The 72,089-nt window shown below is 38.2% G+C and overlaps 1 protein-coding gene across 1 annotated transcript; it reads left to right on the top strand.

Moving 5' to 3' along the window:
* The first annotated feature begins 24,020 nt into the window (after window positions 1-24,020).
* Window positions 24,021-43,354, top strand: LOC117340748 (extensin-2-like). The gene is made up of 2 exons (XM_033902509.1): window positions 24,021-24,140; window positions 42,518-43,354. Exons 1-2 carry the CDS (start codon window positions 24,021-24,023, stop codon window positions 43,352-43,354), a joined length of 957 nt encoding a protein of 318 aa, XP_033758400.1.
* The last annotated feature ends 28,735 nt before the right edge of the window (window positions 43,355-72,089 follow it).

The raw sequence follows: 72,089 nt of genomic DNA, 5'->3' as shown, positions 1-72,089 counted from the left end.
GGACGGGACGGGACGGGATTGGACATGGGTAAACACTATATGCCCCGCCCCCCACCCACCCCCAATTTCATGGCGGGCATATCAAATTTCATTAATCTATAATAAATGATATAATAAGCTGCTAAATATTTTCCAGTTTTGAACCCATGATTGGTATGTTGTGTGCCAGGTAGATGCTTCATGATGAATACCATATTTATCCATAAATCCACCCTTTTTGTCCACAAATACACTCTAATATCTGCAATACACCATAATGTGCACAAATAAGCCCTCTGTTCAATTTTACAGAATCTTCAATTTTAAAACAGTAACCAAAATGTGGTTCATATATAAGTTCTCCTCCATCTTCAAAACAAAATTTAGCATTTTGGAAGGGGGCTTCTTTGAGAATAAATATGGTAGTTCAAAATTAATTTCCCTTTTTTTCTGCATAGCCGTATAATATTCCTTTGGCCCCGGATGTGACGCGACAGGTGGCGTTACTGGTCAAGATGAAGTGTGTGATTGGTCAATGTAGCGGTAAATGCAAAATGCAGATATGCAGTTAAAAACGAAACAAAGTTAAGATTGAATGCAAGCTGAATAAGTGGATGTATCTTTTCAAATGACACATTGATCAAATTATATTCCTATATTTCAAATGCAGTCTAATTATTACCAAAAATGATTCAAACTGATCTAATTTTGTTATCGCGCTGAAACGCACTAGTTCGTTAATTTTTGCTCACCAGCAGTTTTACATTATAACCACCAGCATTAAAACTATGCCGTTTATCTTTTTTAAAGATATTTCTTGTTTAAATTTCTTCTTAGACTGACGAAGATATGAAATCATCTCTAAGGGCAGAAAAAATAAGTTGCAGCCAACACCTCATACGGTATGAAAGGTCTGGAGAAAGTTTCCAGAGAAATCATAAATCTTGTTGACAATAAATCCTTGAGCAACAGCAGAGTGGACAGTCTGGAAGAAACTTAGGCTACTCTATCATGTGGTCAGTTTGATAGTGGACAAGGTTGTCAATGAGCAGACACAAATCATCATGGTTTTCCCGCAACACCTAGATTGACCAATACATCATACTGGACCAATACATGGATATACAATAACTCTGTATTAATACAAAAGGCACAATGGGCCTGTACTGCTCACACAACATCTAGATTGTCGACCCAGTCTGACCAATATATTATACAAGACAAATACAGGGTCTGTATTAATACAAGTGGCTCAATGGGCCTGTACTGCTCACACAATGGCAAGATTGTCCAGTCTGACCAATAACTCTCACTGAGCAAATACAGGGTCTGTATTAAAACAAGTGGCTCAATGGGCCTGTACTGCTCACACAATGGCAAGATTGTCCAGTCTGACCAATAACTCTCACTGAGCAAATACAGGGTCTGTATTAAAACAAGTGGCTCAATGGGCCTGTACTGCTCACACAATGTCAAGATTGTCCAGTCTGACCAATAACTCTCACTGAGCAAATACAGGGTCTGTATTAAAACAAGTGGCTCAATGGGCCTGTACTGCTCACACAATGTCAAGATTATCCAGTCTGACCAATAAATCTCTCTGGGCAAATACAGGGTATACCATAGCTCTGTATTAATACAAGTGGCACTATTGGCCTGTACTGCTCACACAACATCTGGATTGTCCTACTAGACAATTAACTATATCATGCAAACTGGACAAGTACATGGTACACTTTAACTTTCTTTTGATACAAAAGGCACAATGGGCCTGTGTTACTCACTTTTATTTCAATGCTGTTGTATTTTGTTTACAACATCTATAAATTTTGGAATGGAGCCAAGGTCAAATTCACACTACTACTTTATATATTATACTTTTCCTATCCATTCCCATAATCAAACTACCCAGAATTCCACACTGTTTACATTTCCCATCTACTTCATTAAATACCCAGAATTCCATGCTCTATGCATTTCCCATATTTTCCAATAAATACCCAGAATTCCATGTTCTATGCATTTGCCATCTATTCCAGTAAATACCCAGAATTCCATGTTTTCTATATTTGCCATCTATTCCAGTAAATACCCAGAATTCCATGTTTTCTACATTTCCAATCGATTCTGGTAAATACCCAGAATTCCATGCTCTCTATATTTCCCACCTTTTCTGGTAAATACCCAGAACTCCACACTGTTTACATGTCACATCTATTTCAGTATATACCCAGAATTTTAACACACTTTTCAATTCCAATCCTTTCTGATAAATACCCAGAATCCACACTCTCTATATTAAACAGAAACTTGACACCAACTGAAAGTCAAAGCAGACAAACAAGCTTTGTTCAATACACTTGATTTTATTGTTCATGATTAACAAAACTCAAATAGAAGGACATTTGCCAAATTCATAAAAATGATTTTTTTTTTAATTTACTAGAAAGCTTTGATAGTCGTTTCTATATCGAGGCAAGTGTAGATATTAAACAGGCCTGTAGAAAACTGGTAAACTCCAATTTTCCACAATTAAACTGGTAGAATTTTAAGCAATATCTTTTGTAAAAATTCAAGTGATGGCCCTCTGGGAACACTCATCAATGTACAAATTGTTAAACAATTCTCAGAAATGATTTTCGGTAAAGTATCTTATAGCTTAAAACTACATAAAAGTTAATTGTATTAAACTGATCAAGTTTTAATGAATGTAGTTTTTGATTTTTTTAAAAATCATATTTAATAAAATTAACTGGTAATATTGGTTGGTCAGACTAGTGTTGAATATCTGAAATCAATACCGTATTTGTCCTAGAAGTAAATTATGTGCTTACAAAACACAATAGAGATACCCTTAAGTACATAATCATTTTTTTTGAAAAATATGATGTTTCCATCAAAATTAAAAACGAAACTGACACATCCGGGGAATTATTACGTAACATTCAAAATTATTATATACATTGTATTTATACCTGTAAATATATTTCCTACAAAATTTGTTAAAAGATTTCTACAATCTCAGACTTTATTTGCTTCAATCTGTAATTTTACATTATAAAGCCAAATACCTAGTTACAAACTGATGTAGCAAGTAGTAACAAAAAAAAAACAAAAAAAAACGGTAATTATGAGTAAAGTATGTGTAAAGGACCATAACTCCAGCAGACAAGAGGCCCATGGGCCTTAACGGTCACCTGAGTTTTGATATATTTTAGCATATTTCACCCCTGGGACCTTGAATGAAGGTGAAGGTCATTAATTTGAACAAACATTATAACCTTATAACCCTTGGTTATCAAATAGAAGTTGTTTAAAGATTTTAGCATATTTTACCCCTGTGACCTTGTATGAAGGTCAAGGTCATATGTTTGAACAAACTTGGTAGCCCTTCATTCAGCACGCAACAGACCAAATATCAGGCCTCTGGGCCTTTTGGGAAATGAGAAGAAGTTGAAAATGTAAGTTGTTTAAGATGCATGATGACAATGGATGACGACGACAGACAAAAAGCCAAAATGTCCGGAAAAGTACACTGTGACTGATGATGATGATGATGATGATGATGATGATGATGATGATGACATCAACTAAGACAGTAATCTATTAAGGGGCATAACTCCCAGTATTTCCGCAATAATAACCAAACAGGAAGTAGAAATCAATTTAAAAGGGACACAACTCTTGGTTTTTCATCACAGCTAATAAATTAATCAGGGGCCTTAATCTTTTGCAAATCAATATTTAGGACAAAGAACTGTCTGATGTTCAACAGAAAAAAAATCAATTAATGGGAAATAACTCTAGGTAGTCCTGAATGATTTAAATACACGCTCTCTGACACCAAAGCTATCAGCATGAACCACTGTATCCCACGAAAACTGTAAAAGTGCAGTGACATATTGATCATGAAAGACTATATTAATTAGATCAGATAACCTTTATATCATTAAGGCTTTGTTATTAGACAACGAGTTGGAACTAATTGAAATGGAGTATTTCTACGAATACCAAGCACCAGTACGAGCATTTAGCGTGAGCGGGACGGATTTTATAAAACGTGAGAATAAAAGGGAAAGTGCGAAAATCAGGAGGGTATCCATATTATATAACGCCACTCCAGTGCTGAAGAATGCTATAATAATAACAAGAGATCCCAGAGGGATCTTGGCGCCCACCATTGAATGATCTTCATAAGTTCCATGTCAGATTGATCTTTTCTCTACTTTTCCCTTCATTTTACTAATCTGTGCAAATTGAGACATCCCTCCAGTACTTTTCAAACAAGGGAATCCTAGCTATATAAGAAATTTGAGATTTAACGATAATGGCTGTTTGTTTGCCAGGTTGTTTTGAGGACAGACTGGTCCAAAAATGCAATACAAGGGACCAGGGGGAACCTACTTATGAGATTTGAGCAAGATCCATTCAGTACTTTGAGAAATAGAGATAACAAACTTCAATTGTCAAAATCCAAGATGGCGGTCTGTCGGCCATATTGTTTTCCAATTGATCTCAAAATGCAATAAACATAAAGAGGCACCAAGGGGAACCTCCATATGAAATTTGAGAAAGATCCCTTCAGTACTTTCTCAGAAATAGCGATAACAAACTTCAATTGTCAAAATCCAAGACGGCTGACTGTCGGCCATGTTATTTTCAGATTGGTCTCAAAATGCAATATGCATAACTAGGCACCAAGGGAAACTTACATATGAAATTTGAGAAAGATCCCTTAAATACTTTCTCAGAAATAGTGATAACAAACTTCAATTGTCAAAATCCAAGATGGCTGCCTGTCGGCCATGTTGTTTTCAGATTGGTCTCAAATCGCAATATGCATAACTAGGCACCAAGGGAAACTTACATATGAAATTTCAGAAAGATCCATTCAGTACTTTCTCAGAAATAGTGATAACAAACTTCAATTGTCAAAATCCAAGATGGCTGCCTGTCGGCCATGTTGTTTTCAGATTGGTCTCAAATCGCAATATGCATAACCAGGCACCAAGGGAAACCTACATATGAAATTTGAGAAAGATCTCTTCAGTACTTTCTCAGAAATAGCGATAACAAACTTCAATTGTCAAAATCCAAGATGGCTGCATGTCGGCCATGTTGTTTTCCGATTGGTCTCAAATCGCAATATGCATAACTAGGCACCAAGGGGAACCTACATATGAAATTTGAGAAAGATCCCTTCAGTACTTTCTCAGAAATAGCGATAACAAACTTCAATGGTCAAAATCCAAGATGGCTGCCTGTCGGCCATCTTGTTTTCCGATCGGTCCCAACATGCAATCTGCATAACTAGGCACCAAGGGGAACCTACATATAAAATTTGAGAAAGATCCCTTCTGTACTTTCTCAGAAATAGCGATAACAAACTTCAATGGTCAAAATCCAAGATGGCTGCCTGTCGGCCATGTTGTTTTCCGATCGGTCCCAAAATGCAATATGCATAACTAGGCACCAAGAGAAAACTACATATGAAATTTGAGAAAGATCCCTTCTGTACTTTCTCAGAAATAGCGATAACAAACTTCAATGGTCAAAATCCAAGATGGCTGCCTGTCGGCCATGTTGTTTTCCGATCGGTCCCAAAATGCAATATGCATAACTAGGCACCAAGAGGAACCTACATATGAAATTTGAGAAAGATCCCTTCTGTACTTTCTCAGAAATAGCGATAACAAACTTCAATGGTCAAAATCCAAGATGGCTGCCTGTCGGCCATCTTGTTTTCCGATCGGTCCCAAAATGCAATATGCATAACTAGGCACCAAGGGGAACCTACATATGAAATTTGAGAAAGATCCCTTCAGTACTTTCTCAGAAATAGCGATAACAAACTTCAATGGTCAAAATCCAAGATGGCTGCCTGTCGGCCATGTTGTTTTCCGATTGGTCCCAAAATGCAATATGCATAACTAGGCACCAAGGGGAACCTACATATGAAATTTGAGAAAGATCCCTTCAGTACTTTCTCAGAAATAGCGATAACAAACTTCAATTGTCAAAATCCAAGATGGCTGCCTGTCGGCCATGTTGTTTTCTGATCGGTCCCAAAATGCAATATGCATAACTAGGCACCAAGGGGAACCTACATATGAAGTTTGAGAAAGATCTCTTCAGTACTTTCTGAGGATTAGCGATAACAAGAATTGTTTACGGACGGACGGAGGGACGGACGGACGGAGGGACGGACGGACGGAGGGACGGACGGACGGACGGACGGACGACGGACCACGGACGCAGGGCGATTTGAATAGCCCACCATCTGATGATGGTGGGCTAACAAATATAATGATGTGTAAGTGTGTTATGATAGTGTATGGCGAATGAGTCTCCTCCTGCGGGTGGACAATTTTTTTGGTAAAATGTTGTCTTTTTTTGAATAAAATTTTTTGAACCTAAAAAAAAGAAAAAAAAAAAAAAAAAAAAAAAAGAATGCTATACAGTACTGGTAACCTAAAACACGACTTCTTTAGGTTCATGAAACAATATGCATTGTACCTTAAATCTTTAAATATATGTTCATTCCTTCTAAGAGATTAACATTACGAAGCAACAGAGCAATGCATGCTTGTTTCATTAATGGATTACATTGCAGCACTGAATTGAATATTCATAATTTTGAAAAGAATATTTTCATAACCTTAACAAGAATATTCATAATTTGGGTAAGAATATTCATAATATTAAAAAGAATTTTCATAATTTTGAAAAGAATATTCATAACTTTAAAAGAATATTCATAATTTGAGTAAGAATATTCATAATATTAAAAAGAATTTTCATAAGTTTGAAAAGAATATTGATAATTTTGAAAAGAATACTTTTATTTTTTTAAACAAATCAAAAACAAAGAGTCCATTTAGTGCAGTCTTTAAAACTTTTGAAAAGATTTACTGCTGCATGTTTGAAATTCAGCTTCAAGTTAGCAACAGAACTAGACAGAAAAGAAAGAAAGAAGAAAAAGAAAAAAAAAAGTAAAAAAAAATCAAAAAAAAACAACAGAACTAGCCAGTTCACTCAATGTCAGTATGTGACCCAGTGGGGTGCCATGCTACCAAGTCTGGCATTTCAGTATGATTACACTTTTCAAATGTTCGACAGAGGTCCATGCATTTCTGGACACCATCCCGAGGTGACACTATTGTGTTAACTGCTAGATATAAAAAAAAAAAAAACCAAATGGCTAGTCTATCTGATGGCCAAAATCCACACATTTTTATTAGTAACTAAATTTGATCAATTTGCATAAATATACACAGATGGTATATAGCAGTTATAAATACCAGGTTTAGTCTCTAACATACCTCCTTAAACCAAACTTGTCAATCAAATAATATTTAAGGAATTAATAATGCTGTGGAAATATTCATAATAATTATTCCTAATCAATACCTGTAATAGCATATGAGTTATCATTAGGCCCAAAAATTAAATCTAGAGACAATTAATTACAAAACAGATAACAATGATATCACATGACCCATGGTTCATATAGATTCTCATCACAAAATTTAAGCATCTTTAATGTTTTCCAGGTGTATTTTTTTATCAAAATAACAAAAATACATTACTTATATTCTAATTCTGTCATTGTAAGTAAAATGCTTGTCATAATACCATGTAGATAATGCACAAACTATATGAAAAAAAAGAATAACTCCTTGTTTTTTTCTTAATTCTGCATCAACAGAAAAAACATCAAGCACTCTCAGTAAAACTAAAGAGATAAAATAAGAAAATTGAAGTAGTTTTCAAGGACATTAAAACAGACAGACAGACACAGATGGACAAATAGATGGACAGACACATAGATGGACACACCGATGGGAAGACACATAGATGGACACACCGATGGACAGACACATAGATGGACACACAGATGGACAGACACATAGATGACACACCGATGGGAAGACACATAGATGGACACACCGATGGGAAAACACATAGATGGACACACCGATGGGAAGACACATAGATGGACACACCGATGGGAAGACACATAGATGGACACACCGATGGACAGACACATAGATGGACACACAGATGGACAGACACACAGATGGACACACAGATGGACACACAGATGGACACACATAGATGGACACTCAGATCGACAGACACATACACGGACGCACATATGGACAGACACATAGATGGACACACAGATGGACAGACACATAGATGGACACACCGATGGGAAGACACATAGATGGACACAGGGATGGACAGACACATAGATGGACACACAGATGGACAGACACATAGATGGACACACGGATGGACAGACACATAGATGGACACACAGATGGACAGACACAGATGGACACACGGATGAACAGACACATAGATGAACACACAGATGGACAGACACATAGATGGACACACTGATGGGAAGTCACATAGATGGACACATGGATAGACAGACACATAGATGGACACACGGATGGACAGACACATAGATGGACACACAGATGGACAGACACATAGATGGACACTCAGATCGACAGACACATACACGGACGCACATATGGACAGACACATAGATGGACACACAGATAGACAGACACATAGAGGGACACACAGATGGACAGACACACAGATGGACACACAGATGGACACACAGATGGACACACATAGATGGACACTCAGATCGACAGACACATACACGGACGCACATATGGACAGACACATAGATGGACACACAGATGGACAGACACATAGATGGACACACCGATGGGAAGACACATAGATGGACACAGGGATGGACAGACACAGATGGACACACGGATGAACAGACACATAGATGAACACACAGATGGACAGACACATAGATGGACACACTGATGGGAAGTCACATAGATGGACACATGGATAGACAGACACATAGATGGACACACGGATGGACAGACACATAGATGGACACACAGATGGACAGACACATAGATGGACACTCAGATCGACAGACACATACACGGACGCACATATGGACAGACACATAGATGGACACACAGATAGACAGACACATAGAGGGACACACAGATGGACAGACACATAGATGGACGCATAAATGGACAAATTTTCAGATGTACCTTTCATTCATTTCAAGTCTACAATTTACAGAATTTAAAACTAAACTCCTGAAACTGAGCCTATGAAAAATGTCACCAAATACAATAAAACAATGATCATTTATAATAAAATCCAAAAATTGCACACTAAAACTGGGTTTAGATTATTCTGACAATTGAATTGGTAAAAGTGAATCAATTTGCTCAAAATATCGTGCATTCAAGCCTCCAATTTTCATAGAATTTCGTGATAAATTATGTATAACAGCATGGTAGCTGTAATTTACTATTGTAATGCTACACTAATGGTGAGTTATAGCACACAAAAAATTACCAGCTGTAAAGAGAAGGTATCCTCCCCTTTTTATTAATATCTCTGGCAACATGGAACATCCCCGATCTCCATCTCATAAAATGTCAATTTATAGACAATATTGACAAAATTCAAATCCGAATGTTATGGAATATTATTAGTTCAGTTCACAGTGTGGAATGCTGACGGATATTTAAACATATAACTTTGTAGAAAAAAAATTTAAGGATACATGCTACATTTTTGAGGTATATGTATGCACCTTCAATTTAAAAGAGTTATACACACCTGCAGTGAATATGTAAAACATCATTTGTGAAAGATAACATATATTTTGATTGATTTATCAATTAATATTTGAAAAGTAACAGTAATGACATATAAAGTACGCACAAATTGATGACCAGTATGTGAAAGGTATGACACATTTGAAATTTACACGAGAATTTTACACTTTTGAAAGGTACATGTACAAAAGAATTGATGACCTGTCAGAAAAGTACACAGGAATTGATGACCAATCTGAAAGGTACACATTAATTGATGACCTACCTGAAAGGTACACATTAATTGATGACCAATCTGAAAGGTACACAGGAATTGATGACCTATCTGAAAGGTACACCAGAATTGATGACCTATCAGAAAAGTACACAGGAATTGATGACCTATCTGAAAGGTACACATTGATGACCTATCTGAAAGGTACACAGGAACTGATGACCTATCTGAAAGGTACACCAGAATTGATGACCTATCTGAAAGGTACACATTAATTGATGACCTATCTGAAAGGTACACATTAATTGATGACCTATCTGAAAGGTACACATTAATTGATGACCTATCTGAAAGGTACACCAGAATTGATGACCTATCAGAAAAGTACACAGGAATTGATGACCTATCTGAAAGGTACACATTGATGACCTATCTGAAAGGTACACAGGAACTGATGACCTATCTGAAAGGTACACCAGAATTGATTACCTATCTGGAAGGTACACATTAATTGATGACCTATCTGAAAGGTACACATTAATTGATGACCTATCTGAAAGGTACACATTAATTGATGACCTATCTGAAAGGTACACATTAATTGATGACCTATCTGAAAGGTACACAGGAACTGATGACCTATCTGAAAGGTACACCAGAATTGATGACCTATCTGAAAGGTACACATTAACTGATGACCTATCTGAAAGGTACATCGGAATTGATGACCTATCTGAAAGGTATTGATTGCTCATATGCAAGTCATATGAATTTATGACACAAAGAAAATAACTTAAAAATTGAATATATCCTCTGACACTGGAGAGAGCTTTATCACAAAACATAAGGAACAAAGGGTAAGGTAATATCCATGTTCAACACAAATCACAAAAAATCCATTATAGTCCTGAGGTCTTTTAAATAGAACGGGACATGTTGACACACTAAATCTGTTTTTAGAGTCAACTTGGAAATTAAATAGACATAAATGACTCGGTTGTTGGATTTCTTCTTGAATCTAAAGAACTTAAAATCCTTAGTCTTTTGCAATTGAAATTTTATTTAATTTAAGTTCTTTTTTATAACTCCCAAGGATCTGAATTAGTGACTAACGGTGGTTTCTTCGGGACAATAACACTGATACAAACAGCGGAGTTATCTAGAGGCACAGTGCACTGAAACAATACTTAAGAGTTGTTGTTTTATTCAGAACAAGCCCAGGGGAATGTTTAGAGATGAAACAGTTTCAAAGATGGTTGATGTCAATGATTGCCATGGATACACAAGAGAATTAAGTGTTTGTGAATCTGAGAAACATAAAACTATTTCTTTGTATTCTAGGGATTTTACGTCCTCAACCACTAAGGTTGTATGGTTGTAACAGGAAGGAGTCACTCCCCACAACAGTTAAGGTCGTATGGTTGTAACAGGAAGGAGTCACTCCCCACAACAGTTAAGGTCGTATGGTTGTAACAGGAAGGAGTCACTCCCCACAACAGTTAAGGTCGTATGGTTGTAACAGGAAGGAGTCACTCCTCACAACAGTTAAGGTCGTATGGTTGTAACAGGAAGGAGTCACTCCTCACAACAGTTAAGGTCGTATGGTTGTAACAGGAAGGAGTCACTCCCCACAACAGTTAAGGTCGTATGGTTGTAACAGGAAGGAGTCACTCACAACAGTTAAGGTCGTACGGTTGTAACAGGAAGGAGTCACTCCCCACAACAGTTAAGGTCGTATGGTTGTAACAGGAAGGAGTCACTCCCCACAACAGTTAAGGTTGTATGGTTGTAACAGGAAGGAGTCACTCCTCACAACAGTTAAGGTCGTATGGTTGTAACAGGAAGGAGTCACTCCTCACAACAGTTAAGGTCGTATGGTTGTAACAGGAAGGAGTCACTCCTCACAACAGTTAAGGTCGTATGGTTGTAACAGGAAGGAGTCACTCCCCACAACAGTTAAGGTCGTATGGTTGTAACAGGAAGGAGTCACTCCCCACAACAGTTAAGGTTGTATGGTTGTAACAGGAAGGAGTCACTCCTCACAACAGTTAAGGTCGTATGGTTGTAACAGGAAGGAGTCACTCCCCACAACAGTTAAGGTCGTATGGTTGTAACAGGAAGGAGTCACTCCCCACAACAGTTAAGGTCGTACAGTTGTAACAGGAAGGAGTCACTCCCCACAATAGTTAAGGTCGTACGGTTGTAACAGGGAGGAGTCACTCCCCACAACAGTTAAGGTCGTATGGTTGTAACAGGAAGGAGTCACTCCTCACAACAGTTAAGGTCGTATGGTTGTAACAGGAAGGAGTCACTCCCCACAACAGTTAAGGTCGTACGGTTGTAACAGGAAGGAGTCACTCCTCACAACAGTTAAAGGTTATTCAACTCCCAACAGGCAAAACTATCAAAGCGTACGACTGTCAGCATTTCATGCTTGTCACAGCACTAAAGTAATTGGAGATATTGATAAAAAATATCTGCTTGCGCTCAAACTAGTGATCACCAGTTTTTCAGCCGAAGCCCCACAGCAGTGTGAAGGAAAATCTCTATCTGAGAGGTAAAGAGTTCACTCTTATACCATAACTATTCACTGCACACTTGTAACAATTAAAGTTTAATAAAAACAAATCTAATCCAGAATAAGTTATATAAATCTATACAGATAAGTGACAAATTAGATATAGAAATGCCCCTCATCCTTCTTTAAAACCCCTTGACCCCTGACCTCTGACCCGCGACCTCTGACCCGCGACCTCTGACCCCAACCCCACCTCCTAACCCAATCTCTATCCTTCCTGCATTTGTGGTGTAGCGGGGGTCTGAAACTGGTAAATTACGGTATAAAAATTGTATTTACAAACAATAATTTGTCTTCCATTTTAATTCTTTAGTTGAACATTATTTTGGTTCCGACTCCTTCATTCAAAAATTTCAATATCAATTAATCAAAGAAATATTTGTGGTAAACAGTCTCCCTAATTTGATAAGAATGCCTAATAAGGGAGTTGTTGGCGCTACATCTGCTTCATACAACAGATCTTTATTAAGAGAAAGGCTGAGCCAGAATTGTCGGGGACAAAATCCAGAAAGTGCAGAAATAATGAGAAGGGTGGAGAACGAAAGGGGGGGTAATCAGCTTGGAAGATGTTTAAAGCGAATTGAGTCGAGAATTTCATAAATATGAATTTGATTTATTTCACAGTAACTACCAAACAAATGATATCAACTTATATTAATCACACTTGTTGGCCCTAAAAAAAGCGCGGGAGTGAGTCTACCTTTGGGAGGAAACCGGAGTACCTGGAGAAAACCTATGTGGTTGCAAAGCAGATGACCATGCATGCTTGTTCACATCCAATCTGGGATTCAAACTCTGTTTTGTGTAAGTGATGTTACAAGACATTGTACAAAATCTGACCATTAAGGCTAACAAGTTCACAAATCTATACAGGAAGATTACTGAGAGGAATGAAATGTAATTATGTTGATTTTATTTTCGCCCCACTTCAGCTGCCAGTAAGGAATCGAAGACCTTAAACGATGTCAATTATTGACAAGTGAAAGGAGGAAGTTATCCATGCCATCACTCTATCATCACATCTATACCAGAACAATCCCTGTGCGGACTCTCATCACAAAAGCATTGTTAGCTTAACCTTAAACTTCTGATCTCTTTCTCTTTGTATCTTTTCACAGGTCTCCATGAATTTTATTTTTCTTCCTATTTTTCATCTCTGAATGATTCTGAGTTAGAGTTACAGGTTTTTGGTTTTTGTGTCAGTATTTTTTGTTGTTTTCATAATTCCAAAATTTTTCTGAAAATTCCTGAATGTCTTTCATAATTTCTGGTCTTCTGAATTTGATTATTTTTACCCAAAAAATTTATAAAAAAAAATTATAAATTGACAAGATAAAACAAATCACAACAAAACACGCACTTATTACTAATGTTAGCTGATAATAATTAGGTCAAAAACTCTTTACAAAGGACTGTTAGCTTAACGAACAAAATTTGAAAAATTAAATTTTTTTTAAATTTCAGTTTAAGAAATCATGTGTAATTTTCAAATGGTTAGATAACCGCCTTACATTTTTTATTCTGTATGTTTGATGGTTTAATATCTCAATATTTTTTATTTAACAATTTTTTTAAATTTTATTAACCGGTTCCTGTAAGCTAATCAGACATGTTGAACAAACGGTCGGTAGAATCAGCAGTCGGCACGGTGAAACATCAATAATGTATCGGTACAAAACATCAATAATCAGTAGAAAACCTGAGTTATCCGATCTTAGTGCAGATCTCCGACTAATCTACAGACCATGATAACCCGGAGTAATACTCACAACCTATCAACCCTTTGTAACCGTCAGAGACACATCATGCTCAATTTTCCCGTTTTATCATGCTTCCGCGTTGATAACAAGTTCTGTTTATGAAGGAAATACATTTCGTGTCAAAAGAAAAGACAAAAACATTTGCAATAAATATGTTCATGTTCACTGCGCTAACGAGCTGGCTTCACTCACTCGCCCGGATGCTTGTCTGTAAAGTTTGCTAGGCTGTAACTTTTTCACTGCAGGCTGTCAAGCCTCCTTATGACCCGGACTTCACTAACATCACATTGCACCTACATTGTGATCACGTTAACAAACGCAAAGAGGATGGAGACTATTTGACGGCAATAACAATTTGTGATACATAATGGTTTCCTGTATAGCTTTCGAATTACCAGTAGCGACAGTTGGCTATGAAAGGTCCATCGTCTTAAATACGGGTGTCATTCTGCAGTTTTTCTTCCCTGTCTACTAAAACCCTGCTATGATAGTCAGGCATTTTACATTGTAATTTCCTGAAGGGATACAGTCCCGCAAAGCCCCTAATGGGATTTCTGAGACGCGTCTTTTCTCAGGTCCTGTCAATAATGTAGCGAATACTCTTACCATCCACACAAAACACACAATTTATTCCAGAAATATCTGATTTTGTATATATTCTGGATTCACAGACTTCGCACGGTTAAAGAGAATTAGTTATCACAAGCCTTGAACATGATTTCTGCCTGGTACTAGACCCAGCACCATCTCTTACAGTCTATCTCAGAAGGGGTGACTTATCTAATGACCTTGCATGTACTCCATGACCTGATCAGACAGTGAAAATAAAGCTTAACTCAATAAGCATGCTTATCGCATTTATGACCTGATAAACTTCAAGTCAATGAATTTTAAAATTCAATAACCAGAAATAACTTTATGAAGACATCAAATATTGTTTGTGCAATGTTAACGTTGGTTGAGGCCGGAGATAAAAAGTAACAGGGTCATTCTTTTAGCGATACAGAAACAGGGCACGGTATCTAACACAATACAACCATGGGGTAACATCACAACTAGACAGGGTAACATCACAACTGGACAGGGTAACATCACAACTAGACAGGGTAACATTACACCTGGACAGGGTAACATCACAACTGGACAGGGTAACATCACAACTAGACAGGGTAACATCACAACTGGACAGGGTAACATCACAACTAGACAGGGTAACATCACAACTGGACAGGGTAACATCACAACTGGACAGGGTAACATCACAACTAGACAGGGTAACATCACAACTGGACAGGGTAACAACAGGGTAACATCACAACTAGACAGGGTAACATCACAACTAGACAGGGTAAACATCACAACTAGACAGGGTAACATTACACCTAGACTGGGTAACAACAGGGTAACATCACAACTAGACAGGGTAACAACAGGGTAACATCACAACTAGACAGGGTAACAACAGGGTAACATCACAACTAGACAGGGTAACATTAAAACTAGACAGGGTAACATCACAACTAGACAAGGTAACATTAAAACTAGACAGGGTAACATCACAACTAGACAAGGTAACATTAAAACTAGACAGGGTAACATCACAACTAGACAGGGTAACATTACAACAAGACAGGGTAACATTACAACTAGACAGGGTAACAACACAACTAGACAGGGTAACATTATACCTAGACAGGGTAACATTACAATTAGACAGGGTAACATTACACCTAGACTGGGTAACATTACAGATTAGCATTACAGCCAGGACAGTTTTATCTGATACAGTAACAAGCCATAGCTAGTATAGTCGACACCAGCAGTGATATGAGAATGTTCCACAATGGCTGAGAGATGACATGCATACACGTGTTATTACCATAAAGTCAACGAGATTGTGCTGTTTAATGAAGTTTCCATGTTTAGCCTTTTAGGGCTTGGAAACAGGAAATGCACTTTCATGTTCTCCATTTCTAAAGAGCGCTCAGCCTATCGTGTGAAATAAGACAGTATGTATCAAGATTTGCTTCGTCCAATTAAATGAACGATGTTAGGATTAATCAGACTCAATAAATATTCTTCGATAGTGATCGCAACCCCTGGTGGTACAGCAGTGATAGTACCGAGTTCTACGGTGGTTACCAAAGATGAGGATGTAGGCTGGCTGACACATTGTCTATCAAAATGGGCAAATAGTCCGATAGTCATTTATCACAGTCAGATACCCCGAAATGGCCGGGACTCGGCTTAAATACAGGACAAAATGTTGTTAGAGGATAAAAGGAGTATTAAAAGATATGAAATACTGATGCATGATAAGAGATAAAAAAAATACAACGAAACTTTTGTGGTGCATAATCAAAGATTTAAATGATATAGGAAAGATATATAACATTAAGTTTTAGAAAAAGACTCTTAGCGAAATGCTGGTAATGTCTCTCAATACAGGTAGACTCAAAATACAGGTGGTCTCTCAATACAGGTACACTCAAAATACAGGTGGTCTCTCTATACAGGTACACTCAAAATACAGATGGTCTCTCAATACAGGTACACTCAAAATACAGGTGGTCTCTCAATACAGGTACACTCAAAATACAGGTGGTCTCTCAATACAGGTGGTCTCTCAATACAGGTACACTCAAAATACAGGTGGTCTCTCAATACAGGTGGTCTCTCAATACAGGTACACTCAAAATACAGGTGGTCTCTCAATACAGGTACACTCAAAATACAGGTGGTCTCTCAATACAGGTACACTCAAAATACAGGTGGTCTCTCTATACAGGTACACTCAAAATACAGGTGGTCTCTCAATACAGGTACACTCAAAATACAGGTGGTCTCTCAATACAGGTACACTCAAAATACAGGTGGTCTCTCTATACAGGTACACTCAAAATATAGGTGGTCTCTCAATACATGTGGTCTCTCAATACAGGTGGTCTCTCAATACAGGTACACTCAAAATACAGGTGGTCTCTCTATACAGGTACACTCAAAATACAAGTGGTCTCTCAATACAGGTACACTCAAAATACAGGTGGTCTCTCAATACAGGTGGTCTCTCAATACAGGTACACTCAAAATACAGGTGGTCTCTCAATACAGGTACACTCAAAATACAGGTGGTCTCTCAATACAGGTACACTCAAAATACAGGTGGTCTCTCAATACAGGTACACTCAAAATATAGGTGGTCTCTCAATACATGTGGTCTCTCAATACAGGTGGTCTCTCAATACAGGTACACTCAAAATACAGGTGGTCTCTCTATACAGGTACACTCAAAATACAGGTGGTCTCTCAATACAGGTACACTCAAAATACAGGTGGTCTCTCAATACAGGTGGTCTCTCAATACAGGTACACTCAAAATACAGGTGGTCTCTCAATACAGGTACACTCAAAATATAGGTGGTCTCTCAATACATGTGGTCTCTCAATACAGGTACACTCAAAATACAGGTGGTCTCTCTATACAGGTACACTCAAAATACAGGTGGTCTCTCAATACAGGTGGTCTCTCAATACAGGTACACTCAAAATACAGGTGGTCTCTCTATACAGGTACACTCAAAATACAGGTGGTCTCTCAATACAGGTACACTCAAAATACAGGTGGTCTCTCAATACAGGTACACTCAAAATATAGGTGGTCTCTCAATACATGTGGTCTCTCAATACAGGTACACTCAAAATACAGGTGGTCTCTCTATACAGGTGGTCTCTCAATACAGGTACACTCAAAATATAGGTGGTCTCTCAATACATGTGGTCTCTCAATACAGGTACACTCAAAATACAGGTGGTCTCTCTATACAGGTACACTCAAAATACAGGTGGTCTCTCAATACAGGTACACTCAAAATACAGGTGGTCTCTCAATACAGGTACACTCAAAATACAGGTGGTCTCTCAATACAGGTGGTCTCTCAATACAGGTGGTCTCTCAATACAGGTACACTCAAAATACAGGTGGTCTCTCTATACAGGTACACTCAAAATACAGGTGGTCTCTCAATACAGGTACACTCAAAATACAGGTGGTCTCTCAATACAGGTACACTCAAAATACAGGTGGTCTCTCAATACAGGTACACTCAAAATACAGGTGGTCTCTCAATACAGGTACACTCAAAATACAGGTGGTCTCTCAATACAAGTAGTATATCAATACAAGCAGTCTTTCCAGCAGATTTGACTGTAATATTACTTAGATAATCTTAAATACACAGTGATTTAAAACTCTAATAGCCGACATAAAACAGCCGAGGTCTGTACACAGTATCCCCCATGAAAAGACGCCATGTTACTAAATTCTCTACGATCACACAGGATAGTACTGCAAATGTGGGTTTTTGTCATGTCTGGGACATAGCAAAGGTAAGACTTGTATTTACCTCGCCAAACATTTACGACTTACGTTAACTATGTATCGCCAACAATAGGATTGCTGTTCACGACACGTAGACAGGTAGAATACCTTGGTAATGGCCGCAGACTTACCCATAACTATGACGATGAGATATCCACAGGAATAGTTATTTGAGATTTATGTGGTTATTTGTATGTGTTAATCTTAGTAATGGCCGAGGCTAGCCATTGGAATCCCCTCCAATCACTCATTAAGCCAAATTATTGCAAGTTAGCTTCAAGGTTTCATCAAGGTCATGTCAGGCCAGTGTCTGTTCACATCAAACATAGTCGTAAACACTCACCATTCCAAATATAGGACTAGTTTTACGAAGATGCAAACTCTGCTATATAGATGGCGCCACAACTGTGTCCTATACAGGTAGGATGTTTTGATAGATGGTGCCACAAACTGTGTCCTATGTGTACAGGTAGGATATTCTGATAGATGGCGCCACAAACTGTGTCCTACACAGGTAGGATGCTTGGATAGATGGCGCCACAAACTCTGTCCTTTTCAGGTAGGATGTTTTGATAGATGGCGCCACAAACTGTGTCCTATACAAGGTAGGATGTTTTGATAGATGGCGCCACAAACTCTGTCCTATACAAGTAGGATGCTTTGATAGATGGCGCCACAAACTCTGTCCTATTCAGGTTGGATGCTTTGATAGATGGCGCCACAAACTCTGTCCTATTCAGGTAGGATGTTTTGATAGATGGCGCCACAAACTGTGTCCTATACAAGTAGGATGTTTTGATAGATGGCGCTACAAACTCTGTCCTATTCAGGTAGGATGTTTTGATAGATGGCGCCACAAACTGTGTCCTATACAAGGTAGGATGTTTTGATAGATGGCGCCACAAACTCTGTCCTATACAAGTAGGATGTTTTGATAGATGGCGCCACAAACTCTATCCCATACAAGGTAGGATGTTTTGATAGATGGCGCCACAAACTGTGTCCTATACAAGGTAGGATGTTTTGTTAGATGGCGCCACAAACTCTGTCCTATACAAGGTAGGATGTTTTGATAGATGGCGCCACAAACTCTATCCCATACAAGGTAGGATGTTTGGATAGATGGCGCCACAAACTCTGTCCTATACAAGTAGGATGTTTTGATAGATGGCGCCACAAACTCTATCCCATACAAGGTAGGATGTTTGGATAGATGGCGCCACAAACTCTGTCCTATACAAGTAGGATGTTTTGATAGATGGCGCCACAAACTCTATCCCATACAAGGTAGGATGTTTTGATAGATGGCGCCACAAACTCTGTCCTATACAAGTAGGATGTTTTGATAGATGGCGCCACAAACTCTATTCCATACAAGGTAGGATGTTTTGATAGATGGCGCCACAAACTCTGTCCTATACAAGGTAGGATGTTTCGATAGATGGTGCCACAAACTCTGTCCTATTCAGGTAGGATGTTTTGATAGATGGCGCCACAAACTGTCCTATACAAGTAGGATGTTTTGATAGATGGCGCCACAAACTCTATCCCATACAAGGTAGGATGTTTGGATAGATGGCGCCACAAACTGTGTCCTATACAGGTAGGATATTCTGATTGATAGCATAGAAATACGTTTATTGAGAGTAAGATGCTACAACCTTTTACATTTTAATTCATAACACTAAAAGAACTATTATGGTTTATATATGTTTAAAATGAAAGGGTCAAGGAACGAGCCGTTGTGGCTTGTACATAGTGTTAAATAAGGCTGATGGAGCATGCTTCTTTGGTAGACAGGACGTGTGGGCGTGACTTATCACGCCAGAGACCCCAGTTTGGCTCCTGTTAGGGCACTCAGCGTGAATGTGTTTTCCCTGTCCTTTCACATATGTTCCACACAATTACCTCTCCTGTGGCTTATACATTTGAGAACTGAATTAGGATATGTTATTTTAATTGGGACAACATTTTGATCAAAATGTCACGTAAAAGTGACAGACAGACTGAATGTATCAGAAGAATCTAGCTTGGAGTATGATTACATGGAATGTCCCTGTGTCCTAGCTCCACGAGTACATTTTGTCACCAGACTTATCACAGGTGATTTTAAAGGCTATGTATCTGAAAATTAATGGTCTCTGGACCAAAGCAGCAATCTGAATCTTGCCAATCTGTCACCAGATGGCAGTATAGACATGATGTATCTCGACAGACTCACAAAATAAAATTTATCAAATAAGACGTCATGTACTTGAGTTCGGATATTGCTCCCTCTGATTCAGGGAGGGTGTCTACCTGTTGTAATTGCGTATGACAAGGACTGATCAGTGTTTAGAGGTCACATGACCATTTTTTTTCCATTATTCATCGTATTGTTCCCCAGAGTCCAGCCTATCTGTCCGTAATGAAATCAGTGTGGGATACAAGTTACACGGTGGAATTAGAGTGATCTCCACCTGATACGTCCAAGATTGTCCTGCGATCTTCGCCGATCAATACCAGTTACATCGAAATCTAAAACACCCCTACACAAAACGCTCCGATCTATCACTCTCCGTAGACACATACATACCGCGAACACTTGACTATGGAATCTATATCCACTCCGTACATTGACAATGGAAGACTACACAGTGACAAATGATCTCTGCCAAAAAACCCAGTGTAAATATGATTAAAAACAGTTAGACAATGCGAGACGTCTTTCTGTTGTGCGACGGGTCAAGAGCTCCGATTGATCTATACTACAGATCGTGGCTGTATATTTTGTCTCTATAACAGATGAGATCATCCCGAGATTTGTTTACACAGAGCCAATGATAGAGGTTGAAATACAAGTCATAAACTATTTCAGGTTGTAGTGTAGATTGCCATCTAGGGGGGGTTCCAATTTAGATAAGCCAAGAAAAAATTGTGGATCAAAGCAAAAACTGCTTGGCTTAATTATACAATGCTTGACCGATTTCCAGGAATACACACAAAGCTTAATATAGAAAAAACAGGTTTATAATAGGCTCTTGAGAGCCTTAGAAATTAGTTTTCTTTGGCAAAACATTTGGGAGCAAACCACAAGAGTACCAATACAATTATAGTCTTTTAACGCATAAAACACTGCAATTCGACCCTCCGGGGTGTTGTTTAAGGCTAGGACTCAAACAAAGGTCATTCAAAACTTGAATAGGGCTCCTAATATACTGGGTTAATATGGAATGAAGTCTCCTCTGTTAACCCTGACAAGGATTCAAACCAAGAACGCCCAAATCTCAAACACAAATCTTATACACTGGGTTATCAAACAAAGTGTCCTCTGTTGCAGGTGACAAGGATTTGAACCAAGAACACCCAAATCTTGGACAGATCTGCTATACACTGTGATGAAGTCGACTCCTCTGTTCATGATACAGGCTGACATTTAAGACTGCATGGAGTCAAGAACGCCCAAATCTCAAACAAAAGTCCTATACACTGGCTATGGGACAAACCAGCCTCTATTTTAGGTGACCCGGATTTAAACCAAGGACATCTGAACCTTGAACACAACTCCAATATACTAAACTAGGGGACAAAGTAACCTTCATTACACTCAGTGCTGACAAGGATTTAAACCAAGGACATCTGAACCTTGAACACAACTCCAATATACTAAGCTAGGGGACAAAGTAACCTCCATTACACTCAGTGCTGACAAGGATTTAAACCAAGGACATCCGAACCTTGAACACAACTCCAATATACGAGGCTATGAGACAAAGCAACCTCCAGATCAGATGACAAGGATTTAAACCAAGGACATCCGAACCTTGAACACAACTCCAATATACGAGGCTATGGGACAAAGCCTCCTTCACTTGGCTGATTGAGACTAGTACGATCTATACATCTTGAAGACACACAGACAGACAGTTATCGGTACCGCCTCAGTAGACGCGTGACAGATAGATATTGTTTTATACATAACTCAAGTCATCAGCCAAGCACGCATCCATTAGGCCTATACCACCAACAGTTACTGAAGCTGAGCTCCTCCTCGAGCATTTACATGTACGTGTATGACAAACCATCACAACATTATAACCATTACCGAATAATAAGTCTAATATTTGGATATCATCAACGACCAATATAATCGCGCTTTCAGCTTCAGCAACAAAGTATACTTATGAATGAAAATGTCAGACGAGGATATGATACCAGTGATAGTTGCCTGGGCTCTCCATGCGGAATATTCTTACTGTAATCCAGCTTACAATGTATTATTGTTTCCTATGAAATTTACCAAAGAAAACCTGTTTATTCTGACACCAAGGCTAGTCTGACCAATATATTTAACCCAGAATAGCATGTCTAATACTTCAGATGCTATTTTTCAGTTAATTTTTGTTTTTTTGTTTATAAAGCTGTAAATCTCAAATTTATTAAATAAATATCTAATGATGACCATTTGAAATCAATGGTTTTCAGTTTTTAATTTAATAATAGCAAAGTGATCAGGGGCTTACTTAGGCATGGACATAAGCATATATAGAAGCATGCCCAGAAGCATGGACGAAAGCATGGACAGAAGCATGGACAATAGCATGGACAAAAGCATGGACAGAAGCATGGACAGAAGCATGGACAGAAGCATGGACAGAGGCATGGACAGAAGCATGGACAGAAGCATGGACAGAAGCATGGACAATAGCATGGACAGAAGCATGGACAGAAGCATGGACAGAGGCATGGACAGAAGCATGGACAGAAGCATGGACAGAGGCATGGACAGAAGCATGAACAGAAGCATGGACAGAAGCATGGACAGAGGCATGGACAGAAGCATGGACAGAGGCATGGACAGAAGCATGGACAGAGGCATGGACAGAAGCATGGACAGAAGCATGGACAGATACATGGACAAAAGCATGGACAGAAGCATAGACAGAAGCATGGACAGAAGCATGGACAGAAGCATGGACAGATACATGCATGAATGGACAGAGGCAGAGATGCACACAAACTCTGAGTGATTACAATCAATATATACATACTGACCCCCCCCCCCCTCCCTTCCCCTTTACCCAGAGTAGGGGCATAATTAATTAATAACATTAATCCACAAGGTCCCCACATTAGTCACATTTTATTATAATATCCCCTGATGGTGTGGGGAAAGCCGGATATATTCTTCCCCGTCTTCCCCGAGTTCAATGATCATACTTTCAATGAAATACATTAACAACAAACAACGATTCAGTTATTTTCATTATCATTACATTCCTAGAACATTTTTTGTAATCTGAACTTTTAACGAACTTGCTAAAAGATATCCGTACCCTTAAGTATACTTTTCATGCCCCGAAAATATACACAGAGGAAAACAAACTTATAAATGTCACTAGGACGCGGCCTGACCAGACTATCGGATATTTTGTAGCTGGCAATGTCTGAGTTTGACAAAGGCTCTGACGGTGTAGCTGATGAAAACGAATCGTCCCCAAGGAGGAAAGGTGACAAGTTCTGCCCAAGACATGGCGGAATCAATTTCCCTGGAAACTTGGCTGTCATATGAGGTTTTCATTTCAGCAGAATTTGACCTTGAGATGTATGTCATAACAATTACTTTTATCATTGACATCAATTAGATTAATCCTCTTTTCTCCCGTCGTTTCTGATCCAACGGGAGCTATTTGTAGATTTTCTTAAATAGAAATAATCAAATCTGTTTACATGGTTATTCAAATCTCCATTTTTTTCGATAATGAAATTACGCAACATACATGTTCTTGAAAGTACAGATTTAAATGTCGGTAGAATGTTTGTGTGTCAATCGAGTCTTTTGAATTAATAATTAATAAACTAGAAAATCTCCCTGGTGCCACTTGACACCCCAAAACACCGTTTGGTGAGGATCGCATCAGCGGTTCCTGAGATTAGCTTGGTACATTTCATCGGGATCGGACAGGACAGGATTAGACGCTAAGCGAAGGAACGGAATGCAAGGGGACGGGACGGGACAGACATGCGTAACACTATATGCCCATGCCCCCACCCCCCACCCCAGGGCATAAAAAAATTACATTTTTGGTTATAGGGCTGTGACTTGACACACAAGTTTGGTGCTAGGTTTATTTTGATAGAACTCTATTCAGGCTAGTTTATAATGCACTACCAAAATCAAGATTTTTAATTAATTTTAGGTAATGAGATGAGCTAATTGGTTATTATTTCGTGGAAACTTTTATATCTGATATCAAAATTGATAATTAAATTATTTTCTATTAAACATCGACCATAAATCCTACCTCCATGTCAAGTTAATCCCTGAAGTCTCATATCCCTCTACTTTATAGTACAACCACCAATATCTTGACCTTATATCTTCCATGCAATTTAGCTTAAATTCCCTACCATTGCTCCAGTGCAAGAATTTGGCTTTTCCCATCTAGTTTACGATTAGGGGCCGCGGTGGCCGAGTGGTTAAGGTGTCCTGACACTTTATCACTAGCCCTCCACCTCTGGGTTGTGAGTTCAAAACCCAAGTGGGGCAGTTGCCAGGTACTGAGCGTAGGCCGGTGTTTTTTCTCCAGGTACTCCGGCTTTCCTCCACCTCCAAAACCAGGCACGTCCTTAAATGACCTTGGCTGTTAATAGGACGTTAAACAAAAACAAACAAACAAGTTTACGATTAACATTTTAGCGACTCTCTTTTCCTCAGTTCTATAATCACACACAGGTCAAAATATCCTACTCCAGTTTCAGAGTTAAAGAATTGATGATAAAACAAACCACACACAGACACCAAATTTTCTATTGATATTGAACACTGACATTGACCTTTGACCTTCACATGTGAAATGAAACCCGAATAATTTAGGTACTTTTAGTAAAGATGCATTCATTCAGGAATTTGAATTTGAAGGGCCCAATTTATTGAAACTCAGCCTAATTTAATACATGGAAACTGGTTTTCTATTTATAGTAACAGTGACCTTGACCTTTGACCTTATCACAAAAGTAAAACAAATCAAAGAAAGCATGTTCAGTAAGATGGCTTGTATGAAGTGTGTATGTTCGAAGGGCCTATTATGGAAATTAAGATATTCTTCAAGAAACAATTTTTCCTGGCAACTGACATCCAGATGACACATCTCGATCGGCAACAACAATGTAACGATAACTAAATGTGTCCTTTTAAGGCGACAAAAGCACAGAAATGGGGCCGATCCAAAGCTACAGTAAATCAAACACAGATATGTTGATACTCTGAATGAAGAGTTCAGCTTTACATATTGAGTGTGAGGCGCCATTTCGGAGTGATACGGTCATCCAGTGATTTATAGCTTGTCATTACAACACTCTCATGAGAACACCGACAGAATTGGCAAAATTGATATGCAAATTCCTACAATGAGGTGTCAATAGGATGTTTAGCCTTCGGTCAATAATACCTATAATGTTGGCAAATGCTCCGACAAATTCTGATCGTACTTAAATTCATTTAGATATTTATGTATATTAAAACGTTTACATTATAAAATTATCCACTCTTCTGTAATATCTTACTGACTTGACAAGTACATCTTGTTTCAGATTAATATATCCGTCGTCTTACTTGGTAGATTTTCAGAGAAGCTACCCAGACAGCCGAGGACAGATTTTAGTCAATATAAGGACAGCAATCTCGTGGAGTAATATCTTATAGAACTCCCTAGCTCCCCATTACTTAGCCGGATAATTTCATCAGCCACTTTTCCTTCACCATATTTCCATCTGTCTTGACTCATATACAGTAAGATATCTATATTCCAGATGGTGGCCGAAGAAACCCACCGAAGCCTTACGTAAATACATTGAGGGGAGAAGATAAGGCAGCCCTGCCCTCCCTAGATTTGACTCTGAATTTTGACATTATATCATTACATAATCTTATACGCTTTCATAAATTTCTAAATTAGTCCAACAGAAGAGTAATTTAAATCATGTTGTTTTATATTAGTTTGTTAAATTTTAATGTGAACAAATTTCTTATGATAATTCCAAACATGGGTAATACATGTATGCTAGGGTGGATATGTGCAATATATATATCTACATTTCTATAACAATAGAGTTGTCACTGCACTGTGACCTTTGACCTCAAAACAATCGACATGCATTCCAATTACAGTGGACTCGCGATAATCCGGACGCCGATAGTCCGGAAAACTCGCAGTCCGGACGGAATAGCACGGGAACGGATTTCCGTAACGTTATTTGTACTCACCAGTCCGGAAATTCGGTTTCCGATTCCGGAAGCCCACTTTGGGAACGGAAAGTACTTTTCATTAGTAAATTTCCCCCGATAATCCGGACGATTTTTTCACCACGAGGAGAGAAAAATGTCAGGCAAGTCACCCGTGTCGACAGCTGTACAGACTATCGCTTGACACTGTAGGTAGTCATAGCGACCGCTGCCAGGTCATAGCCCCGGGTGTTTACCTGTGTTACAATGTAGCTCTGTCTTTATAACGGTACATTGCTTTTCTTTACGATCGACCTAAATGCTACAGTATTAAAGGGTTTTATAGTGTAGACTGGTCTTGCTTTTATCAACTTGACGTACAATATATATTATAGTTATTTTACATAGTGCTATTTCGTAGTTAGCAATAATTAATTCACTAACATACAGTATGTGATACGATACTTAATCAATCACAAATGCATGTAATAAATTTATTATCGGTAATTAACATCACTAACAATTGTATTGGGTAAACAAGGATATCGGCTTGTAACATCGTTACGTGTAATGACGACTCATTGAAAGATGCATGTTATTAATTACACACATGGTACATTTACGTATTAAGCAGTGATCACAAGAACCGGGTTAATTACACACTAAGTCGTCAGATACCGCTGATTTACTTCAGTAAGTGTCACATTGTTGAATACGGGTTTAATAATTATCGGACAGCTTGGGTAGTTCTCGCTGGTGTCACGTACTTTTAAATAGGTAGCTTGGAGTTTCTGGTACAGCAAAGTGAGTTACGATTCACCACATTAATTAATGTTAATTATTACGTGGCGTATGTCTGAATTTTATTTACACGATTAAAAACACACAATATTGTGAATAGTTTTTATTATTATTATCCAATCAGAATAAATGGGCGTAACGTGATGCGATAACTTCTTATATAAAGACTGTGAACATACCGAACTACACATTGCAACTTATTCATTGTATCTTCATACTTACGTAAAAATCATATAAAAAAGCATGGACTAATGGTAAGTTGTACATAGTGGGTCTTTCATTTCACGTTTCTGATTTACGTAACAAACGTACATTGTACATAGCAGTTCGTTTATTTCAGGTTTTTAACTTACAGTAAAAAAAAACACACAAAAACACAGACTGTTGGTCAGTTGTAAAAACCGGGTCTTTCATTTCAGGTTCATAATTTACGTAAAAAAACGTACATTGTACATAGTGGGTCTTTCATTTCAGGTATTTAACGTATGTAATTTCTACTCATTTGTGAACCTCTGGGACGTAACCCATGTGTGTTGTTTGTAGGTCACATATGCCCGCTATAAATAAAACAACTTTCACTTCACATGTTCTTTTAAAAGCATTGTTTATTTTTTAGTTTCATATCAAGAACATAAGTATATTTATTTTTTAAGAAGACTGACTATTAAACGTCATTAAAACGTCCCGTATTGTATAGAGTCAAGGGAGATAACTCTTACACAACAATTTTTTTTTGACCTGGTAGACGAAATTCGGTAGTCCGGAAAACTCGTAATCCGGACGGTTTGGGCTGGGAACGAAGGTGTTCGGATTATCGAGGGTCCACTGTACAACAACACTTTGACCTTTGACTTCTACATCACTACATCATACACTGTATGACCTTGGACCTCTAAACCAGGAGATGGTACATGTACATTGTGACCTTTGACCTCTATATCACTACATAATACACAATGACTTTTGACCTCTAAATCACTACATGGTACAATATGACCTTTGACCTCTATATCACTAGACGATATATTGTGACCTTTGACCTCTATATCACTAGATAATATATTGTGACCTTTGACCTCTATATCACTAGATAATATATTGTGACCTTTGACCTCTAAATCACTAGATAATATATTGTGACCTTTAACCTCTACAGCACTATACATGTAAAGTGACAACTGGACTGGTTCCATGTTTAAATTTCACAAACTCAGATCCAGAATTTTTTCAAATAATGAAAAACAAAAACCCCGTCATATTTACTAAAATTTCATCAATGTCTCAATAAAATCGAAGTTATTGGAAAGTTTTCATAAACTGACATGTCCAGACAAACTGTCTTGTCCCGACCATAACACTTTATATTTACAATAATTTGACATGCACAGTTGGCCGTTTTTAACCAAACAATACTCCCTTATAATTTGTATATTGATCTGAACCTGTCTCAGACAGAGTCTAGGTGTGTGACCTCTGGGGAAGGGAACAGGAAGTCAGCTGGAGGTCGTCAGGTACAAGTTTCTCACAAAAGGAAGTCAAGAATATTCCTATCCTTTCTGATGAATAAGAAACAGCGGAATTTTTTACTTTGAATAAAGAGGAATATTCTTTTGTTCTGCTTGACACTGGAGAAAATACTGTTTTAAAAATTCATCGCATGATGGAGATATTATCGTTTTTCAGTATCAGAGAAGTTTACCCCGTGATTGATAGTGGTATATTTTAAAGTAAGTATATAAACACATAAAATTTTAACAAAACGATCCCTGGCATTTCAATTTTCTAGGTTCATTTCTGTCTGCATGCAACATAGATATACATATGATTGTAAAAACACTATAAAGATGACTTTAAACGTTATTTCTCCAATTAATGTTTTTTCGTATTCAATTTTCCTATGTGCTATGAAATCGACATTGAATGAGTTCCATATATGGTATATGTCGGACACAGAGCTATATAATGCCGCCACACATCACAGCCATAACGGGTTGTATACCAGACTTTCAAATCTCCCTCGTACACACAGCAAATCTCTGGTGATTTTAATTCGCTTTTGAAATTTGAAAACAGGTTTATTTAAAATTGGCTGCTGAGTTTCCCCATAAAACATAATACGTACAGCTTAAACTGTCTCATTCTAACAGTCCACCGCTCCGAAAAATGAAGAACCTATTTAAAACTGTTTCTTTCCGTAAAATGATTTCTGGAGATAATGGTTTTAAAATGACGATGCATTCTAAAGATAACTGCCGCAATCTTGCTAGTTTGGTCCCATCAAGTTCGTATTCAATTCGGATCAGGACATAAACATAAAAGAGTTCCTTCCGTGTCGGGCACCAACCCTGTTCGTCACCGTTTCTGATCCTACACATGTCGAGACCACCATAGCTGTACGATGGCATGTGAAGGCCAGATCTTGTCGGACCATCCCCACTAACGAGGCCGAGCAGCCACATTAAGAGGGACAAACATGTCAATCAGAACATTTATGGAGTTAAATATCAGTATAAGACGGGAAAAAATGTTCTATTTTATAGATCTATGCTGCTAGGTTTTGAGTGATTCGGAGACTGAAAATATCTTAAGCTTTTTTCTCTTGCAAGAACATCGTTTATATTTCATGATGGAAATTTCACAAACAAACAAAAAACATTTTGTTAAATAAAAAAAATCAGGTCTAAATTTTCATATGATGAAGGAAACAAAAGTATTTAAATTTCAACACTACAGAGGGAGGGTCATCAAATTTTACTTTTCTCTCTCTTTTACCAACTTAATATTTACTGGTACAGTGAAACCTGACTTTACCGACCACTGGCTTTACCAACCAATGACTTTACTGGTACAGTGAAACCTGACTTTACTGACCACTGACTTTACTGACCAATCACTTTACTGACCACTGACTTTACCAACCAATGACTTTACTGGTAGAGTGAAACCTGACTTTACCAACCACTGACTTAACCAACCACTGACTTTACTGACCACTGACTTTACTGACTTTACTGACCACTGACTTTACTGACCACTGACTTTACCGACCACTGACTTTACCGACCACTGACTTTACGGACCACTGACTTTACTGACCACTGACTTTACGAACTACTGACTTTACTGACCACTGACTTTACCGACCACTGACGTTACTGACCACTGACTTTACCGACCACTGACTTTACCGACCACTGACTTTACCGACCACTGACTTTACCAACCACTGACTTTACTGACCACTGACTTTACTGACCACTGACTTTACCGACCACTGACTTTACCAACCACTGACTTTACTGACTTTACTGACCACTGACTTTACTGACCACTGACTTTACTGACCACTGACTTTACTGACCACTGACTTTACTGACCACTGACTTTACCGACCACTGACTTTACTGACCACTGATTTTACTGACCACTGACTCTACTGACCACTGACTTTACTGACCACTGGCTTTACCGACCACTGACTTTACCGACCACTGACTTTACCGACCACTGACTTTACTGACCACTGACTTTACCGACCACTGACTTTACCGACCACTGACTTTACCGACCACTGGCTTTACCGACCACTGACTTTACCGACCACTGACATTACCGACCACTGGCTTTACCGACCACTGACTTTACCGACCACTGACTTTACCGACCACTGACTTTACCGACCACTGAGTTTAACCAACCACTGACTTTACCGACCACTGGCTTTACCGACCACTGACTTTACCGACCACTGACTTTACCGACCACTGACTTTACTGACTTTACTGACCACTGACTTTACTGACCACTGACTTTACTGACCACTGACTCTACTGACCACTGACTTTACTGACCACTGACTCTACCGACCACTGACTTTACTGACCACTGACTTTACTGACCACTGACTTTACCGACCACTGACTTTACTGACTTTACCGACCACTGACTTTATTGACCACTGACTTTACCGACCACTGACTTTACCGACCACCAACTTTACCGACCACCGACTTTACCGACCACCGACTTTACCGACCACTGACTTTACCGACCACTGACTTTACTGACTTTACTGACCACTCACTTTACGGACCACTCACTTTACGGACCACTAACTTTACTGACCACTGACTTTACTGACCACTGATTTTAATGACCACTGACTCTACTGACCACTGACTTTACTGACCACTGACTTTACTGACCACTGACTTTACTGACCACTGACTTTACCGACCACTGACTTTACTGACCACTGACTTTACCAACCAATGACTTTACTGACCACTGACTTTACTGACCACTGACTTTACCAACCACTGACTTTACCAACCACTAGCGTTTAACAACATATCGTATCATCTGCTGAACCTGCATGTTTACAGAATTGATCATATACAAATTAGTCACCAAACATCATTAAAGGCAAACCGTCCGACTCATCATAACACAGACACTGCAAGGTCAATCTTCCATTCCCATGGTTAGAGCAGGACGAAAACATGACGAACATTGACAGGTTGTGAAGTTGTCGTTCCAAATGCGTGCCTTTCATTGATTGCGAACAACATCACCTATCTACCACACAGGGAAACTCCATATATGGCCATTTCGCCAGGTGAGACACCAAACAGCATATATTTCTTTATCAAATTATCTCTCATTTTCCCGTTCACAGATCACAATCCCACCCAGCTTCAGCAGTCAGGGTTGTAATTCCACACAAACCAGCAATTACCCTAATTGAAATGTTGTCTCGCAGTGGTGGTTTCTGTATCCGTCACGCGAATGGAGAAGCATATCACCAACATCTAAGACCGGGTGAATATCTATTTCTACTTAAATAAATGGCAAAATTAATCAACACTAGTAAAAAATTTTACAAAGAATTTGCAGTGAAATTTTTAAATAACTAAATTTTTTTAGTTCTGTATTTGTTTCAGTTCAGATTCCTATCTCTAGAATTAATTTTTAATTATTAGACAAAATTCAAATGATCATCTATTTTTATTTCAACAAGTACGTAGCAAAAAAATATTATTTAAAATCACCATTGTAGACTCAATTTCAAACTGCATGATGTATAGAAACTGCAAACATTTCCTGAACTTTATAAGTTTCAAATAAAGCAATAAAACAAATATTTTGAAACCTGCATTTCAACAGAGTTTCCAGTCCTGGTAATATGTAGCACTATAGCAAAAATAGTCGCTGAATAAAATTTGATTTGCTTGTCTCAGATTTTATACGAAGATCAATATTTATCAAATTTACTGAGTGTTACCACTCAAGTTGTATTTGGTAGACTAGTACTAAGCCATTATCAGATAGTGTACTTGATGCCTAGATCTGTATCTTTAAAAAATGTGTAGCTCAGCAGCTTTTTGCAAATAAACAGCAAGAAATCCAACCTCACAAACAAATCCATTTCTTGTACAGAAATATAATCATTTTTATTGGAAAAGTCTGCAAAGCAGACAATTTTATTAAAGAAAATATTCTGCATTTTAGATACAAATTGGAGAAAAAATGTTTTGGTATATAAAGAGCAGACAACTCTCTTCAATACAAAAAGAATCTTTGACAAGAAAAATTGTCACCAATTTGTGCTGACAAATGGATTGGGCTTAGACTTATGATAAATATGTCTATTGAATAGATTTTGCAGAGCGTCTCAATATTCTTTAACAAAGAAATGATAAATCGTGACAATTTTACAGTGGTATAGAATCTCTTTACTTTACTAGAATTAAACTACCTGGTAAATACGCACAAAAAAATAAAGCATAATGTGGACGAGACTTTTTGTCTTAGACCCAGTCATTTGACATAAACCAGCAAAATCTATACACCAATTCCCCCACGATTCGTCAACAAACTTCCATGTTTGCATTTTTTTTCGTGTGGTTCGTACTGTCTCTATTCTCTTTTATCGAGAAGAACTGCATCTTAAATGACGTCGGACAGACATGTTACCGTCCCGGGTTTAAACAACCTCAGACACATATATTATGTGGTGCGGTTAATCTCGTGAACCCGTGCCTCATCTACTCAGCATGCAAGACATGTTACAAACTAGACAGTGCTACATTGTCAGGCGAGCTCTTCACCAGTGACAAATCTATCCAAAAAACAGAGCCACTTTCACGTACAAAAATGTTCAGGATTTTTCTGGAAGTCAGCCTGTATATTGTGTTATGGCTAGAAATATTTGTGACGTCTGATATGTGCAACTGCACAAGGCATTCCTGGGAGAAATCAAGTCGCCATAACATCTCACATCTAAAAGCAAATCGTGCTCAATTCCACTGTTAGTAATATTTTTTGACAAGTGAGGCAAAGTTTAGTATTACAAATCTAGATCATGTGAAAGCTTGAAATACATGTCCATCAATGTATTATTCTATCAAAACAATCTGTGTCATGTGAATGTTTTGACAGCTAGTAGACATAAAAGGGGATTTTCCTATTTTCTATTAATAAATCCACAGATTTGGAACTCAGAGGTTTTATGAGGTAATTTGATTATTTCCTACTAAAACTGATAATCTACTTAACCAAAATTTTATATTTCAAGGGTTACCAATATCATATGAAAGCAACACTCAATAGCGTTAGACAACATAGGTTTCTGATACAGTAACCATTCTTTCTGTTCCAAACAAACAGTTTCCCCACTAATTTTTCTTAGACACGTACAGTTTTATACCAAAGAAAACGTTTTTCACACAATTTGTCACTTTTTTAAAACAACAATAATTAATTTTCACACCATTTGCTATTTGATTCCTTAGACATTAATACTTTTCACACAATTCGTTTTTTTTTCGAAGATTTTGCCACTTTTTCAGACATTAATACATTTCACACAATTGATCACTTTTTCAAAGACAATGCTTTTCACACAAATTTTTTCTTGTTTTCTAATCCAATGCCTTTGAATTAACAATTTTTCCATTTCCAATATGGCTACACTTTCTGTTTTTTGATAGTCAAATTTCACCCGATACAGCAATTCATTTAGTAGAAATGGATGTTATACCAGAAAGTTTAAATTACACAACCTTGGAATATATGTAGATTGATCAAAATACATAAAACTACAAAAACCCATTCTTTCCATGACAATGAACAGCATTGGCATTCTATAATTGATTTAATTATAAATGGGAGTAAACGATTATGTTTAATGAGATGAGAAATATAATACTTCATCTGAATGTTTAAATGGTTGAATTGTTTGCGAGATAAACTGCTCTGATAAATAATTAAGCACAATTTAAATTCATAAACAGACTCCTAGATGTATTCGTTACTCAGATTTCAATATTTCAAATTGCAAAATCCTGTTTTGTGTAAATGTATATTAATTGCCTCAAATTGGTATAATGTTCTACTAGACAAACAGGAAAGACATGTAACCATGGTAACATGTCATTGTAGTCATGTTACCTTGACCTTGGGGTATAGAACATCCCATAATTTCTCTACTGTACAGAGGCGATGAGTGTCTCACTATTAGCTTACCCCCTGTCAACTGTCACACATGGTCACAGGGTCACGTCACAAACCACATAGTCACACTATCACACAGTCACACTGTCACAGTCACAATATCACATACCATATAGTCACACTATCACACAGTCATACTGTCACATACCATGTAGTCACACTATCACACTATCACACAGTCACACTGTCACATACCATGTAGTCACACTATCACAGTCACACAGTCACATACCATGTAGTCACACTATCACAGTCACAATGTCACATACCATGTAGTCACACTATCACAGTCACACTGTCACATACCATGTAGTCACACTATCACAGTCACACTGTCACATACCATGTAGTCACACTATCACACAGTCACACTGTCACATACCATGTAGTCACACTGTCACAGTCACACTGTCACATACCATGTAGTCACACTATCACACAGTCACACTGTCACATACCATGTAGTCACACTATCACACAGTCACAATGTCACATACCATGTAGTCACACTATCACAGTCACAATGTCACATACCATGTAGTCACACTATCACACAGTCACACTGTCACATATCATGTAGTCACACTATCACAGTCACAATATCACATACCATGTAGTCACACTATCACAGTCACACTGTCACATACCATGTAGTCACACTGTCACACAGTCACACTGTCACATATCATGTAGTCACACTATCACAGTCACAATGTCACATACCATGTAGTCACAGTCACACTGTCACATACCATGTAGTCACACTATCACAGTCACACTGTCACATACCATGTAGTCACACTATCACAGTCACACTGTCACATACCATGTAGTCACACTATCACAGTCACAATATCACATACCATGTAGTCACACTATCACACAGTCACACTGTCACATATCATGTAGTCACACTATCACAGTCACAATATCACATACCATGTAGTCACACTATCACAGTCACACTGTCACATACCATGTAGTCACACTGTCACACAGTGACATATCATGTAGTCACACTATCACAGTCACAATGTCACATACCATGTAGTCACAGTCACACTGTCACATACCATGTAGTCACACTATCACAGTCACACTGTCACATACCATGTAGTCACACTATCACAGTCACACTGTCACATACCATGTAGTCACACTATCACAGTCACACTGTCACATACCATGTAGTCACACTATCACAGTCACAATATCACATACCATGTAGTCACACTATCAGTCACACTGTCACAATGTCACATACCATGTAGTCACACTATCACAGTCACAATATCACATACCATGTAGTCACACTATCACAGTCACAATGTCACATACCATGTAGTCACACTATCACAGTCACACTGTCACATACCATGTAGTCACACTATCACAGTCACACTGTCACATACCATGTAGTCACACTATCACGCTCACACTGTCACATACCATGTAGTCACACTATCACAGTCACACTGTCACATACCATGTAGTCACACTAACACAGTCACACTGTCACATACCATGTAGTCACACTATCACAGTCACAATGTCCACTACCATGTAGTTCACACTATCACACAGTCACAATGTCACATAACCATGTAGTCACAACATATCACATAAACAGTCACACTGTCACATACAATGTAGTCCCACTGTCCAGTCCACTGTCACATACCATGTGTCACATATCAAAGTCACAATGTCAACATACCAATGAGTCCACTATACACAGTCACACTGTACAAACCTGTAGTCACACTATACACGGTCACAATGTCACATACCATGTCGTCACACTATCACAGTCACAATGTCACATACCATGTAGTCACACTATCACAACAGTCACGACTGTCACCATACCATGTAGTCACAAGATATCACACGTCACCACGGTCACATACCATGTAGTCACACTAGTCACAGTCACACTGTCACATACCATGTAGTCACACTATCACACGTCAACAATGTCACATACCATGTAGTCACACTATCACAGTCACAATGTCACATACCATGTAGTCACACTATCACAGTCACACTGTCACATACCATGTAGTCACACTATCACAGTCACACTGTCACATACCATGTAGTCACACTGTCACAAACCATGTAGTCACAATGTCACATACCATGTAGTCACACTATCACAGTCACAATGTCACATACCATGTAGTCACACTATCACAGTCACACTGTCACATACCATGTAGTCACACTATCACACAGTCACAATGTCACATACCATGTAGTCACACTATCACAGTCACAATGTCACATACCATGTAGTCACACTATCACAGTCACACTGTCACATACCATGTAGTCACACTATCACAGTCACACTGTCACATACCATGTAGTCACACTATCACAGTCACAATGTCACATACCATGTAGTCACACTGTCACAGTCACAATATCACATACCATGTAGTCACATTTTAACAAGAATTGCTATATAAATGTCATTCTCTCAGTCACAAACAGTCACCATATACGTCACACATTGTTAAGTCCTACTGTCACTCTATAATCCATTCAGACAGTGAAGATCAGCCACTGGAATATTTGTATAAAAAACCTAATGCAATGATATAAAGATCAGTACTTGAATTTGATTTGTTTACTGTGTTTGGACACACCAAATGCCGTGTGGATCAAAGAGATCCAGACCTGTCAATCACACACAGAAACCCACTCCAGCCTCGGTCAGCTCAGCATACACAATGTAAATTTAATTGATCCTGTAAATTTCTGAAGGCAGCATGCTTCTGTAAAACTGTTCAAATAAGGTTTTAAAATCTGTACAAACAATATCATTGATTGTTAAATTGGGTTTTGTTTACAATGATACATGTGGATCGGGAGTATAATGTATTCTATAGCACAAGTACCGATTCTTTAAATTCAAACTAAAATTATCTTGCTGTGATTTGAACAACAAGACCCCCCGCGAACTTTATATACTGTACTTTCCAATGGTTTAAACACAATTAATGTAGTCGCAATCCAGACATCAAAGTTTCAAAAAACAATTTCAAATTGAAAAAGTGGCAGGAAATATTTTTAAATGATGAAAAATTCACAATCTGTATTTTTATAATCCAGATATAAAAACATGTTGGCAAAATAAAATGAAATAGTTCAATAGATATAAAAACAAAGTCGTAATAAAAATATTCTGTTAACTACTCCGTGGCTGACAAAGCTTTGATAATCAGATTCAGGAAATCCAGCCGAGCTCGGAACATGCCTGAGAGAGCAGTAATGATTTATCGTCAAAGAGAGGTTTTGGCTATTGATGACGTCTGTATGTCACAGCCGAATATCAATGTTAGCGGTGGGTTGTGCGGAAGTCATTCCTGATAAAACTACTCTCAAAACCGATAGAAATCTTTTGTCATATGTTGAAATCGGCCATTACTATACATATACTACTACTATAATACTCTCGAAAAACCAACACATTTATCGTAAACAATATAAGATTCATCCACAATGTCGTATGTTTGCGATCTGCAAATGTACACCTTAAGTAATCATAAAATTGCTGCGTTACGGCAGAAAATAAAAAATTCCTTTTGTCTATTGAAAAATAAAATTTGACAGGAAAATTCTGCATGTAAACGGATCTTAACATGGAATAGACACAAGATGTTATCAGACCTCGCGAACAGGTTGTCATTTACACCGACGTTCTCTTGGAACGGCTTTGTTTCATGGCAATATTTTTTTTTCATTTTCACTGTACTAAAGTCTGCTATGGAAAATATAGAACCTCATCGACCTTGGACTGGCTCCAACCATTGAAGATGTGAATGTGTGAACATTCAGCTTTTTACGGCCGCTTTGTGTCTCTCAACTCATAGTGGCATACATTTTGTCACTACGGCCATTTGGAGCGTTCGTTTGAAGTGATCTCCTATGCCTGCCAACGCTAAGCACAATATTCCGTTTCTAAGGAAGATCTATTCTAATTACACATTCCAAACGGGCTGGAGGAAGAACATCGGACTCGTTGAGTGGGACAGGGATCCAAACTTCTGTCCAGTTGTCCCGATTCACATACTTTATTTTACCATGAATTATAAGGCCTTAGTGAAAAAATATCAGCTATCAGCACACAGAGTATATCTTTATATCTCATAGCCACTGGGAGCATGGTGACCATAGTGTTAAGCACAATAACCTGTAGTGACCTCTAGTGACCAGAAGTGACCTCTTGTGACCAGTAGTGACCTCTAGTGACCAGTTAAAGTGATCAATAGTAACCTCCTGTATCTGTCGTAACTTGTAGTGTCCAGTATTGACCTATATTGACCATGCAATAGTAACCTCCTGTATCTGGTAGTGACCAGTAGTGACCAGCATTGACCAGTAGTGACCAGTAGTATCTAGTAGTGTCCTCTAGTGATCAATAGTACCCTACCGTATCTGGTTGTGACCAGTAGTGACCAGAAGTGACCAGTAGTGACCAGTAGTTACCAGTAGTGACCAGTAGTGACGTGACCAGTAGTGACCAGTAGTGACCAGTAGTGACCAGTAGTGACCAGTAGTGACCAGTAGTGTCCTCTAGTGATCAATAGTACCCTCCTGCATCTGTAGTAACCTGTAGTGACCTCTAATGATTAGTAGTGACTTCTAGTTACCTCCTGTATTTGGTAGTGACCAGCAGTGTCCAGAAGTGACCAGTAGTGACCTTTTGTGTCTCAATTGTTCAGTAGCTACTGTGGTGACCTGTTATGACCTATAGGTGGCCATAGTGATAAACAAAATAACCAGTAGTGACCTAGTAGTTATCAATAGTAACCTTTGTCTGGTAGTGACCAGTAATGACTGTAATTGACGGCAATCGACGGCTAGTTACCGCTAGTGACCGCTAGTGGCCGCTAGTGACCGCTAGTGACCGCTAGTAACTGCTAATGATCTCGTGTTTGGAAGTGACCAGTAGTGACCGCTAGTGACCGGTATTGTTCAGTAGTAACTTCTGTGTCTGGTAGTGACCGCTGGTGACTTATGGTGATCGCTGGTGACTGCTATTGATCTCCTGTTTGGAAGTGAACAGTAGTGACCGCTATTGACCGGAAGTAATCTCTTGTGTGTGGTAGTGGCCAATAGTGACCGCCAGGAACTGTTGGTGGTCTCTAGGAATCAGTTAAGTAGCCTCCTGTGTCTGGAAGTGACCAGTAGTGACCAGTAGTGACCACTGGTGACCAGTAGCAACATTCTGATAGAGGATGATCTGTACCTTAACCTATCTAACACTGGCACACTCCCGCACAGACCCTGTACTTTATACAGGTCAATGTGGAGATTCAACAAGGCGCTACCAAGTCTGAGAGCCGATATATACACAATGGCCGTCAAAACAATCCTGCGTCAACTTCAGAACATCCAAATTATTGGGGCTGTTTGTAGAAGCGTTGACCTGACAGTGCTAACCGTTTTCCAATAAACCTGCCAATAAATCTCAGTCTGATCAATATTTACCAATAACTAAACCTTCCTACAGCCCTAAAGATTGATGCTATGTACACTAAATGCATCTCTAATCCTAAAGAGCTACAAACATCTTAATGCCAAACTTAAGGTGTGCTGGCTGATTTAATGTTTTACATAACTTGGGATTTTTAAAAAGTGTCTCCCCACCCCCTCCCCTTCCAGTTCATTCCAGAAATTAGATCCTTATATCTCATCCCCTATGCCCACCCCCACCTCATCCCCCTATCCCCTCCCCCACCTCATCCCCCTATCCCCATCCCCACCTCATCCCCTATCCCCACCCCACCTCCTGCCCCTAATCCCACCCAGCCTCATCCCCCTATCCCCACCCCACCTCATCCCCCTATCCCCACCCAGCCTCATCCCCCTATCCCCACCCCCACCTCATCCCCTATCCCCACCCCCACCTCATCCCCCTATCCCCACCCCCACCTCATCCCCCCACTCTCCACCCTCACCCAACCCCCCTACCTCATTCCCCCACCCCCAACCCCCACCTCATCCCCTTATCCCCACCCCCACCTACTCCCCCAGCTCTTCCCCCCACCTCACCCCTCACCCCACACCTCATCCCCCTACTCCCCTCCCCTCACCCCACACCTCACCCCACACCTCACCCCCCTATCCCCACCTCACCCCTCACCCCACACCTCATCCCCCTATCCCCATCCCTCACCCCACCCCTCATCCCCCTACTCCCCTCCCCTCACCCCACACCTCACCCCCCTACTCTCCACCCCTAGTAGGGATTCCATCTTGTAAAGAGGCCTACGGATGCCATTACACCAACATTCCAACATTTGGCCCAGAACTCAAGGTGGTAAAACCTAACATTACAACATTTTTAGTATATCTCCTCACCTCTTCCACGCTTTATGATGTCATAAATAATTACTTTTCAGTTCTAGATTTTAGAAATCAATATAACTTTTGAGTTATCTGATTGCGCCATTACAGTTCTGCCAGCTTCCATTACACTCGCATTTTCAAAACTTTTAACTCCGAGGCAGAGAAACCTCGTCAGTGTCAAGTAATTCAGTTTCAAAGTGATAGAAATGTTCCGGATGATTGTTGAAGATAAGAATTTTATAGGAATTTGTCATTTCTTAGCAATGTGTTGGGTTACAGATCGCAACATTATGAACGTGAATGCTATTTATAGTACGAACAATTGTGATGTTGAGCTTTGATCTTCATGACAATACAGAAATATGGAAATGAAAAGAAACACGGACATGTCTCTTCTGGCCTCCCGTTGGCCCGTAACATTACGCTACATAGACCTGCCACTTTTTCTAATATTCCGCGGGGTCCAGTAACTTATAATCAACCAATACTCGATGAAAAATCTAGATTTTCCCAAATTTCACGCCATTTATTGCCTATTTTGGTTACTTCGGGAATTCCACTAAAACATTCCTTGGATGTTGATCAAAGGTTCTATCAATATGTCTCCCCCGATACCGACCCCAATAAGTCTAGTCTCATCCAGAGATTCATATCGCTTACCAGCAATTTTCCTTAAAACACATGCTCTATGTTAAAACTGTATAATTATATGTGATGTTAGCTTAGGTGAAATAAATCATTTTTCATCTCCATAACTCCAAATTTATCTTTTGATTACAGTCCTCATATGACCCAGATTATTGCGAGGATGCTTAATCCCTAAAAACAAACAAACAATCTTCTGATTAGTAGACATCAGTTTTGTATGATTTTCCCATCCATGAAGACCCAAGTCCTCACCATAGTAACAACCCTAGAAGTCCCCAGCCCCCTCACCATAGTAACAACCCTAGAAGTCCCCAGCCCCCTCACCATAGTAACAACCCTAGAAGTCCCCAGCCCCCTCACCATAGTAACAGCCATAGGGACCCCAGCCCCCTCACCATAGTAACAGCCGTAGGGGCCCCAGCTCCCTGACTAGTAACAGCCCTAGGAGTCCCCAGCCCCCTCACTATAGTAACAGATTAAGGAGTCCCCAGCCCCCTCACCATAGTAACAGCCCTAAGAGTCCCCAGCCCCCTCCCCATAGTAACAGATCTAGGAGTCCCCAGCCCCCTCACCATAGTAACAGATCTAGAAGTCCCCAGCCCCCTTACCATAGTAACAGCCCTAGAAGTCCTCAGCCCCCTTACCATAGTAACAGATCTAGGAGTCCCCAGCCCCCTTACCATAGTAACAGATCTAGGAGTCCTCAGCCCCCTCACCATAGTAACAGATCTAGAAGTCCCCAGCCCCCTTACCATAGTAACAGCCCTAGAAGTCCTCAGCCCCCTTACCATAGTAAAAGATCTAGAAGTCCCCAGCCCCCTTACCATAGTAACAGCCCTAGAAGTCCCCAGCCCCCTCACCATAGTAACAGATCTAGGAGTCCCCAGCCCCCTCACCATAGTAACAGATCTAGGAGTACCCAGCCCCCTCACCATAGTAATAGATCTAGGAGTCCCCAGCCCCCTCACCATAGTAACAGATCTAGGAGTCCCCAGCCCCCTCACCATAGTAACAGCCCTAGGAGTCCCCAGCCCCCTCACCATAGTAACAGATCTAGGAGTACCCAGCCCCCTTACCATAGTAACAGATCTAGGAGTCCCCAGCCCCCTCACCATAGTAACAGATCTAGGAGTCCCCAGCCCCCTCACTATAGTAACAGCCCTAGAAGTCCCCAGCCCCCTCACCATAGTAACAGCCCTAGGAGTCCCCAGCCCCCTCACTAGTAACAGCCGTAGGGGGTCTCAAGCCCCTGACCTGTTACAGCTCCTAACCTCCTAACAGTGATAGTCATCACCTAACAAGTATGACAGAATCCCCCCCCCCCCCCCCCCCCCCCCCCCCCCCCACCCCCCACCACCACCACCACCACCACATAGTGACAGTCTCCCCCATACCACAAGTGACAGTGCTGGCCACCCCCACCCCACCCCCCTCCCCCATCACCACCACATCAAGAAGTGACAGCCCCCCTTACCCCCATACCACTTTAAGTGACAGAAATACCCCTCCCTTCAGTAGAAATATCTGTATACATAAAACCTTCATTCCTTCATCCCTAACAGACTGGAGACAGTTCCTCAGCTTCATCAACATCTCCTCTGATCAATGATCTGATCACTCAGGCGTGACCATGATCACTATAACCAAATGCTGTACGGAATTAAGTCACACTCACCGTTTTATCCTTTTTGCATGTTTATTTTATCTCGCAAGTTCACTCATACATGCTAGCAGCCAAAGCATGGCAATAATTTCTCGTTAGATGGGCTAATTATTATATTCCATCAATATTAATGTAGAAAGTAATTAACTTTCCCATCCTTTATTCTATTAAAGACATTGGATAAACTCCTATGTTACTGTTACAAATAACCTCTGTTTACAGACCACCTGTATTAAGAGACTTCCTGAGATAAGAGACCACCTGAAGTGAAAGTCCACTTGTATTTAGAGACCATGTGTATGAACAAACAACTTGTCACTTATGAGTAGAGACTACCTGTGTTTAGAGACCACCTGTGATTACAGACCACCTGTGAGTAGAGACCACCTGTATTAAGAGACCACCTGTATTAAGAGACCATCTGTGATTAGAGACCTCCTGTGTTAAGAGACCACCTGTGTTAAGAGACCACCTGTATTAAGAGAACACCTGTATTAAGAGAACACCTGTATTAAGAGAACACCTGTATTAAGATTCACTTGTATTAAGAGACCACCTATGATTATAGACCACCTGAGTAGAGGCTACCTGTGAGTAAAGACCACCTGTGAGTAGAGACCACCTGTGTTAAGAGACCACCTGTATTAAGATTCACCTGTATTAAGAGACCACCTATGATTATAGACCACCTGAGTAGAGGCTACCTGTGAGTAGAGACCACCTGTATTAAGAGACCACCTGTGTTAAAAGACCACCTGTGTTAAGAGATCACCTGTATTAACTTACCACCTTTGCATATGAATATGAACAGGTAAATACATTTACAACCAAAATGTCTATATTTGGAATCACTAAGATCTTACCCTGATTTCAAAGTGTAACAGTACTGGATAGTCAGGGTTTGAGGAGAAAACAAAAGAATGGGAGTCCATACTGCCTGGCTTGACCATTTTTTCCGAGGTAATTAAAACCCAGTATGATGGATGGTCCAATACGGAGATGAATGGACGTCTCTCCACCCTGACTAGAGAACACACATTCCTCACACTTCACAATGAACTTCAAAATCCTTAACTTAGGATAAAAACTACGCAGCCAATCTAATATGTACAAGACTCATCAATATTTGGGTAATTTTCAATGCAGTCAAAATATTTTCACAAATATCACAGGTGAACAGATTTACCCTTAATTACACTTCACTCAAGGGATTTTTTGCTTTAAGAGCGCAGTAAATTTCATGTTAAAATTTACCAGTATTAAGAGACCATGCACCTTTTACACTTTCCATCAGTAGTAACCTTCATGATAACTAAACCCATGTTAAGACTTCACCTGTGTTAAAGACCACCTGTATTAAGAGAAACCTGCATTAAAGACCACCTGTATTAAGAGAACACCTGCATTAAAGTCAACCTGTGATAAGGGACAATGTATAAAGGGATACTCTATATCAAGGGACCATCTGTATTGAGAGACAATTTGTATTGAGACCATATGTATTAAAAATCACTGGTATTAAGAGATATCACCCGTATGAAGAGATCACCTGTGTTAAAGTTCACCTGTATTAAGAGATCATTGGTATTCAGAGACCACCTTAATATGAGACCACCTGTATTAAGCGACCAACAGTATGAAGAGACAACCTGTATAATGAGACCATTGGTATTCAGAGACCACCTGTAATATGGCACCAACTGTATTAAGAGATCACCTGTGTTAAGAGACCACCTGTATGAATTGACCACCTGAAAGAAGTGACACCCTGTATTTAGAGACCACCTGTATGTAGAGATCACCTGTATTTAGAGATCACATGTATTAAGAGAACACCTGCATTAAAGACCACCTGTATCAAGAGAACACCTGTATTAATAGACCACCTGTATTAATAGACCACCTGTATCAAGAGAACACCTGTATTAATAGACCACCTGTATTAAGAGACGACCTGTATTAAGAGACCATCTGTATTAAGAGACCATCTGCATTAAGAGACCATCTGCATTAAGAGACCATCTGTATTAAGAGACCATCTGCATTAAGAGACCATCTGCATTAAGAGACCACCTGTATTAAGAGACCATCTGTATTAAGAGACCACCTGTATTAAGAGACCACCAGTGTTAAGAGACCATCTGTATTAAGAGAACACCTGCATTAAGAGACGACCTGCATTAAGAGACCACCTGTATTAAGAGACCACCTGCATTAAGAGACCATCTGCATTAAGAGACCATCTGTATTAAGAGACCACCAGTGTTAAGAGACCACCAGTGTTAAGAGACCACCTGCATTAAGAGACCACCTGTATTAAGAGACCACCTGCATTAAGAGACCATCTGCATTAAGAGACCATCTGTATTAAGAGACCACCTGCATTAAGAGACCATCTGCATTAAGAGACCATCTGTATTAAGAGACCACCAGTGTTAAGAGACCACCAGTGTTAAGAGACCACCAGTGTTAAGAGACCATCTGTATTAAGAGACCACCTGCATTAAGAGACCACCTGTATTAAGAGACCATCTGCATTAAGAGACCATCTGTATTAAGAGACCATCTGTATTAAGAGACCATCTGCATTAAGAGACCATCTGTATTAAGAGACCACCAGTGTTAAGAGACCACCTGCATTAAGAGACCACCTGTTTTAAGAGATCATATCTTGGGACCAACAAATGAGTAAATGGGGGAAATTAACTTACTTTAAGGTGTAAGACTTATCACATAATTAAAGATTTAAATGTTGTTGACAATGTTAAGCCATGAAAGTATTGTGGCATTAGTGTAGGTTCAACGCTATGTTTAACAACAGATCTTAAGATAATAACATAAAGAGATAGTTCTCCACATAAACTCATCCTAGCTGTAATAACATTTGTGTATTTGATCCTCGTTTAATAGTTTCCACGATAACACATAACTATATAAACAGTCGACATTGTGTTTAAATAAACCTGATGATGAGGGTGACCACGGGAAGAGAGGAAAATAAAGCTGACATGAAAAGGATTTTTTTCCCTTGCTTATAAGCCAGGAATAATCATATTTCATTGGAAAAGAGATAGAAATTTCACCCCTGATTTACAACCAGTCAATTCTAGCACTGCAGGTGAACAGCATGGCCTCCATGCCGACAAACACAAGCATAGCCTGCCTGTCTTGTACATTACAACGGCCAATAAAAACACTCTTTAACAAGTGGTACACGTGTAGGTGCTACTCTGCCAACTCGAAGAATGTAAACAAACATCAACAGAATGGATTTGCTAGTTTTCTCCAAAAAAACATCAAAGGTTACGGGTCTCCGAAAAGCTTGTAAGGGATATGTGAGTATAGGCGGTCTGCAATACCACTTATTATCTCAATTGTGATTTCTTATGGTTAGTTTTTTCTATATTGTAACAGTCGAAGTGTGCACATGTATATCATATCATGTTATGTATTTACCAGAACTGTCGAAAAAATATAAATATTATGAAGATTATTGTATTTTTTCATTCAAAAAAGATAATACTGTACAATGTAGGTTTGGGTCAAAGGTGATTCAAGGTCATAGGTCAAAATAGAGGAGGAGGAGGAGGAGGAGGAGGAGGAGGAGGAGGAGGAGGTTTTCTTCAAGTTGTGAAAAGTGAAATATTTTCGATAGCATAATATACATTCATAACCACGGAAATGTCTCCTTAAAACTTAAAACCATTGAGAGTGGTACAGTGCCACTTGACTCTACACTCATACAAACTATTGACTAGGCTGCAGATTTCCTCAAAACGCAAAACTGAACAACCTTTCAAGTGCTTACAAAAACTGACAAATATTTCATATCTACAAGATCAATCATTCTTAAAACCAACATTTTAAAAGATTTTAGATTTACTGTAAATTTTGCTTCCATTGTGTAGTCATGGCTACCAGAGAGTCTATACAAAGCAGACGACTGACAGAGTTATCTGCCAAAAATTTGTTGCAAAGCTTTTCCATTTGATGACATGATTGATTTGTTTAAATTATTCAGATTTTTTTCAAAATAAATGTAATTGTATTTTTTTTTTCATTAAAGTTTCAAACTTACACAATTAGCCGTAATATCCTTTAAGAGTTTGAGCCCCAGTAATATATATATAAAGGAAAAGCATAACTTTGAATCCCTGCTTCAGATTTAGAGTTATCCCCCCCTACTTAAATCAATCCCATTTTTAATAGACAGATATGATAGTTATTTTACCTTCATAAATTACTAGAGTTCTTCTAATATGTTCATATTAGCAATTCTTTCCCACAAAAGTTACAGAAATTGGAAAACAAAGACGTAAATTCATTTGAGATAAAACCATTTGGGATGAAATGACTCCCAGCACACCATACAGATCTAAAATTACGATAACATTTTAGAATAGTTAAATCCTTCATCAGCTCTGCTAACCTTACTAGATTGAAACAATTTGAAATGTATCCATCAGCTGCAAGTGTCACAATTATCTGGCATTTCAGGGTTTACAGATTGTTAATAAATTTCAATAAATGTCTCATAAAATTACACATAATTTGGTGCAAAAGATTCACATGCGAAGTTTAAAAAAATAATTGTAGCTTTTTTTTTTTTTTTTTTTTTTGTGTTCTTGGATTTTGAGATTCACAATCGATAAAGCTATTAAACATGTAGAAGACTTGTTTTTTTTTATTTTTTAAGATCATTAATCGTTGAATATACAGGTGGTGCTAAAAACAAATATTGACAGACCACCTGACATCAGCCGAGTCTCCGACCATCACCGAGAGTCGCTACTACCTACACCGTTAATGAATTCTGACAGAGGAGAAGAAATTCTAACAAATAACAGTCATTTCACCACAAAATGGCTAACAACACTTAACAGTGAGGATGAAATCAAGGTGCTTGTGTGTACATCAGACTGCTATTAAAAGCTTAGCCGCGATAATGAAATGTGCGACGCACACCAATGTCAGATATGTAACAACACGCCCGAGTGTTGGAAAGTATAAAGTGTTCCAACATTGTACAATTTATGGAACAAAAGAATGCACAACTCAACCTGCATTGTTCCCAAATGAAATTACTAAAACAACCCTATTGTGCCGAGCTAGAATCTCGTCTTAAACACTGTATATCACTATACAACAAAACTCAGAGTATTTCTCTCCCAATCATAAAATATTTTATGTGTGTTCAAGAACGAATACTTGGAGCATTGAATGGGAAACTCGTCATCTAACATGATAAACTGTTAAGCGGCCTGTTACATTCATGGAAAGTGAGGATTCCAATTGGATAAATGACCTCATAGCTATGACCACAGCTGGTATAACTTCACAAGAAACCACTAACAATTACACCAGGTGCTCAAGTGGAAACAACCTAAGAGATCCCATCAGCTTGAAAGAAATCGTTCAAAAATTTATATTGACAACATGTGTAATTTACACTATAAGATATGCTTTATACAAATATGATCTGCTTGTAATGTACGTAACCCTGGTAAATACAAGCTGCAATATACCTCTGGGCAAGAGAGATATCTTCTCTTTAGCTTGATCGGTTCAGCGCAAGACTAAGTAAGCCAGAGGTCCGGGGTTCGATCCCTAGCGGAGGTAGTGATTTAAAGGATAAAGTCCATTAACTGGTGATTTTGGCCCAAAATACCAAAATAAATGACAAATAAAAATGTGAAATTATGTGTAATCATGTGCCCAAAATACCAAAATAAATGACAAATAAAAATGTAAAATTATGTGTTATCATGCAGTCTGTTACAGTAATAAAATGTGGATAAAAATGTTCATGTGATTAATATACTTATTAAGAAACAATTAATTATCTGTTACAATTTCTACCAACAAATGTATACAATATATAGGTTTGCTCATATGTTTTAATGAAAGATACGGGGGGTTCTGGATATGTGATTTGTATTATTCTTGATGTATTTAACCATCAGATTTCATATACATGTTTGTAAATATGAATTAGAATTTTTCACACAGTTTTCCGTGATCATCTCATATTTTCAAAAAAATTTGCATCTTAGGTTTGTCGTTTGATACCCAAAATATTTTATTTAGATCGACTAAGCCTAGTTGACACCTGGTCTCAGAGGCTTTCAAGAAGAGAGGAAGTCAGTTATTTCAGACTAAAGCTGAAAATTTCTTGGAGGGGTGGGGTGGGGTGGGGGAGGGGGGAGGGGAATCGACAAGGAGGGTATTTGTCTCAGAATAACGACGTATCAATATAGACAGCTAGTTATGATTTCAAGCATTTGTTGCTATTTAAGCGTTCAATTTTTCCTATTTGAGAGAACAAACATAAGCATCGATATCATACAACATTTCAGCATCCTCGGTATATACAGCCATTATTGGCTAATATTTCAAGAAATGTGTACAAGATTTAAAACGGACTGGAAAACCAGGAAAATATCACATAAAATGCGATGACATCTGACGCGGAGAACATATATTACCTGTCATGATTACGACAATGTTTTCTTAGTGTTTCTGATTAATACACAAAAAAGAGTTCATAAAACGAAAATCAACCTAATCTCGAACTCAACACTTTATAAACATGTTAAGTCTGTATATTTCTACCATAGGATTCATTTTCATTCTGAGTATCCTATGATTCAAGACATTTAGCTGAAATAAAATATTTCATTAATTGAAAATGGATTTTTTTTTTAACATGAATCTTTAAACATGATTTTCGACAAGTACAATAAAGCTGCAATACAAAAATTTTATTTACAAACAAATGGACCTGAAAAAAATTTAAAATATTCACAAGTGATGAAACAATAAGGCATATAAACTGGGTTGTCTTACTTATACCTCTCATATAATAAACCTTGTGTCTAATCAATGATCACTGAATATTACAATATCCTGTCTAAACTGATTCCTAAATATTCTGACACCCTGTCTAATCATTGATCCCTGAATATTCTAACTTCCTGTCTAAACTGAGACCCTGATTATTCTGACATCCTGTCTAAACTGATTCCTAAATATTCTGACACCCTGTCTAATCATTGATCCCTGAATATTCTAACTTCCTGTCTAAACTGAGACCCTGATTATTCTGACATCCTGTCTAAACTGATTCCTAAATATTCTGACACCCTGTCTAATCAGTGAACCCTGAATATTCTGACTTCCTATCTAATCTGACACCTGAGTATTCTGCCATCATATCTAATCTGACACCTGAATATTCTGACATCCTGTCAAATCTGACCACTGAATATTCTGATATCCTGTCTTATCTGACACCTGAGTATTCTGACATCCTGTCTAATCAGTGATGTATCCCTCCACATCCTGACTGTCTGTCTAATATGACACTCGAGTATTCTGCCATCCTGTCTTACCAGTGTGACCCCTCCACATCCTGACTGTCTGTCTAATCTGACACCTGAGTATTCTGACATCCTGTCTTATCAGTGATGTATCCCTCCACATCCTGACTGTCTGTCTAATCTGACACCTGAGTATTCTGACATCCTGTCTAATCAGTGTGACCCCTCCACATCCTGACTGTCTGTCTAATCTGACACCTGAGTATTCTGACATCCTGTCTAATCAGTGTGACCCCTCCATATTCTGACTTTCTGTCTAATATGACACCTGAGTATTCTGACATCCTGTCTAATCAGTGTGACCCCTCCATATTCTGACAGCCTGTCTAATAGGACCTCTGCATATTCTAACATCGTGTCAAATCTGACCCCTGAAGTTTTCTAGTAGTAAGCATTGATGCTGAAATGAAATCATTTTGATTTATTCATAAATCTCCTTTTCAAATGATAATTAACTAAAGATGTTTTAAAAAGTGGGAATATAATGAAAGTGGACTTACCCGGAATCTGTAAAATTAATATCCACGTATGCCACAACACAACACTTAGTCCTATACACTTAGACCAGGAATTGTCTGAAACACAAAAAAATGATAAACATCACAAATATGGAATCATACATACACCCTTAAGCTAAAACATAGATCAGGTAAAATAATAAAGCATCATACATACCAATTTAAGTAAAAAAAATAGCAGGTAAGGTAAAACAATAGAATATCATACATACCCCCTTAACTTAAAACACAGATCTGGTGAAACAAAAGAATATCATACATACCCCCTTAACTTAAAACACAGATCTGGTGAAACAAAAGAATATCATACATACCCCCTTAACTTAAAACACAGATCTGGTGAAACAAAAGAGTATTGTACATATCCCCTTAAATTAAAACACAGATCTGGTGAAACAAAAGAGTATTGTACATATCCCCTTAAGTCATAACACAGATCAGGTAAAACAAATATCATACATACCCCCTTAACTTAAAACACAGATCTGGTGAAACAAAAGAGTATTGTACATATCCCCTTAAGTCATAACACAGATCAGGTAAAACAAATATCATACATACCCCCTTAACTTAAAAACACAGATCTGGTGAAACAACAGAATATCATACATACCTCCTTAACTTTAAACACAGATCTGGTGAAACAAAAGAGTATTGTACATATCCCCTTATGTCATAACACAGATCAGGTAAAACAAATATCATACATACCCCCTTAAGTCAAAATACAGAACATGTACAAGCATGAAACATTCTCGCACCCTTAAGTCAAGTACTTACGTATTACACATCTTAAAGAACAACTCAGTCATGCAAATGAGTTTTAATTTATGTTTTAATTATCTAGTAAAGTAAAGACATTGACCTCTTCAAAGTTTACTGTGGTAGAAAAACATTTCTTACAGTGAACTTACAAACAATTTATTTCTCTATAGGTTTTTACTTCCTTATTGATAGTTGACCTTTTTGACAAGTTATTGACCCTTTATTGACAGGTGGTTGACCTTTATTAATATATGATTGACCTTTATTGACCTGTAGTTGACATATTTGTATAGGAGCTTCACCTTTATTGACAAGCAGCTGGCCTTTATTGACAGGTTAAATTGACATGTAGTTGACTTTTCATTGACAGGAAGTTGACCCATTTGTATAGGAATTTCACCTTTATTGACAGGTAGCAGGATATTTGATCTTTATTAACAGGTTATATTGACATTTAGTTGACTTTTCATTGACATATAGTTGACCTTTATTCGCATGACCTTTATTGACTTGTAGTTGACCTCCATTGACAGGTAGTTGATCTTTTTTGACCTGTAGTTGACCTATTTGTATAGGAATTTCACCTTTATTGACAGGTAGTTGGCCTTTATTGACAGGTTAAATTGACATGTAGTTGAATTTTTTTTTACATATAGTTGACCATTATTGACATGGCCTTTCTTGACCTATAGTTGACCTTTATTGCCATGGCCTTTCTTGACCGATAGTTGACCTTTATTGACATGGCCTTTCTTGACCGATAGTTGACCTTTATTGACATGGCCTTTCTTGATCGATAGTTGACCTTTATTGACAGGTAGTTGACCTTTATTGACAGGTAGTTGACCTTTATTGACAGATAGTTGACCTTTATTGACAGGTAGTTGACCTTTATTGATAGGTAGTTGACCTTTATTGACAGGTTGTTGCCCTTTGATTGACAGGTAGTTGACCTTTATTGACAGGTAGTTGACCTTTGATTGACAGGTAGTTGACCTTTGATTGACAGGTAGTTGACCTTTATTGACAGGTAGTTGACCTTTATTGACAGGTTGTTGACCTTTGATTGACAGGTAGTTGACCTTTATTGACAGGTAGTTGTCCTTGAATTGACAGGCTATTGTTTTATAAGTCACTAAACAAAGATACCTATAACTAGTGTACCCATCGCTTACAACCTTAACATGATTTATACACTGTATGTGTGTATACTTATATATACATATCATCTGATAAAGCTTTGTGAATGAACACTTCAGCTTGTTGTTTTTTTGCTTCTTATTTATTTATTGACATTTTTTTATTATTGCTTGTTGTTTCTATTTTCTTTGAAAAACAAAATGCAATTGCAATCCTCATACTCAAAGCAATGAGAAACCTGTACACGATGAACAGAAATATGGTTCCAAGTGGTTTAGACACGATTCTCTGAAGTTCCACTAGAAGTACAAACTTGTGGTGTTAATTACATTTATAGGATAATTATGTGTAGAGCAAGCCTACGGCCACAACAATCAACAACATTGATCAAGACTCGGAAAAATCTGTTAATGAGAATATCCATTTTGTCTAAAGTCTGCTACACAATGTGATTCTATTCCTCGTCGACACTTCGAATATTTTCATGTTCGACATGTACGATAACAATGGTTGTTGCTGCAAGCTAGATAGGTATCATCTGGCCGTGTTCCGAAAAATAGCGACTAAAAAGAATGTTCCATACAATTTGATTGTTGATTATAATGACTTTTTAACTTCCCTTCCGACAGAAGGTCTCTAGGGAGTCCAGTCTGCTAAAAAAACACCAGAGGGCTATGTAAGAGATTCCAAACTCCAAGTTGAAAACAAGCTTAACAATAATAAAGATCAATATCAGTGCTTTACTTTGAAATTCTCATATGGTTAAAACGCTCAGGGGACTGAAGGAAACACTCACAGGAAGGCTTGTAGCCAGAACTGAGTGACATTTTCACCATGATGATGTCTAGAATTGTTAATATTTGGAATGAGACGTAAATCAATTTGTTGTTTTATTAGGTGTTATCGGTTAGACCAAGCTTCAACCAAGCTTACAACTGACAGATCTTTAACCAACCTCTGCATCAAACTATTTCTAACCTCGTTAGTACAAGATGGAGATAGGACTAAAATTCCCCTGTGGGGACATTTTAAGCTCTTACACTGGAAATTAATATGAAAATCATATTTATGACCATGTCATATAACACATTAAGGAGAGAGATAACAATGACATTTTACTACTCTAGACACAAAAGAGTTCCAATATTGGTTTTAAAGGCAAATAAGTTGTCGTATCCATCAGTCCTTGCCAGAAGTTTGAAGACTTTAGGGACAGCAGCACAGCACCAAACGATTCTATAAATAACCTCAACGATTGTTTATCTCCCTATACTGGTAAATATAAGTTTGTTCTGTCCATCCATACTGGGTGTGTTATGTATAGAAATAAATATGTTCTTCTGTCCATCCATCTGTACATCAGGTGGATAATTTTTTTTTTTTTTATAAACATGAATCCTATTTTCTTGATAGATAACGTCAAAGTCACCAATGAGGGGGCTGTGATAGCTTAGTCAGTCACAACACTGGACATGTAATCTCTCGTAAAGATACGAGGTGCATGTATCTTGTTTGTTTGTTTGTTTGCTTTTGTTAGATGGCCAGGGTCATTTAAGGACTTGCCAGGTTTGAAGGTGGAGGAAAGCCAGAGTACCTGGAGAAAAACCACCGGCCTACGGTCAGTACTTGGCAACTGCCCCACGTAGGTTTCGAACTCGCAACCCAAAGGTGGAGGGCTAGTGATAAAGTGTCCGTACACCTTAACCACTCGCCCACTGTGGCCCAGTGCATGTATCAACGCTCCCTACCCATGTCAGCTAGTTTGTGTATCTGGGAAGCTGAGAAGTGAGTCGGTCTGTGCTGTCATGGTTGTGTCCTTGGACAATAATAATGCTTTACCCCAATTGCTCTAGATGGCATGTGATTGGCCTCCCGTATGTTTTCCAGTGAGGTAGCCACCAGCTACTACAAGACAACCCAACTTCAAAATGACCCACAGAATTTTTTAGTGAAAAATTATATGAGATCAGCACTGGCAGATACATACAATGGACAGCCACCCAGCATGGAGTACAAATTACATATAGCCCCCTACATCATTGCCAGTACAGGACTAATTACATTTCCGAGTCAGACACCTGTAAAACATAAATGTGCCTAATTATAATGGTGTCCCAGCCAAATTCAGTTCAAAATAATGAAAAAATCGAGGATGTCTGAGAGGACGACCTGTTGTCTTCAAGTGGAAGGTCGAAAGTCTTGCAGAAGTCAATGAATTACATCTAGAAGGTTGTCTTCTGTGTTCAGAATGCCCAATAAATTAGTCGAGGATCCATACCTATTGTCTTACCTGAAAAACTAACAGTCGACAACTTATGGCAAATTCATGGTCCACGATTAGTCCTGTTGGGGAAGTCAGACAAGGGGCTTGTAATTACCTCATTAACTATAAAAACGGCGCGGAAATGTCAACTTCGCTGGTAGGTTAAACACGAATAGTTCTAGTCCTGACTGACCACCGGATGTTATTATAATATGTGAACAGGCATTCTGTCTAAACTGATCAGGTGCTGTGATAACTGTCCATAGTGACATCTGTCTAAACTGATCAGGTGCTGTGATAACTGTCCATACAGACACCTGTCTAAACTGATCAGGTGCTGTGATAACTGTCCATACAGACACCTGTCTAAACTGATCAGGTGCTGTGATAACTGTCCATACAGACACCTGTCTAAACTGAACAGTTGCTGTGATAACTGTCCATAGTGACACCTGTCTAAACTGTTCAGGTGCTGTGATAACTGTCCATACAGACACCTGTCTAAACTGATCAGGTGCTGTGATAACTGTCCATACAGACACCTGTCTAAACTGATCAGGTGCTGTGATAACTGTCCATACAGACACCTGTCTAAACTGAACAGTTGCTGTGATAACTGTCCATACTGACATATCTGTCTAAATTGGTTCTATGTAGTGATCACTGTCCATACAGACACCTGTCTAAATTGGTCTTATGTGGTGATAACTGTTCAAACTGACATCTGTCTAAATTGGTCCTATGTGGTGATGACTGTCCATACAGACACCTGTCTAAACTGGTCACATGTGGTGATTGCTGTCCATAGTGACTATGTGGTAATAACTGTCCATAGTGACTATGTGGTAATAACTGTCCATAGTTACACCTGTCTAAACTGGTCCTATGTGGTGATTACTGTCCATAGTGACTATGTGGTGATACCTGTCCATAGTGACTATGTGGTAATAACTGTCCATAGTGACTATGTTGTAATAACTCTCCATATTGACACTTGTCAAACCTGATCACCTAAATATGACACCATTTGACACTATATAATCCCCAGTGTAGTCAGATCTCAGCAGGCTTGAGTATATCGCCTGTAGAATATTGAGTCCCTGATACAGTTACACTGTAACATAAGGCAAGGAAACACAAAGAGATAAGAACAAAGACATAAATACATGGCATTCTTCTTTAACAGCATAAATATTCATATTTGAAAAGCAATAAGCACTTTTCAATACTGAATGTTCTCAACTTAATTTGATTCCGATTCGTTTGTGGTAAGCCAGTATTCCAATAACACAACACTTCTTAGCCAAGATACCATTTATTTTTTTGTAAATCTTCTTTTGTATAAACATCAGGAAAACAGTAATTTGAAAATTTCCATTATCGTAACCAAGGAAACCAATGTCAATCCCAGAATTCCCTGTCACCTCCCGAGGTGTTGAGCGAGTCACAGCTCCAATCTTTTCATACATCTCTCTGAAACCCCACACTACATTGTTTTGTTTCTTCATTTGAACAGAAAAAAATGAGTTTAAAAATTTTCTTCATCTCCAAGGAAAATCAGAATGCGTTACAGTGCCATTAGTTAATTCGACCTTATTTTCACAAGAAACAGGCAGCATTGGTATACCCTATAAAACGCTAGCAAGATTGCTTGTTTCTCAAAGTTTTTTCACCGAAGGAAGAAAATTGCGACTAGAGGCCTCCGATATTGGATACATCTTGTATCACCTGCTATGCACTTTTTTCAAGGATAACTTAACACGTTCAGATTTCTTGGACTCGGAGTCATAACACATTTCCAGAAAATAACGGGAAGGGAGGAATCGTGGCGACTGGAAACTAGGTTTTTGGTGTGATACTGTGTTCGGAGTATAAAATTGAATTTTCTTCAGATTTTTTTTTAGTTTGCCAAGACTACACAGAAGCTCGATCCGTATGTAATGATATTTCCGATACTAGAGCTGTAATGTTTGCCAGTATACAGAATCTCTCTAAATATGTATGTTGAACCTGTGTAAAACGGATACCTGTATAAACCAGATTTTGACTCCATTTTAACTTTCACTGTACATGCATGTTATTATGTAAGCTGAATCTGTGTATTGTAAACACCTGTATAAACCAGAACTTTAACAGTAGGTATTACTGTGTAGTCTGGATACCTGTATAAACCAGAACTTTAACAGTAGGTATTACTGTGTAGTCTGGATACCTGCATAAACCAGAACTTTAACAGTAGGTATTACTGTGTATTCTGGATACCTGTATAAACCAGAACTTTAACAGTAGGTATTACTGTGTAGTCTGGACACCTGTATAAACCAGAACTTTAACAGTAGGTATTACTGTGTAGTCAGGATACCTGTATAAACCAGAACTTTAACAGTAGGTGTTACTGTGTAGTCTGGATACCTGTATAAACCAGAACTTTAACAGTAGGTATTACTGTGTAGTCTGGATACCTGTATAAACCAGAACTTTAACAGTAGGTATTACTGTGTAGTCTGGATACCTGTACAAACCAGAACTTTAACAGTACGTATTACTGTGTAGTCTGGATACCTGTATAAACCAGAACTTTAACAGTAGGTATTACTGTGTAGTCTGGACACCTGTATAAACCAGAACTTTAACAGTAGGTATTACTGTGTAGTCTGGACACCTGTATAAACCAGAACTTTAACAGTAGGTATTACTGTGTAGTCTGGATACCTGTATAAACCAGAACTTTAACAGTACGTATTACTGTGTAGTCTGGACACCTGTATAAACCAGAACTTTAACAGTAGGTATTACTGTGTAGTCTGGATACCTGTATAAACCAGAACTTTAACAGTAGGTGTTACTGTGTAGTCTGGACACCTGTATAAACCAGAACTTTAACAGTAGGTATTACTGTGTAGTGTTAACACCTGTATAAACCAGAACTGTAACAGTAGGTATTACTGTGTAGTCTGGATACCTGTATAAACCAGAACTGTAACAGTAGGTATTACTGTGTAGTGTAAACACCTGTATAAACCAGAACTTTAACAGTAGGTATTACTGTGTAGTCTGGATACCTGTATAAACCAGAACTTTAACAGTAGGTGTTACTTGTATTCTGGATACCTGTATAAACCAGAACTTTAACAGTAAGTGTTACTGTGTAGTCTGGATACCTGTATAAACCAGAACTTTAACAGTACATATTACTGTGTAGTCTGGACACCTGTATAAACCAGAACTTTAACAGTAGGTATTACTGTGTAGTCTGGACACCTGTATAAACCAGAACTTTAACAGTAGGTGTTACTGTGTAGTCTGGATACCTGTATCAACCAGAACTTTAACAGTATGTATTCCTGTGTAGTCTGGATACCTGTATAAACCAGAACTTTAACAGTACGTATTACTGTATAGTCTGGACACCTGTATAAACCAGAACTTTAACAGTAGGTGTTTCTGTGTAGTCTGGACACCTGTATAAACCAGAACTTTAACAGTAGGTATTACTGTATAGTCTGGATACCTGTATAAACCAGAACTTTAACAGTAGGTGTTACTGTGTATTCTGGACACCTGTATAAACCAGAGCTTTAACAGTACGTATTACTGTGTAGTCTGGACACCTGTATAAACCAGAACTTTAACAGTAGGTGTTACTGTGTATTCTGGACACCTGTATAAACCAGAACTTTAACAGTAAGTATTACTGTGTAGTCTGGACACCTGTATAAACCAGAACTTTAACAGTAAGTATTACTGTGTAGTCTGGACACCTGTATAAACCAGAACTTTAACAGTAGGTATTACTGTGTAGTCTGGATACCTGTATAAACCAGAACTTTAACAGTAGGTATTACTGTGTAGTCTGGATACCTGTATAAACCGGACCTTTAATAAGGTGTTACTGTATACATGTCTATGTAAACTGAACCTGTGTAGTCTGGACACCTGTATAAACCAGACATTTAATAAGGTGTTACTGTATACATGTCTATGCTAACTGAACCTGTGTAGTCTGGACACCTGTATAAACCAGACCTTTAATAAGGTGTTACTGTATACATTTCTATGTAAGCTGAACCTGTGTAGTCTGGACACCTGTATAAACCAGACCTTTAATAAGGTGTTACTGTATACATTTCTATGTAAACTAGACCTGTGTAGTCTGGACACCTGTATAAACCAGTCACACTTTTTTTATATATTTCTTTTCAAAACTAATTTAAAGGTAACTTATTGTAATTTGATTTATTATACAATGTCATAATTGAATAAAAAAAAATATGAAAAAATGACATTTCTTGTATTTTATCAAAATTCATGTACAAAAAATAAATATAAAAAATATTTAGTGTGGGTTTATTCCTGACAAATATATCTGTAAATATTTTTAAAAAATGTAAAAAAAAAAAAATATCAGTTAACAATACATTAAATAGCATGAATAAATGATAGGTATTATAATAATAATTACTTTAAAATTGATCAGTTGGTATTGCCGATGAAAAAAAGATCATTAACTGGAATCTCTGTCAATATGACGTTGTAACACAAAAACACCTACACTGTTATTATTAAGTCTACCAGATACTAATCAATCGGGATTCGTGACTCCATTTAAAATTGAACAAAATCATTAAATTAAATTTTGTTGGAAAGATCTACAGAATGAAAACCTTTAACCATGTTGATGCTGTTGATGCGCAAAACAATGTGCTAGTTTTCTGCGGAGGGAGACAAACTGTTAAGATGTTTCGATCAGTGCTAGTCTAACAAATCCTTCAACTGCAGACACTTCATATAACCTTGGTCTGTATATAGTAAAGTTCAATTAAAGTCTTAATTGTTCTTTTTCTAGCAAAGAAAACCCACATAGGTTTATCCGAGCGTTTAACCAATAATTGAGAAAGCAATAACGGCAGTCATGATTGGGACTGGTGGCGCCACCTGTAGGCTTCATCAACTTCTCAGGTCATTGTAAAACTTTGTCAGATATTAAAAAAAATCCAAGAGGCCCATGGGTCTTATCGGTCATTGAAAGGTTCTAGTATGTATAATGATAGTGATAGATGATGATTTGTTTTTAACGAAATAATTAACTGACATGTCAGTGAGGGCCTAAAAATGTGTCTGAACTTAACTGAAGTGTTAAATCGGACATTAACTAACTAGTTTTATTTGCATTTTTGCCACTGAAATATAGAAATTTATCAAACTGATCAAACTTATATTGTCACTGCAGAGATGAGCAGTTGAAATATAGGCTTTGCAATGAAAACATATAGGCTTTGCAGTGAAAATATAACGTTTTTTTTCATTTTTGACCTATCAGAGCAAACCTTTGTATTCACCTCATTGAAACTTGCCGATTTTTTCCAATAAAAGCAAAAATAGATAAATGGGTTATTTTGCTGTATTCTGAAATATTGAGACAAGTTTTTCACAAAATACACACTTTCATGCACAGATTTTCCGATAACAACAGAAAACGCTTAAAATGCATTGATCAGTCCTTTCAAAATGATGCTGTCAAGTTGACATATGGAGTAACGTCATACAGAGATGACGCCATGATTCCTGTTACTGGATCCCACACGTTTTGACACTATTTATTTTTCGATGTTTTTAACTCGTATGACAGAATATATCCATATCTTTCACTCGTGCTTCAGACCTGTGAAAATATCAATATTCTGTCATACTTGTGTTATATTAAATCGGAAACCATTCAATATCCTCTATTTATGTTACTAATATACTAATTACACCATACATTATTTTGATATTACTGAATTGTTGTGAAGGAGTCTTAATCAACGGAAATCACGACGTATCTTGTTAACAATTTTTCTTTTTTATATCAGAAGTGGTCAAGTGTGACCTTTGACCCTTTGTTTAGCCTTGAAGGCTGCCAACCCATATTTAATAGTGGCCTTGACCCAAGAAACTTGTTCAAACCCTACTGCACATCTTCTATAGTTAGCTTGAGACTTCGTCTCAGGTGACCTAAAATTCAAAATCAAAACTTAAGTATAATGAAATTTCAAATGATCATCTAGATGTTTCTCTCATGAAAATATGATTTTGATTATTAATATGAATTGAAAACTATTATTTAAATACCTGTACCATAATGAAGTAACTTGGCATCACTTAATTAAGATTCTCACCTTAAATTACCTATAGTAAATTCAGCCCCATTCCTGCCCAAATCAGATCTTAAGAGCCATTTCTAAAATCCTCCATTTGGGAAAGTTCTTAAAATCTAGTAAATAAACTCTTGTTTTATTTCTAAGAGTACAAAGTGTCATTCCTTAATCTGACATATAGATGTTTGGAGAAAATTAAGACAATAGGGAAAATAAAGTGAACATTGGATTAAGATGCTTCAATTCCCAAATTACCCACGGAAACAGCTTATTATACTTGACGAGGCTTCAGTGTATCAGAGGGCTGTATCACATGTACCGAAGCTTTAATACCGTCAGTTCACCAAGCTAGGCAGTTGTTCATCCAGAGAGACATTTAAATTGTCATAGGGAAAGTCCAATTTGGGGAGTAACAGAACTAAATATAAAACAAAATACACATCGATGTGTCAAATGTCTGATCTACAAGGCGAGTTAATGCAAGTTGAGACACAGGGCAAGTGTACTTTGTGCTGAATTACAATCGCAGTGTCGATAAAGAAACCAATTTGTCTTTTAAAAAGAAAAATATCTTTTTTATTCCAAATGACAAATTGTCTCAGCTTCTATAGAGCTTAGCATCAATCTGAACTCTCCAATACAATGAAACAGTATGTTCCGTTCAATTAAATTTACTTCAAAATATTTCTTTTTCGAAAAACAACTTGTCCGTGTAGATGATATGTTGACCTTGAATGACCTTGAAGCTCCAACACATTTAGCGAGTATATATATGCAGTTCCTGTAAGACAGAGGAATTCACCGTAAAGTTGTCTAGCCTACAACTTGTCCCATTTAATACCAGTTTCTTTACATGGTCATTTGTAGGTTTCTGAGAGAATCAAGGAAATGAGAATTCCGATGAGGAAATAGGAATTCTCAAGACTGTCTCAGCGGTGCTAAGGTTCATGATGTGTTTGTTACAAGCTTCTGAAGGATTAAGACCATTTACTGTTTCTCCTTCTGACACGACTGTTGTAAAGAATTTAAATACTTGACAGCGCGGTCATGTGATCTTTTTTACATCACACACATTTCTCACCTTGACAATCTATTCTTACCACACTTATCCTCAAATAAACTCCTCCCCTATAGCAAAATATTATAATTAAAGTTTGTGGAAGACAAATAAACTCCTCCCCTATAGCAAAATTTAAGAATTAAAGTTTGTGGAGGGCTAAATTATTTGTGAACCACTTTTAGCTCCCTTTAAACTTAAAATTGATGATTCTGCAAAAAAAACGGATTTTGATGGATGTTTTTTGTGGATACATGTATATACAATAAGTGATTACATGTATTCAGTATTTTCAGGCACGCTTATTTGTTGACAAACTGTGTTTCTTAAACGACAAAGAATACAGACATAATAACGAAACATAGCCCAACTCATATTTGATAAAACAAGAAAAAATTATGAACAAAAATATGGATTTGCATAGAGATGATAAGTTTTATGTTGGAAAATGTATTGATACTCAATATGAAAGTTTTGGTTTGGTTTATTTTGTTTAACGTCCTATCAACAGTCAGGGTCATTAAAGGATGTGCCTGGTTTTGGAGGTGGAGGAAAGCCAGAGTACAAATGTACCCAGAGAAAAACCACCGACCTTTGGTCAGTCCCAGGCAACTGCCCCACATGGGTTTTGAATTTGCGACCCAGAGGTGGAGGGCTTAAGTGATAAAACGTCGGGACACCTTGACCACTCAGCCACTGCGGCCCTTAATATGAAAGTGTGATGTTCTTAAAGTACATGGTGTAATGAATTTCATGATTTTGTTTAATGCTGATACTGATGAAGTTCATGAAGAACGAAATGAAGATTGTATTAGAATAAAGTTCATGATGTGATGAATAACATAACTGCAACACTTTTTTTAAAGTTCATGTGCAATGACCACATATCCATGTTTGATTTGACAAAAACTTCAACTATATACCTACATGTATAAAGATTATGCTTCATTTTTCTTCTTTCCTTCTTCTTCATTCTCACTTTTCTTCTCTCCCTTCATGCTTCTTTTAATCTTCCTCTCGTTCCTCGCTCTTAATTGTTCACTCGTTCTCTAATTCCTTTCCTTCCTCTGTCAATCTTCTATTCCCTCTTGTCTTATCTTTCACTCCTATTCTTAGTTCCTCTCTCATTCTTTCATTAATTCTTTTCTTTATCCCTTATTTCCTCTTTCAATCTTCTTTTCCTCTCTGCCTGTCTCCTCCTTCAATCATCATCTTTCAATATTAACAGATTCCCTAATTTCTACCTTCTTTAACTCCTTCTTCCTCCCTCTCTTCCTCTTGTCACTCTTACACTTCTGCTTGCATCCTCCCTCTTTCTTTCTATTTTTTTTCTCTTGCTCCTTCACTTCCTCTTTCACTCTCTCTCTTGTCTCCTCCCTCCTTCCTTCTTTCATTCTTTCTCTAGCTTCCTAAATTCCTCTTTCTTCTTGCTTCCTCCCTTCACCCTTCTTTAACTCTTTCTCTAGCTTCTCCATTCCTCATTCATTTTCCTCTTGTCTCCTCCCTTTTTCCTTAAATTCTTTCACTCTTCCTCGTTTCCTCCCTTCTCCCTTCTTTCACTCTTCCTCTATCTTCCACCCTTCCTCTTTCACTCTCCCTCTTGTCTCCTCCCTCCTGCCTTCTTTCACTCTTTCTTTTGCTTCCTCACTTCCCCTTTCACTATTCATCTTCTTTCCTCCTTTCTTCCTTCTTTTTCTCTTTCTCTCTTTCTCTTGTCTCCTCCCTCCTTTCATCTTTCTCTCTTTCTCTTGCTCTCTCACTTCCTCATTCACTCTCACTCTCGTCTCCCCTCCCTCCTTCATTCTTTCTCTTTCATTTTCCTCATGTCTCCTCCCCTTTCATCTTTCTCTCTTTCTCTTGCTCTCTCACTTCCTCATTCACTCTCACTCTTGTCTCCTCCCTCCTTCTTTCTTTCTCTTTCATTTTCCTCTTGTCTCCTCCCCTTTCATCTTTCTCTCTTTCTCTTACTTCCTCATTCACTCTCACTCTTGTTCCCTCCCTTCTCCCTTCTCCCACTCTTCCTCTTGTTCCCTCCCTTCTCCCACTCTTCCTCTTGTTCCCTCCCTTCTCCCACTCTCACTCTTGTTCCCTCCCTTCTCCCTTCTCCCACTCTCACTCTTGTTCCCTCCCTTCTCCCTTCTCCCACTCTCACTCTTGTTCCCTCCCTTCTCCCTTCTCCCACTCTTACTCTTGTTCCCTCCCTTCTCCCACTCTTACTCTTGTTCCCTCCCTTCTCCCTTCTCCCTTCTCCCACTCTTACTCTTGTTCCCTCCCTTCTCCCTTCTTTCACTCTTCCTCTTGTTCCCTCCCTTCTCCCACTCTTTCTCTTGTTCCCTCCCTTCTCCCTTCTTTCACTCTTTCTCTAGCTTCCTCACTTCCTGTTCCCAGATATATTGTTACTTAAACTATTACATCTCCACTTGTCTGCCTTCAATATCTCAACTAATACATCTGCACTCGTTTGCCTTCACTTCCTTCTCTCACTCCTTCCTACAGCTTCTTTATTTTTTGTGATGTCTTATCATTAAATGTGCCATTTCCTGTTCTACCAAAAACAACTTCAAATCATTCCGAAGAACAGTGGTCCTGATGGTGTCATGTACCCACACAATAAGCGAAAGCTTCTTGTAAGAAAATGGCACTAAACATCATCAATATGATACATATTGGTGCCAGTTACCGACACAGTGAAGACGTTCTCATCATCTCATCACTAGGCTGGCTTCCTACATTAGCCTGACACAGCTTACAAGCCAAGTAGGTGAAAGATCTACTGAACTAATTGACAAAAACTGTCTTAGAATGATTACAAAACCCACTCACATAGAGCTGCAAAATTCATTACAACAAAAATTTCAGAATACTTGTAAAATTTTTTTAAAGGATTAAAAGTAGAACATAAACACATTTTAATCAATATGTTTTGTTATCTTATAAGATACTTACAGTATTTATCCAGTAGTGTAAACCCATGACTGGTAATAAGCCAACCCACATCCATTGTAATATATGATACTTCATTGACAGGCAAGAAAAAGACGAAGTCTGATATCCAAAGGCCAGTTACTAAGATTTGGTGTGTGGGTCATTTGTTTTGTTTTGTTTAACGTCCTATTAACAGCCAGGGTCATTTAAGGACGCGCCAGGTTTTGGAGGTGGAGGAAAGCCAGAGTACCCGGAGAAAAACCACCGGCCTACGGTCAGTACCTGGCAACTGCCCCACGTAGGTTTCGAACTGAACGCAACCCAGTTTGTTCGTTTGTTTTTGTTTAACGTCCTATTAACAGCCAGGGTCATTTAAGGATGTGCCAGGTTTTGGAGGTGGAGGAAAGCCGGAGTACCCGGAGAAAAACCACCGGCCTACGGTCAGTACCTGGCAACTGCCCCACGTAGGTTTCGAACTCGCAACCCAGAGGTGGAGGGCTGGAGATAAAGTGTCGAGACACCTTAACCACTCGGCCACTGCTTGTGCGGGCCAGTATATATTGGTGAATATATACAATACTTAATTGTCTAATAGGAAAGTGAAGTTTCCTTGCAATTTTTATCTTTTCCTTTGAGTATTACATGTATAAGATGCTACTCATTGAACCACTGTAATATAGTTACTGTCAATCTAAGTATTTTAGTGAACTCAAATTTTAGGGCATCATCATTTTTTTACAGATTGCCACAATGATGAATTAGCCAGCACACACATTATTTGATTTAAAAGCAGTACATAGAAACTATAAATAGCACAATCAAATTTTAGCACACTTCCATCGCGAAAAGGTGCAAGAAAAAGATGGCAAATTCACAGACCATGCAAAGAAAAAGTAAAGTAAAATATCTGACATCTATCCATACAACCTACTCCCCCCCCCCCCCCCCCAAGTCCCAAGCTAAAGCCCCCTGTTCCACCCCCCCCCTTCCACCCCCCCCCCCCCCCCCCCCCACCCCAACCCCCCCCCCACCCCAACCCCCAACCCCCAACCCATCCCTAAGCTCCACCTACTCCCATCGCCACCAATCTGGAATAATGTGTTCTCAACATTAAATCTTTGAATGAAAACCAAATCGGCACTCAGGTGCAAAAACAAACGTCACCATTAAACCCCAACCAGAGATTGAATTTTCCAGGAAATGGATATTTTAACGTCAAAAAGATAATCTTATTATTTTCTCCGAGGCTTAAAAAGGTGATTTGGTATCACATTAAACGGGAAATCTGTTGAAATTAAATGAAAGAAGACATGATCTACATAATATTATAAGCCCCGGTCTGTATACAGAGAGGTAAAATAAAACAGAATTATACTGCCGATCGCATGACAGAGACGGGCTTTGACAAGTCATGTGTAGAGATAACCGCAAATCTTATCAAAATTACCACCGCCTCTTATTCAACATTTCATTACCTACATCGGTATAACATGTTCAATTTCTTTAAAAAAAATGAAATCATTTTGAAGAAGTCATTAGATTTGGAGTAATCCATCACCCCGTCATCGTGTTGTGTTAGATACTACAACAGTAATTATATCTACAGTGCTTGAGATGTGTTCCCGTGATTTTTTCGAGATTAATCATACGACATGCAGTAGACAACGCGTGAATATTCCAAGAGCATGACATTCTAATGATACAACCACATTTGGCAATGAAATTTTGGTGTAAATCCAGAAAATCTTTTAGGAAATTGGAGAAGAAATCAGAGCATGATCTTCCACACGGTTTGGGCAATTTGTTTGGAGAGTAAGTGAATTTGTTTAGAGAGTAAGCGAACTGTCATCTGCACTTTTAACATATTGTGAAGTGAATTGCGCGCACATGAAGCTGTGCGGCTATAGATCAATGGTAGACATACAAATCTGGAGAAAGCGCCAGAAAAAATATTGCCATGTCCATGTGGCGAGAGTCCAGACAGTCTTCACATCTCTTTAATGTTTGAAAAGGAGGACATCGTATTTGTTTAAGTTTTATTAGATTTTGAGGGTATTGAACTAGTCATGAGTGAATTTGTCTGTGACCATAGAACATCATTGTACAGTGCGACATATTCCGTACACAGAATCCAATATCCCATAAATCCTTAGATAGCATTTTCTGTCCGTTGAATGCATCGGTGTTTGAAATCACGGACAGATTGTTAACTTATAGTGACATCACACATCACACAAAAGTTTTTGTTCATTAGTTTATAAATTAGAAATGTTCTTGCCAGAAGAGGACTCAATAGCACAATTTTCTGTTTGATTCGGGCCAAATTCTAGCTTTACTGTTTTGGATTTAGAGAATATTGATTCAAAATACATGGAAATATTATATGTACATATTCAAACTTTCTGTATGTACTGCATGTTTTGAATTTGAGGATATTTCTATTTGCTATTTCAAATTATGCAATTTTTTTCAAATTTTAGGACATTTTTATATGCTTTTTCAAATACTGCTGTTTTGAATTTTAGGATGTTTCTATTGGCTATTTCAAATTATACGATTGTTTTGAATTAGAGGATATTTCTATTCTCTATTTCAAATCATATTACTATTTAGAATCAAATCATATTACTGCCTTGAATTTGACGATATTTCTGTTTTAGAATCAGGGTACTTATCCTTGGGATATAAATCTCATATGACATCTAGTGGTCAAAAGGCTGACCGAAAGGGAAATTCCCTCTAACTGTGATCAACAGGCTGACCGAAGGGAAATTCTCACTAACTGTGGTCAACAGGCTGACCGAAGGGAAATTCTCACTAACTGTGGTCAACAGGCTGACCGAAGGGAAATTCTCACTAACTGTGGTCAACAGGCTGACCAAAGGAAAATTCTCACTAACTGTGGTCAACAGGCTGACCAAAGGGAAATTCTCACTAACTGTGGTCAACAGGCTGACCAAAGGGAAATTCCCTCTGTGATCAACAGGCTGACCGAAGGGAAATTCTCACTAACTGTGGTGCAACAGGCTGACCGAAGGGAAATTCTCACTAACTGTGGTCAACAGGCTGACCAAAGGGAAATTCCCTCTGTGATCAACAGGCTGACCGAAGGGAAATTCTCACTAACTGTGGTGCAACAGGCTGACCGAAGGGAAATTCTCACTAACTGTGGTCAACCGGCTGACCGAAAGGGAATTTCCCTCTAATTGGGAATCAACTAAATGCATCAAGGGTGTGACACAATAATTTATTCTGAGATTCCGTGTTTTGGAGGACATATCCGAGACAGAATTCCCTCAGACAATACAAGTCAATCCCGTCTAATCCTGTATAGGACTTTCGTTTTAGATTAAAACTTCAGTTCTCCATTTAAAGTTTGAAAGCTTAACTATTCCTACGATTATTTTTTTCTGGTAAGTAATTCAAGCATTTCTTTCCACTTAATAGGCAATTTTTTAACCAGTAATATTTAAACTACACCTTTTTTATTTTAAAATGATAGATTTGTATGTAATTAAAAAGTACAAAAACATTTTATTATTATCATTTGAAAAAAATTAATCCTGAATGTCAGTTCATTAGCAGAAATTTGTGAAATCCAAATTTCGAGAAATCTGTAAATATTTATAAATATTTTTTGTGTCATGACTGCAGGCTGTCAATTAAAATCATCCATGATTCAGTTTTGAATTATAAATGTTTAAAAAATTGCATCAGATGAAAAGATTGTGTGAAAATGTTGTAAAGCTGACAGATCTTCCCTTCATTCTGATGGCTTGGATTTACAGACCGGATTGTGTATGTAATGAACAGTTCAAATTATAATCTGCTTTTCCTACTACGCCATAATTTCACAGTGCACTATGATTTGTAGCATTTAGTTCGATCTGAATACAGATATACGGCATCTGCAAAACCCAGAATCATATTTAATGCCGACAGACATTTAAAAACATTCTTATAATAAGATTTCCCACTCACGAATTCTACTCATGCTTGGCTGAATTAACCTGGCTATTTGTATGAAGTATGGAGAGAAATATGAAAAAAAATCAAACCATATATATCACATCTCCCGATACTTCCAATCTGGGCTGTTTATTGTAATGCTATTCCACAGTGATAGCTGGAACAATTGTAATTTATTATTGATATGGTCAGAGAAATTTTAACAATATTTACGCAAAGAGTTTGATAGCAATGGTGAGTTTCCGTGTGATGGAGAAAACAACATCAATTTCGAAGCGTTGTATGCACATAGTTTTTCACACAACATTGACGACATCGTGTCTCATCGCCTAACTTGAAATCGGCAGCTTCCAGTGGCAGGTTTGTGTTATGTAAATTTTGCGAGCTGTGTATCTCTGACGATGATTACCAATGCTTTAGTTCACAGCAAAGCTTCTTTTGAAGTCTCAAATTACGGTAATTCACCAGAAATCGTGATAAAAATAATAGAAACAAGGACACAATAGCGGTTGTTTATGACCATGTAGTTAATACAAACATTTATAGTTTAATAAAAGCCCCTTCTGGAAACCAGAGGATCTTCTAACATTTGACAGAAGAGATTTTTCCAATTCCAATGAAAATTTTCTGAAGGTACCATAAAACTGTTTGACCAAATATCCGGTACATTGGTCATTAAACATCTTTAGCTACCTTTGGGCCCAGTTTCATCAACATTTCTTAAGTTAAGGGAATTCCTCAAATAACTTCTTCTATATAAAACAACATTTTTTGGTTTAAGGACTATATATATCTTAACTAAGGAACTTTCCTGAAATTCTGTAATGCCTTCCTGTGAAAAAAAATTGTGTTTGGTATTTTAAACAGCCGTGTCAAGTCTGGGTTCAAATAATTTACCTTTCAAGGAAAAACTAATAAAAAATATTCTTTAAAATAATAATGTCTTATAGGGTTAATAGAATTACTGTAGTGCGATTATATTCATCACTGTAAAACCGTATTATCATTACTGACTTGGCCTGTGAATGACATAATTATCAGATATACCAGGAAGTTGTTTGTCTGTCATATACCAATTAAAGGCACAAGAGAGCAAGACAAATTACTATATATCATTTTAGTAAAAACTAAGATTTTATATTCTTTCCACTGGCAACATTTCTACCATTTAAATTTCATTTAACTAATTCCTATTACAAGTTTAATTCTAATTGGGCGATACTTAACTTACTACCATGCTCATTTCAGTAATTAAAGTGGCGAGAGTTTCAAAGACGCTGCACGTGTATGAGAGATTAACAGGGAGGAGTTAATTAAGATCAGGTGGATCAACATAAAATAGCTTTTGTTTGTATGTCTGTTTGTTTATTTGTTCATTTGTTTGTTTGTTTATTTGTTTATTTGTTTGTTTGTTTGCTTCACAGGTTTATTGCCCCGTGAACAGCCAAAGTCATTTTGAGGCAGGGTCTTCTTGTAGTAGCTGGTGACTACCTCATCATGTTCTTGTAGTAGCTGGTGACTACCTCACCGAACAACATATACAGGAGGCCCGTCCTATGCCATCCTGAGCAATAAGGGTTAAGTCTTACCAAAGGACAAAACCATGTCAGCACAGACCGGCAGCTCTTTCTCAGCTTTCTGAGAAACACAAATCGACACGGTTAGGGAGCGTCGAACCCTGCACCTCGAATCTTCACCTGAGATTACGTGGCCAGCGCTCTAACCGACCAAGCTATCGCAGCCCTCCACAACGTTTTGAGGCAGAGAGTACTACCGACTATGAATAAGGGTCATACCTTCTGTTAGGGCATCATCTTTGAACGTTAGGTTTCTGTAAGGCTTTGTGAAGTAATGGCCTTCGTGCCTGATTAACTCAGATGTCATTCAACTATACTATACCACTCTATGGCATTGCCACTATATGACCTTACTAAATGTAGGTTAGTGTTACCAACTCATAACTGCTAAATGGCTTATGAATATACATCCACCTTAGCAAAATAAAAGAATGGAAAATAAACCTTCTGTCATAGAAAATTAAATCTTACAGGCGTAATATGTATTATCCTCACTTTTATATGTATTAGCTTACATCGATTATTCTTGTCGTGTATTCTATTGAACCATGCACTATTTTTTAAA

The sequence above is a fragment of the Pecten maximus genome, chromosome 13, assembly GCF_902652985.1.
Source record: "Pecten maximus chromosome 13, xPecMax1.1, whole genome shotgun sequence".
Taxonomy (NCBI): Eukaryota; Metazoa; Mollusca; class Bivalvia; order Pectinida; family Pectinidae; genus Pecten; species Pecten maximus.
The sequence above is the reverse complement of the archived record's forward strand: the minus strand, read 5'-3'. Positions and strand labels throughout refer to the sequence as shown.

Excerpts from the sequence above, each read along its gene's own strand:
- LOC117340748 (XM_033902509.1), top strand. The coding sequence starts at position 24,021 with ATGTCTGAGTTTGACAAAGGCTCTGACGGTGTAGCTGATGAAAACGAA. Across the intron at positions 24,141-42,517 it reads ATTTCCCTGGAAACTTGGCT|CCCCCTCACCATAGTAACAG; the intron begins GTCATATGAGGT and ends TAGGGACCCCAG.